The sequence below is a fragment of the Athene noctua genome, chromosome 2 (genome assembly GCF_965140245.1).
Source record: "Athene noctua chromosome 2, bAthNoc1.hap1.1, whole genome shotgun sequence".
NCBI lineage: Eukaryota > Metazoa > Chordata > Aves > Strigiformes > Strigidae > Athene > Athene noctua.
Genome location: NC_134038.1, coordinates 34,953,218 through 35,025,306, shown reverse-complemented (window position 1 = coordinate 35,025,306; position 72,089 = coordinate 34,953,218). Strand labels below are relative to the sequence as shown.

The following is a 72,089-nucleotide window of genomic DNA, read 5'->3' as shown; positions in this document are numbered from 1 at the left end:
GTGCTATCATCCTCAGCCCCACAGCAGTTGATCAACAGATAACTAATCATCAGAATTTCCTATATATATATATACACACAGACCTTCTGTTCTGACAGAATTTCACTGATGACAGGATTAGCTGGTAGCTTTCATACAATGCAATGAAGGTCAGTGATAGTTTTGCCCTTTGATTAGATAATGTCGATCTTATCTAAAAATGCTGAAAGAGACCTCCAGGCTGATATACTATAAAAACCTGGAATAATGCAAGGTCATATAAATCCTTTTATAAATTGCTGAAACTCTGACTTAAAATGTTTAGGCTTTGCCCCTAGATCTTTTACTAATAACTACTTGATATTCTCATGCTTGTGGTTAAAAACCTTCTTCCAACTTCCAAGCTCAATACTGTCATAGATAATTTATGACTTTGTCTTGTTTTACCACTGTCCTTTAGTTTAAACAGCTGTATTATCTTCCTGGTGTTGAACGAAAAAACACCTTCAAGACATTTTTATCGAGAATATCTCAACCTTTGACTCGTTAAAAAAAATCCCAGTTGCTGTCACTTGTTATATAAAAGGCTTTTATTCTTGTGATCTTCCTAGCAGATTTTCTGTGCCTCTATCCCATTCTGAATCCTTCCCTGGACATGGACAGCTACTGTTATACATGGAGCCCTACCAATGATTTGTATAAAGGCACTATTATTTCATTCCCTCTTAGTGGATATATCTTTCCTTGCCTTTTTCACAGACACATCACATCATCCAGGTTTCCTGTGACTGACCAGCATACACAAGGTTTCCTCCTCCTCTGTCATTCTCAAATGGATAAGCTCCCAAGTTTATAGTGGAGATTCTTGTTATTAGTCTCTAAGTGCATTAGTCTCTCCTTGCAGTTTGCACTCTTGAATTCCTTCCCATTTCTATTACTTGTGTCCTCAAGGTCATTCAACTTCTGTGCTAATCCCTTCCTTATCCAGCTCAAATACTAGTTTCCCATAAAGCACACTGTAACATAGCAGGCTGTCCTAAAGTTTGAGTATACTTTGGTTGAAGTCCTATTTGGTTTTGTGCTCTCATTCCCCATTAACCATTCCATGTTTGCCCTTATGTTCAGTATAATTACTCTCATCAAGAAGAAAAGCAAAATATTAATCTGGTCTGGGACTGTATTTTGATTATCTTTAAACTGTACCTAGTCATCACAGCATGACATAGTGATTTTTTTATTCCTTGACCTCTTTTTCCACACAGATACAGGTCTGGCAAATTTGCTATTGGTTTTAACTTTTTTTTTTTTTTTTTTTTTTTTTTAAGATACAGCCTAGTTCAGCTTTCAAAATTCCTCAATTTGTACCAGTATATCTTGATTTTCTAGCCAGAGATCTCTTTACCAACCTCTCTGCTGTACGATTAATCCTAATATGCCCCTCTCAGGCTTCAAGACCCTTCAATTATTTGCTTACCTACAAGCTCCAGACAGCTTTCACACAGGCAAACACAAGACTTCCAGTGCTTCTCACCAGTTTCCTTTGTTTCTCAGTTCAGCAGAGTCCCTCATTGACACAAGTCATGAGCAGCATTCATGACTGCTGTGTTTAAACAGAACTTCTGGACAGTCACGAGACTCCATGTGAAGCACAAAGGATGTTGAGATGCATTTGTAGGGTGGCTTCCCATAAGACCTTGCTGTAACAATAGTTTTGGGATTTGCAGGTGTGAGATTGCAAGAACAACAGAACAGAGCAAGGGAAAAATACTGCCAGAGAAGCTCTGGAAAACCCTGGTCAGGGCAACTTCAGTGAAGCTGCAGAACTGCAAGGGAAAAACAGGCTACTGAATTTGAAATGAAAGTCCTTTGCATTACATAGGGAAAGGCATTCAAGGCACTGTGCAACACAGACTTCTGTTATTTCTATTGTCTCCAGTTTTATCTGTTGTGTGAGTACTTTGAGAGTACTCATTTTATTACTAAAGCTTATTATTATATAACTATTTCAGTGTTTTTCCTCTGACTTCTGTTTCTAGATGGGGAAGATACAATACTTTCAAAAAATGTACTGCTCTTGTTGTCACTAACATTAGGACACATTTTCATCATGCTGTCTCTTTTCTTACTCTTCAGTACTTCTTTTTCTATTGCTGCATCTCCATTCATCTGATCTTTGTCCAGTTGTGCACTAAACCTATGTGTGAATTTACACAAGTTTCTTTCAAATGTATCCTACATCTCTGAAACATCTTTTTATCAGTAGTTCCATTCTTGATACTAGAAGGATCATTATGCAAGTACTTGGATAGACAAGATTTCCTGTTCAGTGAATACCTCCCACTTGTTCACCATTCCAACACCTTTCCTTACTCAGAATCACAGCATAGCTGAGGTTAAATGGGACCATTGGAGCCACCCATCCAACCCCCCTGCTCAAGCAGGGCCACCTAGAGCCATGTGCCCATGACCATGTCCACATGGCTTTTGAATATCTCCAAGAAGCAAAACTCTAAAACCTGTGCCAGTGCTCAGTCAACCTTACAGTGAAAAAGAGCTTCCTGATGTTGTTTCAGCATGTGCCCACTGCCTCCAGTCCTGTCACGGGCACCACCAAAAAGAGCCTGGGTTCACATTCTTTACACCCTCCCATCAGATATTTATAGGCACTGATAAGATCCTCCTGAGCCTTCTCTTCTCCAGGCTGAACAGTCCCACTCTCTCAGCCTTTCCTTATAGGAGAGATGCTCCAGTCCCTTAATGATCTCAGTGGCTCCCCATTGGACTCTCTGCAGTATGTCCATGTCTCTCTTGTATTGGGGAGCCCAGAACTGGGCACAGCACTCCAGGTGTGGCCTCACCAGTGCTGAGTAGAGGAGCAGGATCACCTCCCTCCACCTGCTGGCAACACTCCTCCTAGTGCAGCCCAGGATACCATTAGTATTTTTTGCTGCAAGGGCACATTGCTGGCTCGTGTATGCATCATATCATATACTTGTCCCTAAAATTATCAGTTATTCCTCCTGCATTCCTATAAATTATTTGACTACTTTCTGAATTCTCACAGTTGCATTCATTATTACTTTTATAACATTCCCACTCTTTTTTTTTTTTTTTTAATAATATTAAATTATCTCCTCCCACAGTTCCTAAAACCAGCATTTTAAATTTAATAGAATGACTAGGAGTCCAGCATCATCCACATTTATTTTCAATGGGTGACTCAGACAAGGCATTAGGTTTACAATACCTTATGAATTAATTTGACTATGCTAAAAGAAGCAACATTATCTTTACTTCCTAAATATTTTCTTTGCCAGCTATTGTTTCCCAGATGGTCTTAGTCATTTTAATCCCACATGATACATGCTTTGCTTTCTCCCAGTTTTTATTTTATGATGTTTTTCCAACACTATGTGTTCCCTCTTTTACCTTAATCACAAATGTTAAGCTTTTAGCATCCAAACCAGTAGCCTATCATATGACAAAGCACCAATTAAGTAATATTTGAATTGCCACATCAGATCAAACCAATGGTCTATTTCTTCAAATGTCTTTTTTTTTTTTTTTAATTGAGAGAATACCAAACTTTTCAGAAAAAAAAAAAAAAAAAAAAAGTTTAAAAATCCCCACAGTGGCTTGCAATAGCTTGTTACTGAAGAGTTTTTCCCAGTGCAGGAAGTTAAGGATGGATAATGTCTGGAGGCATGAGGGTATGCATCTTTTTGTAATACGTATATATTTCATTGAGTAGAATTGCAGACTTTCTTAACAGGTATAAAAATGCTGAATCCTTCTTAAAGCCCTGATCTTCTCTGTAACACATTGTGCCAGGAAGCTTAACAGCTCAGTGTGCAGATTGTGTGTCCCAAAGTATCATACACATACCACTGGGGTCTGTGAGGCAAGAGCCTACTGTCTGCAGCGCGTTTGCAGTCAGCCTGTACTCTCTGAAAAGTGAGGGGCTCTGGTGAGCCAGGAGAAATCCCTACATGCTTGGCTTTTGTCAGTGGTGCCAAAGTATGTCTGTAAACACATTTTTATTATTATTTTTAAATATAATTAAAAAAAAAATTCCTATGCCCTTTCAGTGTAAAATAATTGATAAGCATTTAAGCAATCTCCTCCTAAAATACTGATTACTGTAAATGCTTGTATTGTCAGATCTTGTTCCTTCATATAAAAATCATTCCAAGTCTCCGATCATTTGAGTTGCCTTCTAATGGATCTTTTCAATCCCAGTGACCAAAAGTAACACACTACTATAGGTAAATAGTAAAGTTATAATACTAAATTGCAGCGTTACCTGTTGATACACATTAGTAATGTATCTTGTTTATTATTTTGTACATTATGGCAAAACGAGATGCTATTTTCATTTTTTTTCAAAGAAAATTTGTTAAGACTTTCAGTGTCGGTACTCAGTGTAAAAGCCACCAGCAGCTCTGATTACTTGAAATCATCCCTTCCACCACGACTGACACTGAATTTTCTTTTCTGAAATTAGCCTGTCACTGAGTTTCCAAATTACCTATGTAGCTTAGTTTCTGTAACAACGCTCATATTAACCTAAATAATATATATCTTCCCCACTTTTGCTTAATAAAGTCAACTGAATTTTAGACATTCTGTAGTCGTCCAATTAGATAGGAGAGAAATATTAATTATGTGAGAAACTGTGAGATTTAATACAGACAAATAAAGAGTTCATAGATTATGTAGTTTGGATTCTCTGCTACAAGCTCATGAGTCACACCAAAAGCTCAGGGACAATCTTTCCCAATGCAAGAGAAGTCCTAAAATGCTGCTGCTGGATACACTGACTATCTCCGTTCAGGCATGTTTTATTTAAGAACTTTTTCAGATACCATATGGTCCTCTGTGGAAGACAAGTTGGAAACATTGCTTAGTAACTTTTCTCAGGGAAAACAGTGAAAATAACTCGGGTGCTAAATTTATACCAATGGGGTTTGCTACACATTAACAGGGTACTTCAGAGAAGGAAGGCTCTAATGAGGACCCTGAGAATGAAAGACATATATGTATACCTTTTGACATAAAAATAGAATGGCTATTTCACTTTATCTGTGTGATCTAATCAGCTATTGCCAGTAAGTATTTGGGCTGCTATGCAGTACCTGTGAAATTATCCATAAATTTCAAAAGTTCACAGTGGAAGTGCATTATTATTTGTTTGTATTCATGTTGAGCATCTGCTTAAAATGTTTGCTATCCATTTAATCAGGAAGCAAACCTCCCTCCTGATCTGTGAATTACTCACTGGTCAAATGCCAAATCACCATCAAGAGCCAACAGTAAATAATGTACATAATTAGCTTTTAGCATTTCAGGGAGTGGGTTTTGATCTCAAACAGAGAATACCATATGCCTCATTGCCTCGTTGTATGATTCTTGGAGTGCCTTCCAGAAATTAGCATTGAATTATATTTTTATGATACAATTACTTTCTCTACTTTTTCTCCTACATTTTGGGTATCTAAATACTGCATAACATTCAGAACATAAAGAATAGGGAGATATATCAACTTCATTACTGTATCTCTGTAAATAGCCAGCACGGGTAACTTTAGGAGGAACATAAGAGCAAGGCACCCATATATATTTCTAGATATAATTTCCCATTTTGGGGCATTCTGTGGCTTATGTATTTCCTCAGATATGAGAGGTATATTTGTGCTTGATTATATTGATTTTTTTTCCTCTGTGAATTTGTTAACTCACTTTTTGAGCCCACAACAACTTTTGTCATCTAAACTGTCACATGATGGTGAGTTTCATAATGTAAGTATGACCTGTGTTAATAAATATCTCCTTTTGGTTTGGTTTTGGGGTTTTTGAACTTTCAATGTTACAAGAGAGCTGCTGAGTGCTCACAGATATCACTGAGTTTATTTGCAGAAGTGGAAGGTATGCTTGTACTTCTTTGAAGGCCTAAGAAATCATGAAAAGCAGAAGGAAAAAGCCTGAACTGCTGTATGTTGAGTAAAAGTTGAGTCAAGTAGAAATTCCAGGATCATGTAGAAATTATGGTTGGACTTGCAAGACATTGTATATTTTCTGAGGTTCTGTGGAAGATTTCTTTTCAGGTTTGCAGGCTCCACATTTTCACCATATGACAGATGACTCAATCAGAGTTAAAAAATCAGTTAAAAAATCCTAGCTGCATCAGCAAATAAGGAAATTTGTTTAAGAAATACCAGTAAAGCTATTGTCTGATAGTTCTGTTAAAGGAACATTGAAAGTATTTTCAAAACTGATGTAATTTTGTATTTGTACTTGCAGTTTTAATAAGAAATTAATAAATAGAAATATTATTTTGGTGCAATGCATTTTCCCCTTGCAAAATCACAAAAGGTTGAACTGTGCTTTGTGTTTTATCAGTGACAAATGCTGATGTGAACAAGTAAAATGCAATAGCTGTACATGTATTTTTACTTCAGTGCCCTCTGTATTCCCATTATACCCACACAAAAACTCTTAAAATTCAGGTTAAATGCCTTGTAACTTAGCAGATTAAGTAACCAAAACACCAAAATAATATAAACTGTTCTTAACAAGAGATATTTTTTGTAACCACAAATTAAACCAACAAAATAATAGAAATAAGGATCAAAACTTTTACCAAGGTAGTAGGATCTTTATCAAACGCCCTTTGCTTTTTCCCTTGCTCAGAAGGTCTCTACATGGATATATATACACTAGAGAGGAAAAGAAGACAGAATATTCTTGTTTGTTTAATACTATTCATGATGACTATAGAACATGCTTTGGGCATGAGAAAAAGTTACACTGAAAAATCAGTGGCTGTGCTTAAAAATGTGGCTTATATCACCTTGAAAAACATACCATGCTGTGTTAATGGACAAAATCATGAACAACACTGACAACAACCGTTCATGCAGAGCACAGTAACCTACTGCAAGGTGCAAGGGAGAAAAAAGCGACAAAAGGGCAGCCATATGCAAACTGGTACTATTTACCAGTACCCACACATACTAACACAAACTTGAAAACATTATGAAACTTCAAGCAAAACTAGGAAATTCACAAATGCTGCAGTAGACAGAAAGAGAGGCTGAGGAAAGGCTCTTAAGCAACTGCAAGCTTTTATGTATGAGAAACACTTATCTTTCTCATGCTTGTCTTCTGCGATGCCTGTACTGCATCGGACTCTGTACCGTCAATTCCTCTGCCATGTTCCACAATGCCACATCCCAGCGTGGCTGCCTGGCTGGGTCTGTCATCTACCACTAATCCCACCCCAGAGACAGTGCCTCAGTACAAGAGACAATTTATTGCTACATCATGTGTGACATTATACACAGCCAAGGGACTTGGGGGGACCCTGTGTTCACCTGATTGTACTGATACACAACCCAGCATGTGCAGTCTTATACATAGGGCCTCTGGGAAAGTGAGAGCACTAGAGTATCAATACGTAAAGTGCAGCTGCTTCTCTGGGAAACTGTTTTTCTCAGATAAAGCAATTAAATGCAACATGTCTTCTCAATATTCATTTTTCTACATCAGTTTTTGAGCTGAAGCCAGTAAATTAAAAGGGTTGTCTTCTAATGCCATATTCCATAAAATGTCATATCATCACAGTATTTTAGCCTCTGACATATCACTGCCTACCTCCTGTGGAACCTTGGTGAAAATGTGCTCATGCTTATATTTAACACCCCTAGCATGCGAAAAGTCTATTTTTTTTCAGTGTAGGAAGCTTCTTGTATGTAGTTCCTTATTTTATGAATGCTAGTTTTGTGGTTGTGCCACTGTGGGGCTGTGGCTGCAGTGGTGATTACTGTTTGTCTTCACTGCCCAGTGTGTCTTTTTTACCACTTATACAAGCAGCCTGATGTTGTGGTGGGGATAGCAGCCAAAGGCTAGCATGTAAAATCCAGTATACAGAAGGCAATTCTGTGCAACTGCTTCTTAACATATTAAGCTATAATTAGTCAAGAGCCAGTCAGCTGTACAGAAGACGAGAAGCTTGAAATGAAGCATTGAGTTAGATGGAAAGGGTAGTTAATACCTCAACCTCACTGAAGAAGTTCACATTTCCTTTCACGCAAGCATTGAAATCTTTTCTTTTGCAAATCATTTCCTCTTGTATACTCATTCACTAGAATACCTTAACAACACTCAGCATATTTTACTGGTGTGAGGTACTTTTATACTTCAGACACCTAAACTAAGAGTCTGAGCTCCTGTATAGTTGATGTAGGCTTCTTTAGAGGGCTGACCAAGATGAGGAGGTTAACTTTGATGTTCAAAGACAAGTTTATAATGGACATCTTTGTCATAACTGATGAAATAGGGACATAATTCTTACTTAGTTACCTATCTCAAGTGTTCCCAGTTAGAAGTTTTGAATAATCTTTCAGATGCTGCCACATCAATAGCACATTGGCCCATGAAGCAGAAGCCACATGCCAAGTATGACCATCTGATATGATGTTAGCAATGTGTGTTCTGAAATTGACACTTCAATTTGCATAATTAACAAATGGATTATTTGTTTTATTGCTGATAACTAAGTCTAAATGAGGTTATTGAAATAAAATGACTCTTCTTTGTAAGGAGAGTGAAAACCATGCTTCCCCAATGAAAACATTAATAAGTAATGAAAAGACAGAATAATATTTAATTAAAAAGTCATATAAAAGAAGACAGAAAGGCAGAATAAAAAGGCAGAGAAGTAGCACTAGCTAATAAATGCAAATGAGGTGTCTTATTCAGCACTCCAGGAAGGAACAGTGACAGAAGCAAGAGTGTTTATCTTATTTTAAGCTACAAAGAATTATCAACTAGAGTATAGCCCTGACCTGGAGGAAAATATTCTTCTTGTAGGTATGAAAAAAAAGATGATGATGTAAAATCAGAGTTCTGTGTTAGAATGCTTAAAAAATGGCAAATTATGAATCCAGATTTTATTAATATTTTTCTGATAACAAAAATTAATTCTCAAAAAGCAAGTATCTCTCTGAAACTATATCTGCATAGTTTTAAGATAGTAGTAGATTAAGTAAGGAGGATTACCTTTTTAATGCAATATTATTACAGATTTTCTTCTAACAGGGGAAAGAAAGAAAGGTGCATTGAAATGAGAGTTTCCTTACTAGGAGATCTTGGCTTACAAATAATGTCCTTTAATGCATTATGGGTTGTTTACATCAAATTTTCTGATCAGCTCATCAATTTACCTGTGCCACATTAACATTTCTTTTAGTGGATTTAAAGGCTTTACAAAGAATTTCCTTTCTATCCATCTTTTTAGAGCTTAGTAACAAATCTATGGATTTTCTTCAAAGACAAATCATCTTTGAAATGGTTACAATTAAATGACACACCTGGAACTCAAAGCAGCAGAAATATTATTAACAAGCATACCAGCTTGTTACTATCCAAGATCACTGAAGATGCTTTCAGAGAATGAAGATAAAACATCTGAAAAAAAACAAGGCAGACCACATTTTTCAGTTCCTTACAGAAATCTGAAATGATGCTTGCTGTTGTTCTTCACTCACTGATATTCCGTGGTATGTCTAATAACAAAAGTCAAGACTATCAGAGCCAGAGTCTGTATTTATTCTGTAGCCAAGTGAAAGACCAAAGAGATGAGTCTCAGACAAGGAGGCAAAGAGAACTGACATGACATCAGAAAGTGATTGCACTTGAGAGACTCAGTATTTTCTGTCAGGAAGCTCTATACCCTCTCTACATGTTACACAGCTTGTACTTCTGTTTTATTAACTAATATGTGGCAGTGATATTAACTCGATATTGTACTGCTTTGCATCTTGAAGGGTAAAGATAAAGGTAGACATTTGAAAAAAGAAAATACAGGCACTTACCATTTAACAATCAAACTTCTTGTAAAAAACTCATCTGTGTAACTGGACACAGATGTCTTCTGTCTTTGCTATTATTTGGCATTTATAGCTGGAGAAGACATGTTTTCCTGAGTCGAGTCTCATTTATTGGTATTAGTCTGAACTATCACGTCAGGCTGTTGGAGTAAGAGGGAAAGACAGGTGAGAGAAGGTGATAAAATAAAGGCAAGGAAAATGAAAACAATTGCAGACTGAAACAAATGTCTGCCTTGTTCCAAGAATGAAAGGAAAAGGACACTGAGCATAAGAAAGAAGAATTCAGGTTAAAAAAAAAAAAGAAAAAAGATATGAAATGAAAAAGACTGAGAAAATTTATTCTGGCAGGCAACAAATGGCTGAAACAATGTTATGGTGAGCAAATATTTTTAAAGGGCTAACTGGAGAAAAATATGGAATTGGATAAAAGATGGTTGTAAATGCATAAAGTATAGGGTACAGTACTGAATACTGCACAAACAAATTCCAAATCATTCCAGTTAAACTTAGTGGATTCCTTGTATTCCTTGTAGATGGTATGTAACTCTTCATGAGTTATTTATACAAGCCCTCTGGAAATGCTTCAAAATGTATCAGTACCGGTTAGACATTTTTTTAGGCTCTATCAAGAATACATGTTTGTTCACAAGATCTGAACTGCCAGACGGCCTTCTTGAGGGTTCCCCAGGACAAATGGATGCTTTCCACTTTGACAGGAGATGTGTGCAGCTTGCCGTGGCTTGTGGTACCAAAAGTACCTTGAGATTAGGGAAAACATTGAATCACCAGAGGTCTGAAGTCCATTTTGAAGAGTATCTGCAGTCCAAGAAAGAATAAAGGCTTCCCAAACAGGTTTGGAGGTAGCATCTCATATGGAAGGCTGAGAGTAGGCATGGAGATAATCTTAAAAACTGACAAAGGCACTGGGCTGAAAGCATCAGCCTGGCAATGTATGGATAAAAAGTTGGATGTGGGCGCAATGTAACAAATATTTAAAATTCGATGTTTTAAATCACTCTTCTACACATGGTAATATATACATTATAATTATTCCTATGAAAAATCTTGATAATTAGAGGAACTTTTACCTTTAGTTTCCTTACAGCAAACTATAGACATTACCAATGTCAAACCATCTTTCTTGCACTTAACGCAGTTTCCTTTATGTGCCTTTGTCACACTGTCTTAAGTGTTGGAAGAAACTGCTTTCCTAGCATTTTTTAAGGAAACATGCTATTTATTATACATCTGGAAACAATGCATTATATAGCTCCCTCAGAGCATTTTTTTCTAATGTATGTTTTGGGAACCTTAGAAATCTCAGTTATTTTTATTATGATTAGTTAAGTATAGATGTGAGTTTTGCTGACAGGTCATTTTTCAAAACCTTATCATATGTCAGTGAATGGGTGGTCGGGATGTCAGGAAGTGATTGCGAAGGGGAAACCTGGCTGAGGGGAGAAGGCGCGTAGAGTTAAAATTTGCCCAGTGTCAAGTGGGTCACCACATTAATGCTGTGTGGTTTTTTATTATGATAATATTATTTTGAGTATGTGATATGCTATCATTCATACATAGTAATTCAGTTGTAATTTCATGTGTTATGAAATATTTAGGCGAAAAATGCCACAATACATAAAAAATGTCATCCCCAAGTTTTCACCAAAACCACAAGGATCAGGTTTTACATTCTTCCCAAAAAAATTTATACTCTGAAAATTTTCTGAGAAGTATTTATCCCAGGCATAAGCACCTTTTAATAAAACTACTATGCACCCTGACAACTTTGCACATAAGTGGCAGTGTTTTACCATTTTACCGTTTTTCAAAGTGCTGTGGTGAGATTTAAAAAGAAAAAATACTGTACACTTATCAGATCTATTACAGAATATATTACAACCCCCCAAATATTCAAATATTATAACTTTACTTTCCTAATGCTAGACCAGAGACTAGAAATTATGTGCTATTCCATTACAATACTGACAAGCAATAGCAGAGAACACAAACACAGCAGTATTATGATCTGCTAACTGTAAAGGACATACAGACTATCAGCCTATCCTCTTTCTAGCCATGCACTCACATGTGGGGAAGTTACAGGTCTAGTTCATTGGTGATAATGGCAGCAGACAGAGATACCTTTCCCATGTAGCATAAGTGTTGAGCTCACCGACTATACACATCTCAAATGCACAATCATAGCGTGCCAGCCACAGACTCCTTGGCATCTTCTTTGATGTGTGCCAAAAAACCTGAGGAAGCCTCCTAATTCCCTGTCCCCTGCAAGATCTAGACTGTGATTCCAGCAGCCCTACTGCATTTTGAACATTTCACAACTTCTCTGTAGTCAGTGTATTTCTTGCATGGTACAAACTAATTAAAATGAAGCCACATCAAATTTCTTTTCCAAAGGAAGCAAACTTTGAGTAAACGTTGTTGCTTCCACTTGGCTGCACCGAATTTTACAGCATTCTCAGGAGGACCAGTTGCAAAAGACCATATGGCTCACAAAGTTTATCCTCAGATTGGTCAGGTACTATTGCAAAGATGCCAAGATCCCAAAGCTCTCATCCACATGAGGAAAAACCTGTCCCTTTTCCCCTTTTTTTCAAGGCAAGAAGAGTTGTGGTGTAAAAATATTGCCGTCCATACCCTCTGTAACTGTCTTGTTTGCATATATAAATATTGCTTCTTTAAGAAAAACAGACACTGGCACCAGTGTAAGAATGTATGTTTTAATATTTGCACACATACAGATATCAGTCTGTTTAGAGCGAGAAGGCTGAAGGACAGGCACACACAACTGGCACAAAAGGGAAGCTGACCTTTCAGTATTTACCCTGGTGGTGTTTTCAATGGCACCTACCCGGCTGACGTTGGCGACGCCGTTTTGGAAAGTGCTAATAGATTTTGCAAATCTGAAAGCTTCTTTGCAAAGTGTTTACTATACTGCTTGCTTGAACTTCCTTTCCTGGGGCCCCACATTCTGTAAGCCATTAATTATGTTTTATAACATAAGCATTCAGAGAACAGGTCAGTGTTTTGATGTGTATAACCTGCGCTCCTTTAAAGGTGCTGTTCCTTCAAATCCTCACATACCCTTCTGTAGCTGTAGCTGTGTGGGTTTGCCATCCACTGCAGCAGCTGTGGATGCAACATATTCCTCAGTCCTTGGCAGTGCTGCTTTGTTGTAACTGTGGGTCAGAGGAAATAGAGAGTTGGGATTACTGGATGCAGAACAGCAGGGTATGGAAGACTGATGAAATGGGAGATTCCTAGGAAAAAGGAGTTCTTTAATAAACATCCCTTTATATTTTTCAGCCACCTGTATACCCATGGCCCTACTGCTGCCAAATGTAGGATTTTTTAATGCATAATCCATGCTACACAAGCAAAAAAGGTGGTAAATAAATTGTATATCTACTTAGAGATATGTGCCCAGTTATTTTGAGATGTGAGGTAGGAAGTTACAGAATTGTAAAGGGATTGCTCCTGAGGAAGAATCAGAAGTCCTGATATGAGGCAGGTAAGTAAATGCAATAACAAAGTTGAAAAGGCAGAAAATAAAGGGCTGTGTCTTGATGTGAGAGAGGGGCAGTATGCGGTCTGGTTGCTTGATGGTGGAAGGACATAGCAGAAGCGTGGTGGAAGGTGGAAAGCATGGGATTGGGACAGAAGGAAGTAGAGAGGACAATTTGGTGCTTGGCTGATCTCATTCAATCAACATTTGACACTGTGAAGTTTAAAGAAGAAATGAGGAAAGAATGGTTCTTCATGCACTGCCTGCAGTGCAGGCCCAGAGCCGGAAGCTGCTGCTTCTGGGGAGGGTGGGAACGCCTCCACATTACTGTATCCTTGCAACAGTCTTACTCTTGTACAATCACATCTGTCTCTCCTTGATACAACCAAATGTGCCACATGGATCAATTCCCAAACCCATCATTGCCTCAAAAAAGATACTGCGTCACAGACCTTTTCCTGATATTGGAAAATAATTTACCCAGTGTGAGGAATGAGTATTTAGAGGTGCTAACAGTCAAGGCTATGCACTGAATTGTAAATGACTGGCAAATAAGCTATTAATTAAAATAGAAATTGATTCCATCTTGTGGGATTTAAGAAGAAATAAGATTCTCACAAGGTCTCTTCTGAGTGCTCTTTTAGTACAGCTAAAGGCAGTATTTTAATTTTCAAATAATCCAACCCTATAATTAAAGTTACATTTTTGCCACAAATTTTAAAATATTAATGAAACTTGAATAAGTCTGGCTGAAGTGCTCCGGGGCAAAATATAGAAATATGCTAATGAGCACCTTCTTCAAAGATCTACTTATGAAAGAGCCATATTCCAACTGACAAAGTTCATTGCTTTCATTGTCCTTTGTAATTCTAATTAAATCTTCCCTATGAATCAATTTTTAAACCATTCCTTCCTTTCATGTGCTTGTGGAATCATATATTTTATTACATTTATCTGGAAATTTACAGGAAATATAGTAATAATAAAACTTATTAATCTTAACATCTTTGTTTTAAATATTGTGTTGATTTTTACCATCTAGAATGAGGTGCTATTGAAAACTGAGGTGATATGTAGGATGACATAAATTAATTCTTAATAAGTGGATCATAACTGTCCATACTGGTACAATTTATAAAGACCCTGTTTTGCACAGCAGGGTATGAGTAATTTATATAGAAGAAAAAAGAATTACTAACAACCTATAATAGAAGAATTAGCATGCTTAGTCATGCCAACATAAAATCAGAATTGTGTATTCTTACTGATCCTTGAACAGTACTGTTTCAGAGTGGTGCAGTTGTGCTATAGGGATGTGGGTAAAGATAATTTCACCTGACCTTTAGGTTGTGGTACCATGAGATAGTAAAGGATTCCTGGAACCAACTCTGAACTGTGATAGCTAAATGATACAATTTTCCTGTCTGACCTATACATCTCTACTAGTCCAGATTTGTCCAGGAGGAAAAAAAAAAAAAAAAAAAAAAAGAAAAAGGTGGGTTGTGTTATCTAAAACTATCAGTACCTCCCTTGGTTTCTGGTGTTCCTGGGGACTTCTGCTCCTTACATCCCTTAAAAGCATCAATCCTTTCTCTAGAGGAATGCTACCTGTGATCAGTGGAATTATGGTGCCTCTGTCTGATTTTGCTCACATTAAAAAGACATGTGATTCAGCCAAGGCAAAGCCTGAGACTTATAAATCGTTCTGTATTTCACTGCGGGATCTGATCTCAAACATCTGTTCCTAGGCAGAAGCGCTGAATATAGCAGATCTCTAGGAGAAAGGTTGCTGCCAAGGAGTCACTTACTAGGGGTGGCATGGATGGTGTGAGATGTTAACAGATACTGATGTAGATGGTTCTGTATTGGCACCTGAACATGTTTCTCAGATGAAGATGCTCTGCTGGTGTCACTGTCAGACTTGTTTGTTGTTCTCTTCCAGTTGTAAGAAGCTTGGCATAAGTAAGACCTGTTATTCTTATCTACCTCTCATCCTCAGCGTGGCACACAGCTTTTAAGACCCAGGATGATGTGGGAAGCAGAAGTTGAGTCCAAGACAGGGGCATGATCATGGCAGAAGCTGTCCCAGGATGAAAATGGGTTTCTTAGAGCTAGATTGGTGCAGACCAGTCAAAACATCTGAAGTCTTCTGACTATGCTGCAGGGAACTGTGAGTAAAGAAGAAGAGCATCCTGTGTAGAAGCAGTTCCATAGGTCCTTTTTCATAACTGCTTGATTTAAAAACAAAAAAAAATACTTACCTAACAGGGACGAACCAGAACAAAGCATTTGTGTCAGCAGGAAAGTCAAAACATTTGTGCCTTGCACCATTTCTAACTCTGGGGTCAGGACAGTGCTACTTCCTATATTTCTCATCCACATAACCAGCCTTGGGTCTCTCCCAGCTCACTTACAAGAGCTCTGAACCTGCAGGATTTGGAGCACTGCATCACTATTAGATCAAATTATCTCACAGCACTGGTCATACCAGTGCTATGTAACTCACAGCAGTTCTCAGCTGCTGCTTTTCTCAGAGACGGGACCTTCTAGTTTTGCAGGGTGATAGTGGTGCTCAAATCTGATGATTTTGCTTGAAGTTACAGTTTGTCACCATCTCCCTTATTGCAACTGTGAAGGATAAAGCAGGCAAACATTACTAGGACATCAAGTCTGACATCAACGCGTCTTTCCCTTCCTTCCAGTAAGCAAAATGCATATTTCACATACAGTTATACAATAAAGGCCAGTCTGGAATTTACTGGCAATATAATATCTGGGATACAAAGTTGATGGCTTCTAGATACCCACAGTATCTTCTTCACTGTCAGTGGGACTCCTAGTTTGTTCAGTGTCCAAAGTAGCTCAGCACAGAGGTCTGTATAATTTTTCCCACACGGTAAGGATTTCTTTATCTTTGTAGAGTGATGTATTGTCACAGGTTATTGTTCTTCTTATGTATCCAAACATTTTCAATAGGAAGTAGAGGTGAGATTCTGCAGACATCATCACTTGTAGAACACGTGAGGTTGATACTTGCAGACTGCATGTGCTACAACTGTGCACAGTTTTTGCTGCACAGGTCATGCTGGAAAACTTCAGAGTCTACAAAACCCTCACCATCAAAATAATGACTGATCCATCCCTGTGGGCCTGGTGATGTAGCAGGTGACCAGCATGACTTCAGTAACCTGCAGCGTGTAAGCATGTAGGTCTGGAGGAAAAAAGGTTGCCGATCTGCCAGAGGTTTCTTCAGGAGACAGAATTAGGCTCTGCTCCCCTCACTGTGGCTAAGTTTGGCTGTAGGTTAGTGGCATGGAAACCTTGGTACCTATTATGCTAAAACAGCACAGGGGCTGGAGGATTAGGGGTAGGGATGGTGGGGCTCCATACTGGTATCACACCCAGGTACTGTCATGACCTCCATGCTCCAGGGAAAGATGGGTCAGTGCAAAGATAGATGCCCACTGGAAAGAGTTGTCATCCCTCTGTGTCTTTTACCGAGCCCCAGCCTCCCCAAAGAGGCCAAGTCTCTCCCTGGCAGACAAGAGCAATGCCTGGTAGCCACTGGGTCAGTGCCTCAGTGGTTTCTGAGGTGCTGATGACACAGTGGTGAGGGGACCTCCCCAGCTAACAGCTCCACAACTGGAGGAATAGCAGAGGAGTTGCTCCCCGAAGCTCTCTGTGCCTCTGTAGCCAGGTCTACCTTCTGGGCCATCACTGGGCCACAGCCACAGGCCTACAGGGTACCTTCTCAGGTGTTTCGAGACTTTTCCCACCTTAGTGAGGAATGTGCTAGGCCCATGATTTAAACTTGCTGGTTTTGTCCCTCTTCCCAAGATAACTGTCTCAGGGATCTGGACTGAGGGCTACATGGCAATATATAAAAAAAAGGATCAGAAGGTAGGGGAAGGAAGGAAACTGTGTACCCCCTGGAAATTACCCTTTTTCCATGCCAGACACATGATTTCCTCTAGTTTGCTGTTCAATGACCCTGTATGGCTTTGTTATCTCCAGTCTGCTTTACTGGGTGTAATGAGAAGGGTGTAGGTAGTTGATTCTGCACCTGCATGGGTTCTTTGCATAGTGTTACAAAGGAAGGGTGACATTCAGCTAAAGTCAGTCAACAGCAACGACGTAGTCAGTGCTATCCACTGTCGGTGGCACCGGAGCTCCTCCTTGCTACACCAAAGGCCTGTCCCTCCTGAGGTACTCCTACAGCCAGCAGGAATAGCACCAAGTTGCTCTTGCAGAACAGTTCACCAGGTAGAGGGATCCTTCCTTGACAAAGAAGGGTGGCAAAGAATATTTCTGTTCCTCTCTTGTCACACTGTGTGCTGCTGCTGGCATTTGGATGCTGTTTTGCTGGCAAAGGGAGAGCATGTGGTAGAAGGCAAATTATTTGCACCCCGGTGGGAAAGGGCTGGGGTGGGGAACTAGTCTAGTGAGGCTAGAAAAGAGAAGGAGAAGGGCAGCACAGGGAAGGGAGAAGAGGAAAGGGAGAAGGGGGGTAAAGAATACTTATAACCATAAAGACTCAAAGGGCAAGGTGATACTATACACTGAGATTTCCTTCTCCACTGCTGTCAGGGTGTTATTCCACAATACCAAGAAGACCATCTTCTTATCCATCTTAAAGAATTACCACCACAGCTGACAGACCAATCCCCTCCTCAGTGTCTGTGTGGATCTCAGGTTGGGGCAAGACAACATGATCGATGAGGGTAACAAATTGCCTTAAACCGTCCCTTGCCCAAACAAACAGAAACCATCAGGAGGAGCAAAGGAGAAATGTGAGGCAAGGGGGGAACAGGACAGAAGCCAACAGGAAGGACTTTTCTCAGTCCCTTCCCTTTCGCTGGGGGGTAAACTGAGGAGTCTAGGTGTCGTGAGAGGTATCATTCCTGTCAGCAGTGACAGTGGTCAGACAGTAATTGTTTGATTCTTCTCCTCAGCGCCCAGTAGGGCAGTAGGGATTTCCAGGTCTGTGCTCCTGTGGTCAGCAGATCCTGCCATGAACATGAACACAGGCAGTGTGGTAGGGCTTGTCCTCCTGCCCTGGCAGGCCTCTCTTGTGCTGCAGCTCCGTCTGCAAAGAGAACAGACTGCAGAAAGTGGCCAGCTCATGTATGCTCCCTGCACAGCCTCCTCTATTGCTGGCATTGGGCATTGGGCTAGATGGACCATTGGTCTGACCCAGCAGGACACTCTTTATGTTCTTCATTTATTCTTACTATTCAGAGGTCTCCTATGCTTAGATTTAAATTTTCAGAGGAAAAAAAAAATGTTTCTAATTGCCTAAAATTCATAGCATCTCTGTGATACTCTTTCTGTGCCAGACAACTCAGACAAGCAATCAGGATGACTGTGGAGATGGGATTTATTCCTTGGGGGGGGGGAACCCACAAAATCAAACAAACCAAAAAAATCTTGAGCATTTTCATTGGAAAGGTCTTGGTCCAGGGACATACTTCTCCATAAATTCTGATTTTCAAACATTTTTCTCCCCTTTTTATTTTGACTCCTTGCTGTAATTCATATGTTGATAAAGATGCTACTTTTACAGTGATACTGAAAAAAATATTGATATTCCTACTTCACTTTAGAAAGGCTGATATGGCTAAGTCAAACCATTTCTTTTCCAGGGAGTAAACAAGGAATTAATGACTCTCACAGGGTCAAACTGGACAGGACTGCACCATTACAATTAAACTGTTAAACTGTTAAGCCACTGCAATGTTAAATGCTCTGTTCTAATTGGCAGGAAGGGATTCAAACTTCGGTTTGCTGCCTCGTACATGCAGCTCAAGTGATTCATACTTATAAATACATTTTCAGGGATATTTCATATAAAAAGCGTAAGAAAAATACATGCAGTTTACTACTAGGTTTTGTTCAAAACTTATGACAAAAGCCACCTATCTTGGAGTAAAAGTTGGTTTTGGGCAAAATGCTCTAACCCTCTCTCTGCAGCAACACTGAGCACAAGAGCAACATTTAATTCAGTTAATTTTATGGGACAAATAGCTGGAGACAATAAAAACCACCAACAAAGTTCTCAGTCCTATTCCAAATCAATCAGCAGCAAAGGGACTTAGAACAAAGTGTTTCTGCGCTTAAGGCTTGAATTTGTTGGAGCTGTCTGGGTATATGTGTTCAGGCAGAAAAAACCAGCATGCTCATAAGTCCCCTATCCCCTACAAACAAAAAAAAGACAGAAGCATATGGTTGTGTGCTTGAGAGTGGGTAGAAACGAAAGACTAAATCAACAAGAATATATGATATCATATACCTGCCCCAAGTAGTACTTTATTTCAAATACATTAAATGTAAATACCAGTTTTCAGTGTGATTTTATTTTACCAAGAATGCCCTCCTCACTGGTTTACAAAAGCCTTGCTGCACATCTTTCTGGCTCAAAGTATACTTGATTATTTTGTGAAATAGAAGTGACAGAGAGAATGCTATCCTGACTCACTGTAATGTACAGCTTGGGGGAATTAATCAAGGACAAGCAGGCTCAAATCCTTTTAGAGAGGGGTGGAAATGGAAACTTACTCTTTCAGATGCTGACTGATTATCTCTTGTGGTACTGTGTATAAGAAAAGGGAGTATGTATTTCTCTGTTGTTATATTTTATGAACAGCCACATTGAAACAACACTTACATGTGCTAATATCTAAATGTCAGAGACTATTTCTGTGAGAGTCCAACTGTTCCTCATTTCAGGAGTTTTTTTGTTTGGTAAACAAAATACTTTTTGATCTTTATACACTAAAGGGGGAAAGGGAGCAAATTAACCAGTTTTATAATAAACAACATTTCAGGAATCAGAACAATTTCCTGTATCTTTCCTTTAAAATGTATCTTCAAAGTAATATAAACCATGACATTTTTCTTTTTAATTGGTAATCTGCCTTCCATTCACCCTGGCTCCCCAGTGACCTGCAGCTGTGACATTTCTCCATTGGTTAAAATCTTTCTTGGATTTCATATTAGTTACAGAATGTTGATAACTTTTGTTCATTGTTGATCTTGGACAAAATCAAACTAAAAAAATGAACTGTTTTTAATCTCAATTAGAAGCAAAGTAGAAGTTCCCCTTAGTAGAAATAATTGCTTCCAATCACTGTAAATAGACAAGAATGACTTATTCAAAATAATATTATGATAATAAAATTATAATTCTGTCCTCATGCAACCATTGTATTCAAATTTTAAAAGGAAACTTTTAAAACTTGTACCATAAAAGTAAAATCTTCGTGCCATCTATTCATAACACATATAAAAAAGTTATGTTCAATTTTTCTAGAAATCATTGCATTACTTTATTTAATCTATTTCATGCATCCTTATAAACTAATTTATGTTTGACTATTTACTTTTACAGACCTTTGTGATTACTTTTTCAGTTACTTGTGTGAAATATCTGGTGAAGGTGCTGCAGAAAAAAATTTCTGCCAATTTTGTTCTTTATCATAGTGATGGATTATACATGGTAATAGGCATGGCTTCTTTTTCCAAAGGCCATAAACAGTTGCATACTGTGAGTATCTTTTTGAAGTCCTGTTTTTAAAGTATTTTCAAGCTTCATGGGAAACCATGATTTTTGTAAACTCTGCTGGTGAAATACCAAAAGCAATGGATATAAAATTTTCTCTGTGGTGCTACAATGTCTGAAGACCAACACTCAAATGAACAGCATGTCGCACAAACTGTACTACAAAATGCATAGTGCTGCCTGTTGATAAAAGAAAATGCTTGGAAATGCTACCCGGTACATGCAAAGTGTCCAGGGACTTGGATGATGATATGGAATCTTTATTCATCTTTTTACTCTGGCAAATCTAGCCATAGGAAAGCTATGTCCCATTGCTTTTTTGTTGAGTTCTGTCTCTGAATTGCCAATATAGCTGTGCTCCTCAAGAATATAGCAGTTCATGAGGTCCTCAACGATGGATGTGGCCAAGGCATTTTCAGCTGAAGGAATCCATCTATCAAAAGATCTTGCAACATTGAAACAATTTTATTTTGGATAAAGGCTTCCCACCACACCCAGAACAGCATAAATACCAATACCCATCATCTCTTTGCTTCATTGTTGTCCTTGTCAGAAACCTTTTATGAGAGGTCTGTAAATCTGAACAGGCAGAATATCAAAAAACTGCAGAGGCAGTTTGGGCAAAATCTTAAAGCAAGGCTTTGAACACAGTTCCTCCATTTTAGCCACCAACTTGCAGATGAATATATTTATCTTTTCTAACTCTATGTATATTTAATTGTAAAGTTGAACACATTAAAGAAGAGCCACCAAAAGCAAAATCAAATCATCCCACTCAGCAACATGGCGGGCATATTAAATCTCAGCGAAGGAGCATTTAAGAGTCTGCTCCCCATCAGGAAGAGATTCAATTTGAATCAGTGACATTGGTGATGAGGGGTGATGTCAGTGACTCATCAGTGATAAGTGGTGTCCCTCAGGGGTCTGTTTTGGGACCAATACTGTTTAATATCTTCATCAGTGACATAGACAGTGCACCCTCAGCAAGTTTGCAGGTGACACCAAGTTGAATGGTGCAGCTGACACTCCTGAGGGACGGGATGCCATCCAGCGGGACCTGGACAAGCTCCAGAAGTGGGCCCATGTGAAGATCATGAGGTTCAACAAGGCCAGGTGCAAAGTCCTGCACTTGGGTTGTGGCAGCTTCCCATATCAATAAAGGCTGGGGGTGAAGGGATTGAGATCAGCCCTAAGGAGAAGGACTTGGGGATACTGGTGGATGAAAAGCTGGACATGAGCTGCCAGTGTGCATTTGCAGTCCAGAAAGCTAACAGTATCCTGGGCTGCATCAAAAGATCCTTTCCCACAGTGACCAGCAGGTGAAGGGAGGTGATTCTCCTGCTATACTCCACTCGTAATGCCCCACCTGGAGTACTCGCCCAGCTCTGAGGCCCCCAACATAAGAAAGACATGCACCTGTTGGAGTGGGTCTAGAGGAGGGCCACAAAGATGATCAGAGGGATGGAACACCTCTCCTATGAGGAATGGCTGAGACAGCTGGGTTTCTTCAGCCTGGAGAAGACAAGGCTCTGGAGAGACCTTATAGTGGCCTTTCAGATCTTAAAGGGGGCTTACAAGAAAGATGGGGATAAACTTTCCTTTTAGTAGGGCCTGTTGCAATAGGACAAGAGGTAATGGTTTAAAACTAAAAGATGGTAGATTCAGATTAGATATTAGGAAGAAATGTTTTAAAAACATGGCAACAGGTTGCCCAGAGTGGTGGTAGATGCTCCGTCCTTGGCAACACTCAGGGTCAGGTTGGATGGGGCTCTGAACAACCTGATCTAGCTGAAGATGTCCCTGCTCACTGCAGGGGGGAATTTGACTAGATAACCTTTAAAGGTCCCTTCCAACCCAAACTGTTCTATGATTCAATGATTGAAATACCACCTTACAGATATGTCTCCTGAAATATAACCAGGCAACAACTAAACACTGGTTTTGTGGGTCTAATTTTTCAAAAAAAAAAAAAAAAGGCATTTAGGCACCAAACTCCTGTAATGGATCAGACTTCTTATTAGTACTTTTTGGTTAATGCAGTGCTGTGATCTTGTAATATTAAGTAGCAAACCAGAAGGTATATTAAGATGTTTAAAATCAACAGAAAGATGATTTTTCTTCTTTCTTCTGTTCTCAATTAAAAGCCCAACTCTTACAATTTAGCAGATTTTCTAAATACGTGTTTATATGTATTAGTGTCTTTCTCTCTGGTCTTTCTTTGTTGGTGGTGTCACTCTTTCTTAACCCAGTTATCCATGCTTGGGGGCCCTGTGTATTATTTCTATTAGGAAAACAAATTGATGATGAAGTAAAACATCCTTCATTCAGGCCCTTGTTTATTTACAATGACTGATGGAATTCTGTCTCCTCAAACTCAAGAAGACTCAACCAGCAGAAGATACTCTTTCCCTCAAACTTTAAAACATTATTTAGGCTAAAAATCTTCCTTTCCTGGATTTTCTCAGTGTTATCTTCTCAGTGCTTGTCCAGCCATGTACCTGGTGACCCCTTACTGATTTCTTTCAAGTGTATTTTTTTCTTGCAGTTGTTGTTGTTGCTGCTACAGCTATTCAGAAAAGTTACCCAGTCTGTCTGTCTGCATATGCCCTGTCTGCACATGCCTTTGGGAAGGCAGGATAATTTTAGTTTCAGTAGATGTAATGGTGCTCAACTGTTTATTATAACAATTTTAAATTATGTATGGCAGTTATATCCTCAGTGTCAGCGGTTTAAACCAATCCAGAATAACAAAAAAGGAGAAAAGGATCTCTCTCAAGCTGATTAAGACAACAGATCCAGGAAATTATGTTTAATTATATACTCAAAATTAGCGGATATGTCAAAATATAATTTGTCAAAATCACAACACATTTACATGGCTAAATCATACAGCCATAAACCAAATACAGAGGGCACAGTCACAGAGTGTAAAGGGTTTATTCACTTGATTATAAATGAATTGATAAATAATAAAAAAAATCAGTTTCAATGAGGCTTATCTCTTTTTGTATTAGTATTTATTTTATTGAATCTAAAACCTGCTTTACAGTATAATAAGGTCTTCAGTCTGACAAAGACCAAGTATGATCAAGTGTTTTCTAAAAAGTATGATCAATGGTCAAAATGAAAGATGGAAGGTGATGTTTGATCTATATTCTATTTGAAACCCAGCAGATGGCCAGTGCTGACAGAAAGGGGCAGCTACTGTGCTTTCCAATGATTGATGGGAACCCCACAAATATGTTCATTCCTTTAGAATTTTTCAGTTTCTTGTATGCAGCCATTAATGAAAACCTTTTCTGATGCTTTATAATGAAATAACACTTGTGCCTGTACAAAAGAATAATTGGCTTGGTATGACACATATTCTTTCTTAGGTGATGATGGTGAAGCTGTGCCCCCATGTTATAGAGTCTATACCTTGGCCTCCAGAAGTCAAAAGAGGACACAAGTCCATCTAGCAAGAAAAATGGGATGCAAGTATTACAAAAACCCAGATTTGATGTGCAGACTCTATCAAGTTCTTCTAATTTTTCAGCTCCTTCCCCTCTCTTCAAACTCTTTGGATGACCAGACTGTAAGTAAGGCTCATTCATCATACGCAAAATGACAGATGTTAAGGCATCCTGGTGTATAAACCCTGAAAAAACTTGCATCTAGATTGTGTATCCAGCTGTGCAGTAGCATTTTACCTCACACAGTTTTGCTAGGAAAAAAGTTTAGTGCCCGATACTTGGGTGCAGAAGTCCACTCGCCAGCATTGCAAAGAAAAAGTCAGAAAAATCAACGAATATACAGCATAACAATTGTTGCATATTGCAGTCCGTAAGTGACAGACTACCTATAGCATCCTGCAAGACAGGATAGTTTCAAAGTCTTTTAGGGAGATTATAACTAAAATTGAGCGAGTACAATAAGAACCAGTGTTTTACTTGCACATCATTGTTTCTCTTGGGCCCATGAAATTTGGAAGCATTTATGCAGCCGGTTGGAAGCCAGCTGGATTCCGATGAATTTTAACCTCAGCCTCTCAGTTTCTGAATATGAAAACACAGAAAAGCTTTGCAAGCTGGTACAGCAGTCCTGTGAAGACTGGAAGCTGGTCAATCCCGCTGTTAGGAAAATGTACCAAATTATACTAAATAAATGAAGCATTGTCCCGATCGCCCTGCATAAAATATTCGGACTAGAAGACTTTTATCAAAGTACAGCGAAAAAGTACCTATCCGATGCCTAGTCTTGCCGGAAACAGAAATAAGAGGTTACAAGCTTTTGAATTCTACTTCGTAACGAGAAGTCTCCCGCGGCCGGTCTGAATCCACAATCAAATTCCTGGCCTGAAACCTGCGGCCACATTCACACGCTCTGGACTTTCGGGGAGCCCACGTGTGAACACCCCGCTTTTCCTCTTCGCCGTGTCTCAGCGGGCGCAGGCTGGCTGAGCATCCTCCTGCCGGCCACCAGCGGGTGGAGGCGGCAGGGGACGGGGCCCCCCTCGGCTTTCTCCGGGCGATGGCTTTTGCCGGAGCGAGGCCAGCAGCTGGCCGCAGCCTGCGGGAGGTCCGGGCCAACCCTGGCTGCCCGCGGGACTCGAGGCACCGCCCGGGGAGCTGCTGCGGGCTCCGCCGCCCGCGGCCCTTCCCGCGCCCGCCCGGGCGAGGACGGGCGCTGCGGGCGCGGGGGCCGGGCCGGGGCCGGGGCCGGGGCCGGGGCCGGGGGCGGGCGCGGTGCCCGGAGCGCGGCGCGTCCCGCCCCGCGGGGTGCCGGGGAGGGGTGGCCGCCGCGCGTCACCGCCGCCCGCGATAAATGCCCGGCGGGGCGGGAGCCAGGAGGAGAAGCGCGGAGCTGCTCGGGGCGGCGGCGACCCGGAGGCCGGCGGGGGAGGCGGCGGCGGCAGCAGCAGCAGCGGCTGGCTCGGCGGCGGCCCCGGCTGGCTCGGCGGCGGCCCCTGGCCGCGGCTCCGCTGCTGGACACGTCCGCACCCACCGCGGCTGCCCGCCGCAGCGAGCGGGGCGAGGCCGTGCCTGCGCCCCCCCGGCCCCGGCCGCGGCCCCGACGCGGGCCTGGCGAGGAGGAGGGCGGCGGAGCGAAGCTGGCTGCGGGGAGAGGAGGCAGCCGCCGCCGGAGGGGTAAGGGCGTTGGTGGGGGGCGCCGGCGGCTCCCCACAGCATCCTCCGGGGGGCGGGGAGCGGCGGCTGCCAGGCCCCGGCGCCGCGGGACGCCCCGGCCGGGGAGCGGCTCCTCGGGCCGGCTGCCCCACCGGGAGCGGGGCCGGGGCCGGGCCGGCGGCGGTGGGCAGCGGCGGCGCGCCGGGGAGAGCCCGGCTCTGCCCCCGGCTCTGCCCCCTCCGCCTCTTTTTGTTTCCCTCCCAGCGGCGGGGTCCGGCGCGGTAGGTATGGCGGGATTCACGCTTTTTCACCCGGGGCGAGGCAGTGACCGTGGCTTTCCTACCTAAAGCAGTCACGCAACGGGCGGTGTGGAATACTGTGTTCTTGGAAGTGGTGCTACTTGCCCTGAGAGTTATCAGTGCTTTCCTTTGTTTGGTGAGGAGAATCACCCCGTCTCCCCCCATTTGCTTGTCCGAGTTGGCTACTTTTAGTTTTATTTGGTTTTTCGAAATCATAAACCAAAAACGTTAATCGAAGTCACATTTCGAAATGCACCAGGAGAGGCTATTTCCTACCTGCTTTAGTGGTTTTCAGTTCACATTTTGGCAGGGAATGCAAGTCTTTTAACTTTTCTTGTTCTTAAATTCCACTACTGGAAGACCTTATCTCCAGACTAATCTTCACTGATGTCTGGCTTCTTTTAAGTAGATATGAAAAGCATGCTTTCTTGCATGCAGGTAGTGAAATGCACATGCCAGTGCACTGTACAAAACCACTTGAACAAACTGAAGGTTGTAAGGCTGAAGATAAGCTCTCTTCCCAAATCAACAGTATATACCTATTAAAGAAAACCCCAACAGCATCCTGGTTTCTCCCCCTAAAACAACAGTGGCAAACTATACAGACAACAGTTTTTGCTACTTAGTGAGTTCATACAGGCCAGTACTTCAACCTCCAAATTACATTACTCTTTCTTATGCATTTACAGCCAACAGACCTGGAAGAAAGACTGTCTTGAAGCTAACTCCAGAGCATTTTGAGATCATTCATCATGAAGTATGTAGTACAGGAATGGCTCAGAGTAACTACCTTGCTATTCATAGCTCAAGCAGTTTCTGCAATGGTTCTTCCCAATGCCACGCTCTTAGAGGAACTTTTGGAAAAGTACATGGATGAAGATGGTGAGTGGTGGATCGCCAAGCAGAGAGGGAAAAGGGCTATCACAGACAGTGATATGCAAAGTATCTTGGATCTTCATAATAAATTACGGGGTCAGGTGTATCCACCAGCTTCCAATATGGAATATATGGTAAGGAAAAACTGATAGCAACATGCAGAAAGAAATTTTCTTAGAATAGTTAATGTCACTTTATAAAACAGCATACTTTCAGTCTTTGCTTGTTTTCTCATTTAAAGCACTTGTTAGTCGTTTGTCTTTTTTTTTTTTTTTTTTTTTTTTTGTACAGGGATGAACTGTCAGATAAAAATGCCTCTCTGTGGATCAAGTGTCATGTTCTACTGATGCTAATGGGTTTAATATCTCATAGCTCTCCTGAATTTAAGAGGCAGTTCCTCAGTGTTAGAGGCCAATTTCCAAAACTGTATTACTCAAAACAGTCGATTGTGGCCTAAGAAGTTACTGTCTAAGAGTACTGAACTATGAAGTTTCAAAATAACATGGATTCTCTCCCATGCTTCTAGGTTGGATGGAATTTCTGAGCAAAATGAGGCTCCTGTGACAAGAAAGTCTTCTATTTAAGTTGGCATGTGTTCCTAGACTGGAGTCCTATATGTTTCTGTGTTTAACAGATTAATAATGATTAATAATAATTTCAATCTCTGTTTTTCCTATAAGAAGCCTCTATATTTTGTTTGTTATTAGTAGACTTAATTCTCCCATGTTTTTGAACTTTGATTTTTTGCCATAGTTCAAGGCTAACTCTATCTCTCCTTGCTAATTAAATCAAATCAGGGCATTAGAGCTTTTTAGAAGTCCAGAGGTCTAAAAAGAAGGGGTCACATTTCTTCTGTATTCTTGTTTCTGCAGAAAAGCTCAAATCTTTTTCCTGTGTCCACACTGTGTATTACTTATTTATCAGGCACCACAGAAATAGCATTAACTATAGATTGGGTTGTTTCTACCAAACATTACACAGGTTTCCTGACACTTCCCATTACAAGGTTGTGACAGAGGATTGTATTAACACATTTCAGAATGTAGGTATCTTTCCCAGCTTGGAGTGATGTCTTTCAGCTTGGAGATACTGAACTGAACATATATGTGTTCTGGAGAAACCATGCTTGCTTAAACCACCAATAAAAGTAGTTTAAATTAAGTTTACATATGTGAGTTTTACTACATTAGTCTAAGAACCATCAGAGAATTAGTTGCCACATTTCATCTCTAGTCAAAGGGATGATAATAGCTGAAACCCTTTTAACCCTTTCAGTTACAACTGCCTGCACATACCCTTAAACTTTGTCTTCTGTTGAGGCTTTTTTTGACCTTGTTATAATATAGGTTACCTTTTTCTTCCAAATAACTCGGGTTCTGGAAAATTTAAGAAAAAGCTTTCCAGCATTTTTGGAAGATGAGAATAGGGAAGACACTACTGTTTTCCCATGTCAAAATACTGCAATACTTTTTCCTGAGATTCTACGGGAAGGGTAGCTTTGATTTTTAGTTACATGCCTTTTTCCACTCCTAATGCCATTCTACATTTGCCTGTGTTATATATCTTGAAAAGAATTTGAATGTACTCATTGAAGTTAGATTTTTGACAGCTGTATTCTTCAAAGATTCCTCCTGCACTGCACACACTTTGGCCTAGACATTGTGTTAGGTCTACATCTGGAAAGTTTTTCTGTTTTGTTGTTATTTTTTTCTGTGTTCCCTGGTGACCCCTCACCCAGAGAACAAGTAGCATGGAAAAGAGGTTACACAATTTTAATGTTGAGGAGATATTCTTACACCCCATTATTCAGAACACGAAAGCAGCTTTCAAGAGAGTGAGATTCAATTATGGCATAACATCCAATGGAACTGAGGATTTGTGAATGCAAAAGGTCAGTGTAAAGAGTCTGGTGAAAAGGATGGATACATGTTCAAGGGACAGGGATCCATGAGAAGGGCATGGAGAGAGGCTGTGAATCAGGTCAAGAAGGTGTTGAGAAGTCAGTGGTATGGAGGTAAAAAGAATCTGATAAATAGATGTGGCTAGGGGAAGAACTATGACTCTCTGGGCAGATAAAAAATGGGAGCGGAGGTTAAGAGCACAGCAATTTGCAAAGAGGCTATTTAAAAGAGTAAGCCTGGGAGTGAGTGGCAAGGGGAAATCGTACCTGGAGGAAGTAGGTGGGAGTACTGGGAACCAAGAGAGGATGGTTTAGGAGGCAGTGGGAGCCCTCCGCTGCTTGAGCAGAAGGAGGAAATGGCGAGGTTTCTGATTGTTTGCACATATTTTTATGATACAGTTTGTGATTGTGTGATTGTCCACCTTCTTTTGTATATGAAGTGTCATAAAGGAATCAGGGCTGTTTTGTTGTTTAATAAGAGCAAAATTTGAGTACAAAATTGTAAATGTGGTGTGGAGCCGCAGCAGCAAAGAAGGAGCAATAAATGGTGGATCGTTAAGGAAGCATGATTGTTTTGTTCAAAGAGATTCCTTTGTAAAAGCTAATATCTGGTCATTATCATAGTGCATATATGCAAGAAATAAATTACAGAGGCAAACTGTGTTCTATCATAGCTTCTGATGGATATAGCTGTTGCTGCTAGCTTTTTGTCCATAATTAAAACAAATGCCTGTTTTGACACTTTATAGTTACTTTATTTTTCTAAATGCATATTGATAGTAGTATGGACAAGTTCCACTTTTCCAGATAAAGACATAAGAACTCTCAGATCAGGTTTGCCAAGGGTGTGCATCCTCTGAATCAGTTTTGTGAATGACAGAAAGTTCAAACACCCAAGTCTTCATAGAATTAAAAGTGTACTTGGCTATTTTTTGTAAAATAAAGGATAGGGATATTTAATTTTTAAAAAGTTTCAGCAGATAGACCCATACCACTAAAACAAATCCTTGCAGTGTGATACATTGGGTCTTACCCAATGCTCCAGAATAGAGAAACAATCCCTCTAAATGTTTGCCTGATATTTAGTGAGCTAGATCAGTACAGCTGAAATACTTCTGTCTACTTTTGGGGTACTTTATTAGTATAGACATGCTGGCAAAAAAAATTCTGCTATGGGCACAGTCATGTCTCTGTAAGTTGCCCCTTTTACTAGTAAAACCTTTCCTTGTAAATAGAAGTAGCCCTGTTTGTGGAAGGGAAGTTTTATGTCTCACTGAATCCAACGGGAGGTGATCAAGGTCCAGGTGCCTCACTGGTACACCTGCGCTAGAAGTCTGTTGTATAGTTGAGAAGTTTAAGATCTCCAAAGCCCTTGGAGCTGGGAGGAGGTATATGAAGGCTGCGTACTCTCATTGCACTGTTCATGTGGAACAACAAAGCTGACCTAACAAGTGGCTCTGGCTGAAATGCCTCTGTCCTGCTCCTGCCACCGGCATTATCTGAGTTGATGATGAGACTCATCCAAGTACTGAAAGAACCAGATTTTATTTTTTTAATTTAAATTTTAATTTCTTTTCAGTCTGAGTCATGAAACTGGGTCCCTACATGGCTGAATCAGATAGGCATAAAAAGGGAATGCATAGCTAAGGAATGGGAGGGATGAACAACCACACTTTGAGGAGGAGCTATTGATTCTATGCCTCACTTGCAAAGCCTAGCCTTACCTTTGAGAGCACTGCAGTGCTAATGCCACATTTTGGCTTAAGTTGTGCAGAGGGGAAAAGCTTTTGAGGATGATCTCCAGCATACAAGATCTTGATTCTGTTTTAAAAAAAAGGAAAACAAAAAGGTTGAATTACTGATTTTCTGTACAGCTGTACATTCTCTCCCTTACACCTTGAAAAAGAAAATGGGTACCAGGCTATCACAGTTCAGAGTCCTAAAGTTATTAGCTGCAGTAGATATGTCCAATGAACAGAACATTCTCATGGTTGTCTGGCTGAACTTAGCAGATGGAAAGTTCATCTTCCCAAGTACCATGGCTCTGGTGGTGAGCAGTAATGGATTCCTAGGGTAAGAGGATAAGAATAGAGGATGTGAATAGAGAAAGTTCCACAATGAAATCCCCCAGCTTCCAGCCACAGCAGCTTAGAGACTTCCTAAATCTGCTGTTGCACTTCTTGTATCCAGTAGTCTTAGATGGAATTTTCTTTTATGAATCTGAATGAATGCTTTTGAGCCCGTTTATATTCTTTGAATCCATGGCATCTAGTTGCAAAGCTCTATAAATTTAATTATGCATTGTGTGAAAAAGTACTTCTTTTGCTCTAAACCTGTTCTTTTATTTGATGCCTTTTTTTCTTAGTGATGAGAAATAATAATTTCCTCAGTGATCACATCTTTTTCAGCTGGAGAGTCCTACTCTTCTTACTTGAAAACTTCTATCTGAAAGGCTATTCCATTTTGTTTTCATTCTCTATCTGCTATGATTCTACTGTTTTGCTTTGAATTCAAAGGGAACAAACCAAACTGTTGATGGTTATGGCATACTGCAAATTGATATAGTTGTATTTATTTTTTTTTTTCACTTCCTAATAATTTTTAACATTCTTTCACTTTTTGACTGTTGCTACACTAAAGCCAACATTTTCACAGAGCTATTTACAATGGCTCCAAGATCTTTCCAATGGGCTAAGATGTCATTTACTACACTGCAGTGTATTTATAGTTGGCTGTAATCTCCAGCAATGTCATCATTATTTTGCTTGTGTTCCCGCTGAATGGTATCTATGATTTTGTCTTCCAATCACTTAGTATTAGTGAGCCTCCCATCTCTATCTTTTATTTTCCTATCTTGTTTTTAAATATCTGAAGTAGTTAATACCATCTTGCATTCCCTTTTCTTGGGCTATTGTGAAGAAGGTATATAGCAGAGGATCATGGACATGTCTTGCAGGGAATTTGAAAAACAATTTCATATCTTTAAATCTGTTTTCTGTCTTTTATCACTTTTTTCTTTATCTTATGATAGCTTAATTTTATTAATTTATGATTTATGAAAAACTTAGGAACTTTGTAGAAAGTTTAACTGCACTTAACCCTTTTCCACATGTTGACACCTTCAAAGTCCAATATGTATGAGAGGAATTATTATTTTTAATATATTTAATAAGTTTTTTAACTTGTTGTATGAAATCATCCCAGTGGAAGTCAGTTTTTAACCTACTGGAAGCTTTTATATATAACACCCATGTGTTGTTTTGGTTTTTTTTTTTAGTTACTGTGGTAATGAGGCCATTTTAAGAGAGGTGTACCACAGTGATTCAGAAGTTTAATGATCAGGTTCTTCCAGATTCTTGAAGGATATTGTCTGGTCCTGGCAATTTGATACTGTTAATATTTTCAGTTTCATCTAATGTTTCTTTAGTCTGATACGGATCCTCCAACTCGCTTTCTGTCTCTTTCTCCATGTAGAAGGATTCTGGTGTGAGAATCTGCATAAGGTCCTCTGTAGGGAACAGCGGTTCAACAAGTTCGGTTAACTCCTCTGCAGTAGTCTTATATGACCTTATGACGGCATGTTAGATCATTCTTTCCTAGACCTTTTCCTTCAATGCTGAGCTGCCAACATTATGACTTCAAGAGGGGGGAAAAAAAAAAATCTTTCTTGAAGCTGTGGTGAACAGTTTGTTATGAAAATGTATGACAGATGCATGCTGTACATATGTTTATCCTGCCATATAGTGTACACAATTGTTTCCTAGTAAAGAAAAGAATAAAGAACCTTTTCATTTTGGTTCATACAAGAATTTAACAGCGCTGGACAGAGAACAGAGAGGGATGATTTTTCCCTGCTGCCCTTCCAAAGCACCTGAACAATGCTTATCAGAGCATTGTATACAAATACTGTGCTTTCAACATTTCCCACCCTGGGCCATTGACTCCAGCGTGGCTGTCACACTGTGTACATGCTGGGGGTACATCTGTATGGAACAGATACCTGAGCTAGTACTGAAAACTGAAGCCAGCTGCTGCTAGGAGTAGTCAGTGTGACCAGGGCAGTGTGCTGTTGTGGCTCTGCTGCTCTGCAGCAGCTCTGGTGTCCCTGCCTATTCTACTGTGCCGGAGCTGTCTGTGCCTGCCCAGCCTCCCTTGGCAAAGACCTAACCTTTAAGAAAAAAATGGGAACCATTGTGTTTTGTCATATACTTGTCAATATATGTAATAATCTTGGAATATATAAGGCAATATGTCCTTTCTGTGGTTAAAATTGCTGTTTGGCGGTTTGACTTGAGACAACCTTATGCACTCTTCTGCCATCAATCCCACCCTTAAATAAGTATCATGCAAAAGTCTGTGATCAAATCAATAAATTGGTTTGTTGTGGATTGATGTAGAAGGCCTTATTCTATGTTACTCAGTTAGAAAATGTTTTAGTACATTATTAATAAATTCCTACTAGACTGTAAAGTATTAATAAAACTTGAAAAACTTGTTTTAGGCACCATAACCCTACAACTTCCTAACCTCTTGATCTTTTTTTGTAAGCATTATTTGTGTATCATGGACTGAATTTGCAAAAACTATTTTCCCCCAATAATTTTATTTGCAATGTTGACTATTTTCCCCCAATAATTTTATTTGCAATGTTGCACCTTAATAAATCTGAACATATTAATGAAAGCTGAGATTTTTTTTCATTGTTATCATGTTCAACACTTTAAGAATAGTCATTATTATTTGGATAGTGGAAGTTGTTAGTTCTTTTATATTCCAAATAAACAAACAGTGGTACTCTGCAAAATAAGAGGACCTACCAAGGATAAAATTTACAAAAGAATTTTGATTAATGAATTCATAATGCATTCTATTTTAAAACCATTCTTTAGTATTCATTCCTTGATTTCATACATATTTTCCCAAATGAGATGTGAGATCCTCGTTCCATGCAGGTGCCTTTGCCATACTAAAGAGTGTTTAGGTTTCCAGCTTGATAGATAGCAATGCATTTGAACCTGGTATTTCTTGGCACCTAGCCACACATTGTACTTTGTAATTACTGTAGTTGGAGAACATCAGTGTCCTCTGCAGCAAGGAAGTCTTTACTTACTTAATTATTTTTAGTCTTCTTTTGGCCAGATCCTGCTGATGAATTCTAGGGATGTTATTGAAAAGCCTGCACCTTGCTTCTGTAAAGTTTTATTTTGCAAACCTTGTGAAGGAAATAAAATTAGAATAATATATTTATAGCTGCATGGTTCTTAGGGACAGTTATGGATATGTGTCTGGCAGCAGTATTGGATCCATATTTTTGTTCACAGGGGAAAAAAAGTATATTTAATCTTACTTTGTCTTGGTATAATACCTCTGAAGGTCTTAGTTTGAAAACCTTGATAGTGATGTGTTGAAAGTGCTGATGATACCATATAATTCCTTTCAAAACCATGACTGCCTTGTAATACCTGTGGGGCCTTATATTTTGGGAGGCCTGAAGGTTTGCCTCTCCATTTCAGTAACTTCATGAAGACTTCAAAAGAAGAAAATTAAGAATGACTGTAAATATTTCTCATTTAATTTTTTCTTAAATTTTCTCCAAGCAAATTCCTGCTGTATTTAAGTCACTGGACTTTGGGTCATATGAACCCACTAGCAGATAGAACTCTTGCATGCGTAATAGTAAAACATTGTGTCATCATAGTGAGTGAATAGGGATTGAAACAAATTTTTGGCTATTTTGTGATGGTTTTAGATCCTATGATCTCAATAAGTCTGAATGTGCAGTTTCTCTTTCTTTTGTGTATCTGTCAGCTCCCAGCTGAGATTTTTGTCTGTAGTATAATTCAAGAGAATTGAAACAGCATTAGGAAACATAAAGGAAGGCCTCGTAGTGGACTTGCACATTTTGGTGATTTTTTCTGTGCTGAATAGAAGTGTCCCGTTAAATTTCCTAGACCTTTCTGAGAAAACTTTTTCATGTCTCTAGTTTATCTATCATGCCAAAACTCATCAGGGATGCTTAGTTAAAAACAATTCCCATTCCTTTTGAGCAGAGGACTTTGGTTTGTGGCTGGAGAGCACTTTGGGTGCCAAGAACAGAGCAGCTTTTTTCAGATTGAACCTGCCTGCTTTCTCTCTACTTTTCCACTTTTCTGCTCTACTTCAAAGATTGGTGGAAGTGCCACAGCTCATTTGCCTGTGCTCAAAGGCTACTGACACTGCATCAGAGAACACAGTGACGTTGACTTACCCTCTCATTCTCTCTGGCACTTTTACCAAAGGATTATGCAATGTGAAGTGGCCAAGAAAGCAAGTGGATAAGTCCACGGTATGACTTTTATTGATGTAATGCCAACAACAACTAAGCAACTCCAAGTAAAGAAACTGAAAGTGGAAAGTAGCAGGAAGGCTTACTGTCTCAAAGTTTAAGGGAACCTTCCCAAAATAAAATAATTAATAAGACACTGTTCTTCTTTTATTTTTCTGTCAGAAAACTTCTTCATCCCCCATATTAAAAAAAAAAAAAAAAAAAGATAAAAATTAATTAGTAGTAGCAGAATCGGAGCTTAAATACAAAATACAAACTGAACACAGAAAGAATCAATGAGATTTATAAAAGTAACTCCATGTAGCCTGGCCTGAGAATCTTCTTTAATTTAAGATTTTTTTTAATTAAAAAAAAATATTTCTTAACATAATTTCGTTGAAATGCTAGATACGAATTTATCCTATTATCTATAAATACACTCCTCAACCTTAGATTTAGCATCATTAGAAAAGCATGAGTCATTAGGGAGACTGATCTTCTGTCCCTATAGAGAGGGATAATTTTTACTTTTTTGTGAAGATAACAGTTCCTTGAAATGAGACTGCTCATTAAATCCAGAATTTTGCCTGCCTGATACATATCACAGTATATTTGCCCTGAATTCCCTGTTGGATCTCCAAGGGGTCAAGAACTTTTTCAATACATTTTCCAACTCTTTTTTTTAGATTCTATTTAAACATATTTGTAACATTAGTGCCAAGTCATAGATGATCAATGGGTGCTCTCTGGCAGCAAGTTCAATTCACTCATGTCAGATCACAGTGGTCATCTTTTAAAAGCATTCACTGTGGCACATACATGAGATACTGTGGCTAATTCCTGTTCTAAGTCCAGGAAATTTTGTAGCATCTTTAAAACTCCTGTATGAAAGCAATCAGTTAAAGCTAATTTATGGTGGTAATCACTACTAGGGTTTGAGGTATGGACCTGTGCTCTAGTTAATTTGTGATTAGCTATAAATATTTATGAATATTATTTTAATAAATGTGTGTAATTCATGCTTGGATAATGGACAAAATGCAGAAATCAAGATCAGCCTTTACTCTGTTGCTTCTCTTCCATTCATGTCAACATATAGAGGTGAATAGATGATTTTTAGTTATGTTTGAACAGAAAGTCTTTATGTACTGCTTTTAAAAAGTAGCAAAATAAATGTACTGTTTCAGAACACCTTGGAAAGCTGAATATTCCAGCAAGTTTTTTTTAATGTGCTTAGAGTACACACAGAATTAAATGTGATTAGTCATGTCTGCTGGTTCCTATTCCTGGTTTTACTTTTTGAACATAAAAAGCTCAAACACATGAAACTGTAATAGGGAGATACTTCTAAATATTGGTGCAATTTATTCAGTGTTCAGGAACAATATTTTTGGCCTCATACTGCTTTCCTGTTTCCAGGCAAAAGCCACAGTTTTCCTGCCTTTTACCGTTTTCCAAAGAGTAGCTGAAACCTCAAGGTCTATTCGGGGATCTTTGCCCAGTTTAAGCTCTATAAACTCCAGCCTACCACATGGTAGCATGTGAGGTCCTTACCATTTTGTTTCTAAACAGGTTTTCCAACAGAAAATGGGTTCCTTAACTTTCTTGGTAGTGGAAAGTTTAACAATTTCAGCTATCCTCTTTGTTTGTGCTTAAAGGATATATCAGTAGTAGTTAATATGGTTGGTTTTGTATTTTCAGGGAGGGTTGTCTTGGTGCTTCAGTACTCCTGAGTTTTTGTGGTCACTGCTGTATACTGTAAGGGACCTTGGGCTAGTACAGAGACCACGTTTTTTTCAAACTCAAATGACTGAAGATAATCATCTCAGTTGCGTGCAAGTTACTGACTTTTCAGATGTGCTAATTATTGTTAGTTTCAATGGACTTCCTTCAGCAGCCTTGGTGTGGATGAAGATGCCTCACCTAAGTGTAACTGAAAGCCAAGCCATTGAAAACTGCCAATGTCTGCTCATCAAGAAGAGATCATGTCAAACCAGTCTATTTTACTTTTTTTGTGGCCCAGTAATTAACCAGCATAGTGTATCAGAGGGAAATAGTAGGTGTCATATTTCTGACTCTGGAAAGTTCTTGACACTCTCCACGCAATATTTTTGTGAGAGAAAATTGACAGAAGCTCCCTTTTAAACTGGCAAAGGATTGAAGGTGTTGATACTGTTGGAGCCTGCCCCTTTATGGTTAAGCACTTAGCTTATGACTTGTGTGAGCAACGAATATACTTAAGAACTGCAGAATACATTAACATGGGCAGAACTTGGGGTTGTTCTAGAGAACACAATCAAAATTGGAAGAATTTGACAAGTGGAAGTACTGGCCTGGAATCAACATGATGATATTTAGCTGCAAGGTATGGAATAAGGAAGAAATCAAACAGGTAAAATACAAGGAATAAAATGTAGAGGTAACATTGCAATAAAAAGATGAAGGAGTTGCAGTGGATTAAAAAATAATATGAGGCAGCAGTCTTTCAAATGAGACTTCTCTGTGTGAAACTGGGGAGACCTTGTCTAAAATGCAATGTCCAGTTTTGATCATTTTTAAAGAATGGTCTAGCTGATCTACAGAGAATAAGAGAGATTAATGGCATTTACTATAAACACAGAATGTATGCTTTATGAGGAAGACTGAAGGAATGAAGCAACTGAATTTGTTTAATGTGGGAAATAAAGGTTGTTACAGGAAAGAGAGAGTTCTTTTTTCTTGGCAATAATAATATCAGCTGGCATTGCAGGGCAGGAGGTTTAGGTTGCATACCAAGGAAATCCTCTTTATGCTTACAGTCGTAAAACTCCCGAAGAAAATGACCCTAAATATTATTCTGAAACTACTGTTATTAGTTTTAAGTTAAAAAATGTGGATAATATGGCATATATTTGATTCTGGCTCAGTGGAAGAGGCTAGATAGACTACATGTGAGATCAGTTCTCTTGATGTTATTTTCAGCTGTATCTTTCTGTCATTCTGTGCTGGTGTCATGCAGCTGATTTCTAGTTCTTAACTGTATTTCTAGCTTATTTGCTCATGGCATTTCTCATTCTACATTTCATCTTTCCTTTTTTTCCTTCTCAGTGTCATTAGTTTTAAAGAATACAGTGGATTCTATTAAAAAGTAAATAAATACCCATACTGTACTGTGGTATTTACTTTACCACTCTCTCCCTATATTTAGAATGTATACAGCAATGAGGTATTTATACTATGCCATGGTAAATGTTTACTTTCAGTGGTGCCCACTGTACTTACTTTTCCATCTTTACTGAGCTTAAATTTTAGCTCTTTTTTCCTTTCCATATAGTCCCTTTCCATATGATTTTTTCCTGCCTTCCTATGTATATGAAAGTCTCTCCAATTAAAATTTTATCGCTCTATTTTTTTTATTATTTCACTGGAAAACATTTTTTGAGCTACTGGGCTTGCCAGTTCTGTTGCAATATCGGTTGGTATAATTGGTGAACTCACTGGTGCTGGTCTGCCTTAGGTGAGAAGGTACTCTTGATTTAACGCTCACACAACACAAATGGTGGGATTCATCGCACGGAGCTTTTGGTGTCTGTCGTGTGGATGTCTGCAATTGAGCCAGTCTCCTTTATAATTAGTATTAGAGAAAAATGAGAATTTGCGGCACAGTTTATCTCAATTAAAGGTGGGTAGCTAAAATTATCTCCCTCTACAGATGCTTATTTGTCTATGTAACTGCAGAGGTAATTCAGATAATTAGCTCAGATGTAGGTTAGTCCCACCCCATGTGATTAGTTTGGCTGTTGATGAGTTGTAATTTAAGATGTGGTATCATCACTGAAACATCAGCTCTTCCATAAGCAGAACACTGGTTTCCATCTACACACTACTTGAATCCTATGTTGACAGAGGTTAAATACCACAATTTGTAGTCCAGTCTGTAAAGTTAAACTGGTGTTAGTTGTGGTTTATTTTAATGTGATATACCGTAAACCAGAAGTAGTCAGATCCATATTTCAGGCAACATCCTCGCTGCAAAACTTGTAACCTTCTGGGACAGAAGAAGAGTTGGCAACTGGAGCCAGTATCTCCTACTACCATTCCATTTAATCTGCCACTGGAGTTTTAGCTTCAACTAGTCTAGTTTATGTGCAACGTTTGGAAAAAGCTGATAGTGCCGTATCTGTGTGAATGTCTTTGATGGTGCACTAGGTTTTAACAGGGTACTGATGAAGGCAATGCCTTTGCTGGCAAGTGTCATGGTGCAATAGGAGCAGGTTTGCAGAGCAAAAGAATTGGTGCTGAGGACCTGACATTCCTGCTGTCTGCATTTCAGGGGTTTTTACTTCAAACTAGGTCTAATCTATGTGGACTGAATACCCATAAACAAATGCAAAGTGTTAGATGTACTCCTGGAGCACAAATCCTGGCATTTTTCTGGCAAGGATCCAATTTTTACTCCAAGAGTACTCTGTCATATGCAGTAAGTGGAGTGATCAGGATTTTAATTTGAAAAGCACATTCCTGATCTAAATTTAAAAAAAAAAAACACAAAACAAACAAACAACAAAAAACCAACTAACCTACTTTGAGTTCAGTTGTGGTATTGCAACCCAGTGTAAAAGACTAGCATTGTTTCCTGACTGCTGGCTTCATAAAAGGGAATGTTTTAGGTAGTAGATCTGTGTGAACTCTAAGAAATGCAGGAGAAATAGCATAAATAATCATGATATTCAGATAATATGCAAGTTGTTTTCCAGAGTTGAAACAGGAAAACACTTAGATCAAGTATACAACCCTACTGAGACTCTAAGGCTGAAGTAGAGCTAAATGTTTTCTTATCTTACTGTAAAGTAGATTCTTGCAGGAGCTGGAAGCTTAACCAATGCTTCTGCTGTATATAGTGCTCAAATAAAAGTTTGAAATAGCGGTTTTACTGTGGATATATTGTTTTGGACAGCAGAAGCATCTGAGCTAGACCATGCCAACTTGCCAGTGATACACTATCCAGAGTAGATGATTAAATCAAGTCTAGAGCAGTACTGAGCTTTGAACTAAGGGGTTTTGTGTGTGGATAAATTATAGCATGGGAGGAACATGCTTCACGGCAATGATACATGAGAAGTTCATGTAGACCGTTTCTGTCACACAGGAGGATGCAAGAGTAAAAGGGAAGTGGTAACTTTCTACAGAGAAAGACAAGTCGTCTTGGGTGGCTACAGAGAAAGATATGTGGATGTTTCATGAAAAGAAAAGATTGTCACAGAGAGGAGTATTACATGAGAACTCAGTCATGTTTGCATGACCTAGGGATTTTAGGAAGAGTACTTTTGGCAACATTAAAAGCTTAATCAATATAGTATCTTGATTAAGTATTGAATAAGCACTTGGTTGAGGAAGTCTGCCTTGTAGGATGTTGATCTTGAATATCAGTAAGCTCAATATTACCTATGCCTGTTTTTTTGCTTTTTGATCCTCTCCTTCTGAATTTGGAAATTTTTGCATCAAAAACTGAAGCACAGTGAGCATCTCTGAAGTTAGGAACAACATCACGACCCTACCTTTCAGTAATCTGTTACTGAAGTAAAAGCCCAGTGTTTCAGTTTTTCATTTTATTCAACAAAACACAGACAAGCTCTTGTGAACGCTACCAAAAAAAAAAAAAACAACCAACAAACCCCAACATCAGAATAATGAAAACATGGTCTGTTTCTATAGAGGAAGGGTTGGGTTAATGAATCTGTTCATCACTTGGAACTAGGCCAGTAGGCAATAATAGGGAGGAAGGGACATCATTTTTGCCTTCATTAGAACCTAGATGTCCAAAGTCACTGGTCTTCAGGAATATGTGTGTACTCAACAATCCAGCCAATGGCTCTCAACATTACAGTACCCAAGCCCCTTTCACTGTTAGCACCATTTAATGTACCAGATGTCTAAATTAGCTGAATCAGAACATGTATACCTGTATGCTCACAAAACAAATGTAGACTTGTGGTGATAGCATCATCTGTAGCTTAATTAAAATAGTTTGGTTTGTTTTTTTTTTTTTAATTATATAGTCCATCGTGAAAGCAGATTTGGAAAAAAATCTAATTAAAAAAGGTGAAACATCAGATACAGATTGGAATATAAGATAATACTGTCTCTAGTTAAGGCTGGGTCCATAAACTTGTAAAACGGGTGCATGACTTGTAAAAGCCTTGTACATGACCTTTAAGATAAAGCCTGCAGACTGTAGCTGTAAAGAATTTAATTTGTTACATACAGTTATATGTCAAAGATTAAATTAGGAGGGATTCAGTGCCTAAGTATAAATAGAAAAGAGGTAAGATAATGGGATCAAGTTTTCACAAACTTAAATTCCAAATTTCAAAGGGGGTCACTCATTGTTTCCTGTAGCTTTGGTGCACAATTATTTATGTATGCAGAAAGTTAGAAAATACTGAACCAAAGGCCATCTTGAAAATTTTTCTTCTCTTATGTCCAAAGCAGAAAAGTACAGCATGCATTTCTGAAGCCAGGTGCAGATGTGGACTTGCTCTACATGAGAGGGAGGGAAAGAGCGGTACATAACTTGGTAGATACAAGCACTTTAATATCATGAGTACTGATGGACGAGAGGGCAGAAAACCTCTTTAGTTTCTCCCATCTTTGCAGTAGCACTGTGTATTCCCATTTCTAGGTAACATCTTTTGCTCTTTCTAAATAGTATCACTGGATGATGTCTTGGAAGTAAAAAATTGCAAGATTTGGAAAGTAGAAGGACATTTTTCAATTTAAGACATGCTAGCAACTCCTTTTACACTTGTTGCTACTCTAACAGTTGTGTGAAACAAAAGGGATGGCTTCAAGTAGATTTGTGTTGCTGACTAGGTGATGATACATTCGGTGTCTACTTCTCTCTCTATCTCAATGTAGAAAGCCAACCCTGATGATGATCCCTTATCCAAAAGGTAGACCGCATGTAGTTTTCCAAATGTGAGCAATACTTTTTCTTGATAAACAGGTTGAGTTACCTTGCATATAGTAACAAATGCTTGTCAGACCTGGGAATCAGCTGCCTAGTTGCAATTCCATCTTCCTGTGCTCCCATCAGTACCCCATATTTACCAAAGAAATTTGATAGTGCTAAGTCATTGAAACCTGGTTGCGTCAGAGAATGAATGAGGGAACTTGTGGATGAGGAATCAGGTACCACACACACCTACATTTCCAAAGTCAACCTTTTTATGAAAAGAAACAACTTCCTGTATTTTTAAGTGTAATGGTGTTTGAAAGGCTTATTCAGCCTTCATCAAGCAAAAGGATCCTTGTCTATACGTAGGCAGAGATTTCTTTTAAACTTTTTCGGTTATCAATTGTTTCAAAGAGTTCAGTTGTTTTAGAAGTGTCCTTAGTTTAAATATGTGAAATACCAGCTGATGATGATGAATGTTGTGGAAGAAATTTTTGAATTAAGTTTAAAGCATCAGAACTATGTCAGCTCAGTATATATTTCAGTAGCCATATTTTAATATCACTGATGACGTTGTGGGTAATGTATGAGAAATGCCTGCTTCTGGTAGGATGTAAAATACCTATGTTCCTGTGACTCTTCATATTCTTCCATTTTTATTCTGGCTTTTTTTTTTTTTTTTTTTTTTTTTTTTTTTAATGCCAAGCACCTTGGCTTTTTGAAGATTCACTAATGAGTTCTATATTTCTTTGAAGTTCTTCATTGTGTAAATTGCTCTGAATGGACATTTTTATGTGTTTTTGGAAACCTTTCCTTATACATCTGCTTTCCTGCCTTCATCTTTTTTCTTCATTGCTTTAAGGAGGAAGGGAACACTGGGAGAATAAAAGTCTTTTGAATTTTATGAAACAAAGCGTGAAAACATATGTATATATCTTTCTTTGATAGAATGCTATTGAAGATGCTCTCATAGTTTAAAGCTAAAAGCTTGCTATCCTGTAATTGAAACAAGGGAATGGTATTAAGAACAAGAATAAAACTCCTATTCCAGTAAGGAGGTAGGTTTTATATACTTACACAGATTGTTTTACATGTTTGTTTCATTTAGCCTGCTAACTGAGCAAACACAGAACAAATACAATGAAATGCTTTATATTTAGAGCTAATCTGACTGGGTTGGTATGAAAATACTTCAACAGTCTTTTAACCCTTATAATTAACATACACTATTTTCTTCATATAACTTCAATCAGAATAATTGATTTAGGAGGGAAAGTTGGATCTCCTATTTTAACTACCGGAAGAGAGGACAAAAATCAAGGTGGCATCACTAACATAAAGCATCTTCTTCCTGTTCTTGATTCAGTCTCTGAAGCAATGATTAGGCCTGTTCACAAAGCAGTAGAAAACCTTTTGAATTGTTTATGTTCCAACTACATTTAACTGTAGAAATGACCTTTAAAAATACCTTTAAGCTAATTTACACTACATGTGCTGTGATATGAGATTTCAGCCTGTCAGATTTCTTTTACAAGTTTTTGTTTTCAGAAATTCTGTACCTGTGCATTTCTACATTGATTTGGAGTTGCTTTGTATTGCTTTTGTCTTGGTGGGGGTTGGAGACCCAAGTAACTGTGACTTCTAATCCCTTCTGCCTTTTTTTCACTGGCTTTAGGATGTTACTGGTGTTTTATTCCCTTTCTTCCTTTGAAAGTCTCTGGCAATCAAGAAAGTGACTTGGTTATCTAGGAAATGCTTTGGAAATGGGACCTTGGGTCATTTCTTCCAGAATATTTCAGAAATTTGACGAGAGCTTTTATTTTAATTTTAACTGCTATTACAGACACTTCAGGAAGCAGTGACTTTGATGAGAAAATGAGATAGTTGGATGATAAATACTGCAATTAAAGAGATTGTTTCCTATTTGCCATTTACGCTTGACAGATTTTTTACATATGAATATGTAATGCTTTTGATACTTCATCACACTCCAAAACAATACTTAAATAATTGAAGTGGCGAAGAAATTAAGCTATATCCTAATGATCTTCTCAGTGTACCTCCATGCTGTGGACTGCAATTTGGCACTGAGATACCCGAAGTAGCTTTGAAATAACTGTCTCCATTAACAACAGTAGTCATCGTATATTTGAGCACATTTGAACTCAAACATAGTCTTGATGAAGAAGCAGAAATGTGAAGTTCTACTGTAGTTTGATATTTTTTCATGATCTCTTCTCATCCAAAAAACCCCTGGATCAAGCTAAACATTGCCTGGCAGGATAATAGGCAGCATTTTTTGACAACAAACTATGTTACGTATATGTGCATGATATCCATGCCAGGTGATTTTTATATATGGCTGTAAAAATAAGAGGTTTAGATGTTAAAGGTTGAGGAACAAATGAATGAGTCCTTTCTTCTATGGCACACAGAGAGAATTTCCTGAACAGCTGGCTCTTCTGAAGTGACTTCATTGTGTGGTACGTGCACTGGGCAGAAAAACAAGACATGTCACATCATTTGCTGCAAACCCAAAATACATATGTATGCAGGTTTTTTGATATCTGATTCTTGTCTCACAACATGTTGAAGTTGATTGATCAACCTATTGTGTGTCTGGGTTATGCAGTATGATTGGGTGAATTCAACCCTTACATAGCAGCAACTATTTAAGATTTCTGATTGCTTTTGTCATAAAACTGTCACCATTCATCACTTTTCAACAAAATTTTAGTGATTAAACTTAAAATTAATGATTTTATGAAATATATGCTGTGAAATTTTGTAGTGTATTTTTTATAAAAAGATACCTGTCTTTTAATGCTTGTATTTAAATTCTGATATATGATAAATTCCCATGAGATAGTATCACATTTTACAAAGGTACTGAAGTACAAATTACTCAAGTTTGAAAAAATCATTTTCTTTCTCCAGTGTTATGAAGATTAGATTGCTAAAACTGGTTTTAGAGAACAGTTGATAACTGAATAAAGATACAAAAATATTTATATATAAAAATTTACTGTGCTAATTAAAACATGTATCTCATTAGGCTAAATATAACTTTCTTAGTACATTTTAAAGATTTCTTATTTTTTGACATACTAATAAATTACAATTTTCTAACCTGTTAGTGTTAGCTAGAATACTTTTAAATTCTGACTAGAGGAAGGAAAATTAAAAATTTTCAGTTAAAACCAATTTTGTTTTAATCCTCTAGTGGAGAATTATTTTTATTGGCTTTCAATTAAACCTGCCAAAAATAGTTATTAGTTGAGCTCTACTGCCCCCATTACTTCATTCCTTCCTGTTCCTCTTTCATATATGTCATAAACTGATGACTCTATGGAGTTTCTGCCATTAGACCTATCATTATGATTGACATGGAAGGGCAGTGACCAAGGAAGGCTGATGGTACCACAGTCTTAGAGGACTCTAGAGCAGAATCATAAATGAAGCTGCTCCAAGGAAAGTGCACTACGATGAGGCTCACTTCACCATAAACAGTAGCAAGTACTGTAAGTAAACAGTAGTAACCCTGAAAAGCACCAATGGGACAGATGTAATCTCTATAACATAAAAAGAAATAGAGTGAGGTAATCCTCATAATGAGCCTTAAAATAGGACCTTTTTCCCTTAATTAATTGTACCGATTCCTACCTGAGATAATCTCACACACATAAACCCTTTCTTAAAGGGAGTGGATTTGGCTCCCTGGCTCATACACCAACCTTTTCTGGAGTCAGGAATGACTGTGCAATGAGCAAAAATACAGTGACACCCCAAGCTTCTCATTTCTGATACTGTCTTCTGTGCTATGCTTCCTGCAAAGAGCTTCACTGCATCCCTTCTGCACTGCCATGAAGATTATTTCTTTGCTGCAGCTAAGGTTGTGGCCTAGAAATTGAGAAGTGTGCTTATCTCTGGCTAGGCAAGCAGGGGGGAGTAAAACCAATATTTTATACTGTGGATGAAGGCAGAGAAACATTTAAAGAAGAAGGAAATTTTTTTTAAGACCATATCCAATCTCAACAGTACTTTGGAGTGTGGGTGTTCGTCTGTCAGGATGATTAACGATGAATTTAAGTTTTTCATCAAAAAGCTATTCTTGCAGAGTTCTGGATGGCTCTGTCATGCATAGCTATCATCTCTTTAAATGGAAATCTTGTTAAGGATAACTACTTCACAAGCTTGAGGAATTGATTCAAGCAGCTACTATTGACTGAATAGCTCTGCTCTTAAAAAAATAAATATTTCAGTTAAAATAGTTGCATAAAATATTTTGAAACTTATGTGGAGAAAAATCCACTACAACAGTACTATTCCTTTAATTGTGCTGTTTTAAGAGTCAGAAATGTGGGGGGATGCTTTACAAGAGAATATATTGGGGCCTTCTGAGGTTCATAAGAGCTATGAGATTTATCTGGCTTTGGAGGTGGAAAGTTCTAAAAGTGAGCAGGTGCCCACATTTTGGTCTAGCCTAAGTCTAATTTACTCTAAATCTGTATTTCAGAATCCAGTTGGTAAAGCCATTCTTAACAGCAATTATTTGAGAAATATGTTAACTTTATGACTTGTTCACATTCGGAGTTACTATTAAAAGATATTGAGCTGACTTAATGTTGTCCAATGTATGCAACAAAGACAACTGTAGTGGCTTTTATTTTAAAAGGTTACAGTCTCATGATTGAATTGTAGCATGATGAAGCAATTGTACTACAATTTGTAAGAACAAAATATATATGTGGAAGAATTGTGTTAATCTTTATGTTTTCTACAATGAGTACAATAGAACTATTTATGATGTGACAAGGAAAGGTAAGAGGAAGGGATTTATGCAAACTGTCATGTAAAACCTAGTTTAAGATTTGAATATTTTTTTACGGAGATTAAAGAATGCTATGGCTTATGACATTGAAATACTGGCTCAGTAGGGTGAAAGTTCCTACTGTTTCTTAAATTCAGTAGGTTTTGTATCCATATGTAAGTTAAAAGCTTTGTTCTGTCATTATTATACCGTTAGACTAACTCTGTCAAAATAAATGTTGCATTTTGGGAGTCAGAATGTACCCTTCAAATTTTTTACTTGCTGATGGTATTAATAATAACAACAGACAAAATGGAATTTAATGCATTTGAGACTTCTGAAGAGGACAATCAAGAATAGAGATCCTAGGATTAAACTCAGTTGATATTAGTCTTTACATAATCATGGTCTTGCATAACCAAGGACATATTTGTTTATAATGAGTAATCTGATTAATAAGGTGAAAACTGCATGTCAAAAACAATAGAAAAAGAAATTCTAGCACATGGAATTTGCTGTTATATTTGTGTGTTCTTTGGTGGTATTAAATAAATTTTTACCTTTAATCTGTGCCAAAAATTTGTAGACATGATCTCCAGTGTCTGCATGGAAATTTAGGGTTGGAAATACTGTTACTTAGATAATACAATCTCACTCTAAGAAACTTAGTCTGAATTTATGATGAAACAATTGAGGTTTTATTAAGAAATGTGTTTCCTTCCTGGAAATATTTCCATTTCCCAACCTGAGCAATGACATCAGAGAGTAAGGTATTTGGAAACTATTTCTGGAACTATCAGGAGATTTAAAAAGTCAAGCAGCAGTATGGATACTTTGCAAAAGCTGGACCACTTTGAGCAAACCCCAGTTTAGCACACTAAAAGCTATGCATACACAGTATGGTATAATTTCTTTCAAGAAGAGTAGGTTTTAGTATGCTTTTGAAAGAAAAAAACTTGCATTTGCCTTTCAGCTTCAAACCTATTTTTCCACGTCCCTTAAAGAATAAAAAATAGGGATGAACAATTGTGATGAACAGTAATTCATAATCTTTTTCTTTACCTTACCCTAAGTATGCCTCTTACTAACCTGAATGCCTCCTTTTTTGCCAACCTAGCCATAAAATCAATGAATGACACCTTACTCTAGTTTTTGTATTTTGTGTTTGCACTGTGTATTATTTCAACAAAAGCTGATTATAGAAAAGGGAGAGAAAATCACTTTCATTTCAGATAAACTATTGGTTTAGAGGAAATAAAGCCTTATGTTGAAAGTATGTTGGATAATACCCTTTTGGCTAAGAAAAGTGCCTATTACTAAAAAATCTCACAAGACAGAAAATGCACTTAATTTAGCTTGGACAGTTGAACTAAGCCTTTCAGTTTCATATTTGTGCTTTATTCACTGCAGCATGGCTGCACATGCTTTCTAAAGGGAATGCTGTGAAGGGATTAATTTTTTTTTTCTCTGGGTGAAAACATTTTTCTTTCTTACGTAACACAAATGGGGTGTACAGTTGTCAAGTCTCACTTTTTTCTGCAGCCTTCTGTCCCCTGGTAACAGAAATTTAAAAATGGACTCGTTTTTTTAAAGTATGAGATACATACAAAGTATTTCTAAGAAGATGTCCCTTTCTTTTCTCTGAAATTTCAGACGTGGGACACAGAACTGGAGAGATCTGCAGAGTCATGGGCTGAAACCTGTCTATGGGAGCATGGGCCTGCGAGCCTTCTTCCATCAATTGGACAGAATTTGGGGGCACACTGGGGAAGGTACTGTTTTATACTATATGTGGTCAGGTTTTTTTAAAATCTAACAAAATTTGCTTAAAGAAGAATGATAGAAGCTAAACTTGTGAATGATCTAATAGACTACTGCTGTCTTTCATAGGTACAGACCTCCAACATTTCATGTCCAAGCATGGTATGATGAAGTGAGAGATTTCACATATCCCCATCCTCATGAATGCAACCCATATTGTCCTTACAGATGCTCTGGTCCTGTTTGTACACATTACACACAGGTATGTAGGTGGGTTTGGTTTTTGTCAGCTATGGGAAAGTGATCAAGACCTCCAGTTAGGTTGCTGTATGACATACAGAACATACTAATCTTGCAGTATGCATCATAGCACTAAAACACAGAAGGGACTTGTTGTTATTAGACTCCATTGTTACAAGCATTGGGTATTGGTGACATAGAGTAGGGTTGTCACGCAGGTCTTCAGATTTTATCCTCATAAATAGCCCTTCCTTAACAGGATTAAGGAAGAATCTCACAAACCGCAGTGTTAAACTGTTACTGCTTAGTGCACTTTGCGTAACCTATTCTCTGTGCTGGTATGCTGTTAGTCCTTTCTATCAGATGCTGAAGAAAAGCATTTTTTTTCTAAAAAAATGTTTTCTCAGGTGGATTCCTCAGATCAAAAAAACAGTTTTTAACATGTTGCTTTAACTTCAGCAAGATTTTGAAATTGTGTAAGAACTAATTTACTTGGTATTTCTGAAATCTGTGTATCTAGCCTGGATTTTTGCAGAGGGGAACCAATCGTGGTTTTGGTGAATCAGATTATACTAAAATCCTCATGTAATTTTCAATATAACATTAGAAAACTAAAAAATGCTTAATTTTTAAACATGTATTTTCTGTTTACAATTTACAATCTTATCTAATTTTAAGACAGAATTTCCTCCATATTCTTACTGTTTCTGTAAAAGCACACATCCATTACATGTGAGATCTACAGTGCATATATATTGTTCTTTATGGTGATAATTCTTCACTGTACTTATCTCTTTCAACTAAATCCTGCTGGAACTGCATAGTTGGCTTATCTTGAATTAATACAAGTTTAGCACCTGTCATATTTGTCTTGTTTGACGTTCCAGCCTTTGTTTCTCAGATTATTTTGAGATCTGCAATGAAAATTGTTTCAACAGTTGAGTAAAGGAGCACACCCACCTTAGACTGCAGTGACAATAAAGCATATTCATTTAAAATCCATGACCTGAGGCTTTCTGGTGTATGAGTTTTTTGTGTGAATAGTTTTATCATTTATGTTTCTTCCTTTCACTGCTGATAAGTATCTGTTCTCTCAGTCTAACCAATCTAAACCCCTCTGCATCCTTAGGGTGTGCTCAGAACTCCAAGGCACAAGAACCTAACTTCTAACTCACGAATATCTATTAATTGTAACTCCAAGAATCAGTTCTTCATATCATATTTTGTAAATATTTTGCTACACTTTCAAAAACATGCTAAGACCATTTATATAAAATGAGAGCTGTATCTTTTGCATCAAGTATTCTAGTAAGGATATTTATATTTCTTACTTCTAGTAAGGATATAACCAAATGACCCGTAATTAGGTCACTTCAACCCATTTATAACAGAGTGGAATATAACATCACTTTTGTGATTTGAGTTATATATGTTGAAGTTCGGAGACAATTTTGATTTTACATTGATCAGCTTTGGTTTTCACATGTCTTTCTCTTTCCTTTTCCATAGGTTGTTTGGGCTACAAGTAGCAGAATCGGTTGTGCAATTAATTTATGTCATAATATGAATATCTGGGGGCAGATTTGGCCAAAAGCAGTCTATCTTGTATGCAATTATTCTCCGAAGTAAGTAGGCTGACATCCAAAAATATCTTGAGGGGAAAATATACTTGATAATAACCCAAGAAATAATCTGAAAGGAAGTCAGTCTGAGTTTACTATTTTTTGTACTGTTACAAAGTAGAGCATTGTTCCAAAGGCAGCCTTTGGCTGCACAAATACTCTTGTGATTTTCTAGAGCTTCAGATTCCTGGCTTGTGTTTTAGCACACAACATCAGAGATCTTTGTGGTAGTGTGATATTTATCTGAAAAATAAATGTATCTCCCCATTGTGACTGTAAGGAATGTGTAACATGAAGCTCATGGTTAAAATCAAATTCTATAGGATATTCCATTTAGGAGAGCAGAGCCTGTTCTCATGTAATTGAGGAATTTGGTCTTACGGTGCTACGCCAATCTTTACAAGATTTTACAGCAGTTTCTGTCAGTACTTCACTTTTTTCTTAATGGACTTTTCAATTACTTCCCGTGCATTTGGTATAGAATCATAGAATCACTTAGGTTGGAAAAGACCTTTATGATCATAGAATCCAACTGTATACCTGACAGTGCCAAGTCCACCACTAAACCATGTCCCCAAGCACCACATCTACATGTCTTTTAAATCCCTCATGGTATGGTGGCTCAACTGCTTCCCTGGACAGCCTGTTCTAATGCTTGATAACCCTTTTCAGTGAAGAAGTTTTTCCTAATATCCAGTCTAAGCCTCCCCTGGCACAACTTGAGGCCATTTTTCTCATCCTATCACTTGTTTCTTGGGAATACCAAAACAATGTTATGGTCTAAGTGTCTACTAGTTTTCATAATTTATTTGTCCACATATTAAATGCTGTTTAATGTTAATATGTTCATTTAATAAGGCATATTTTGCTCTTTTTTTTTTTTCCTAAATGTAAAGGGGTAACTGGTGGGGTCATGCTCCTTATAAACCTGGCCGCCCTTGTTCCGCATGTCCTCCTAGTTTTGGAGGAGGCTGCAGAGAAAATCTTTGTTACAGAGGTATGTACTATTTCAACAGTACAATTGTAAATTGGAAGAGAAATATAACCTTTCTTTTGCTTTCTTTCCTCACTGTGCTTTAACATAGTGGAACAGAATATATTATGCATGTACCCAGAGACCTGATAGTGTCCTACTTTACTATGGTGATTGAGATCATGTACTTATGATACGTGAGGCCAAGCCCCATGTGAGGGGGTGAAGTATACTGAACTCATGCTGATTTAAGTGCTGATTAAGGGCATTAGTACACAAAGATGTAGACTGTTGCTGTGTGCTATTTGTATGCCTTTCTGTAATTATAGTGGAAGTCTATGCAGTCTTTTGTTTACAGGGAAACATTATCTCTGACATAGCTATGTGCATTACTGTAAGAAAAATCAAGAACAAGATTAGAAGACATTAGTAATTAAACAAAATGTTAGCTAGGATGATTAATAATGTCTTACAATTCTCGTAATGGTATTCATATTTTGTTGCATTGAAACACAGCATATTATGAAGCTGCTATTTCTTTTTGTTTTACTCTGTGTACAAGTAATTTAGTAATTTTTGTTCATAACTTTTGAAAGTTCACATGGACCATAAAAGCTGCATCAGTCTACCCAAATACTATTCTTATGGTTCTTGCTTAAGTAAAAAAAGTAGATTCAGTGATGGGTATTTCAAAAATACTTTCATTATGTATGAATAGAAGGGCCTCCTTTTCAGGTGTATGTTTTTATGAAATTAACTTCTTCAATTACAAGTTATCTGTGAGCTTGGTAAAACCCTTCCAATGTATAATAGAAATACCATATTTGTTCTATTTGTTTTATGATAGCATAAAGATACTTAAACAGGAGTATTAAGAGCATTTGCATACCTCAGTTGTGCTGCCCGTGCTAGAAAAAGTCTACCTTTTGTCAGCATCAGAAACATACTTGAGATGTATTATTAATCTTGAGGTCTTTGTCTTACAAAGCAATGGAATATTTGCCTTACTTTCTTGCTTGTATTCATCCACCATTTTATGAGAACAAAGGCATGTTACGGAAACATGGTAAGGGATTTATATTCCGCAAACGCTGATTTTTTTCCTGAGAGATGGTTTTTTTTTTTTCCCATTTTCTGAAACAGAGGATTCAGAAAGGCCTTATTCTCCCCACGAACCAGAAGAGGAAACCAATGAGATTGAACGGCAGAGATCCAAAGCCCAGGATGCAACAGCACAAAGCCGGCCAAGAACTCACTCACCCTCAGGCTCCACAGGCACTGATGACAGTGAGAAAAATGAAGTAATAAGCACACAGCAAATGTGTAAGGAATTTACCTGATTTGCAAGTGGTCAACAAATTTGAATTGTATAGTATCAAATTCATTGAAGTGAAATTGCTTTTTGTTTGTTTTAGCTCAGATTGTTTCATGTGAAGTAAGGCTAAGAGATCAGTGCAAAGGAACAACTTGCAATAGGTATGGTAAATTTTACAGTTTTCATTTTGAGATTATTCTAAAAGGCTATATTTGTATGTGAGGTGGAATATTTTCCCTTTTTGTAATCCCAGGATTTAAGACCAAATTATATTTTATTTTCTTAGGTATGAGTGTCCTGCTGGCTGTTTGGATAGCAAAGCCAAAGTTATTGGAAGTGTACATTATGAAATGGTAAATATTTTAAATTAGCTTTTGTACCACTAGAATGGTTAATGAAATATCTTTTCTGTTGGAATACTAGTTAAAATCATATTAGGAATGGATTTTGAAGAAATCAATATTCACCAAAAATAAAAGCCTACACCAAGTGTTTAAGATATCATCAGGTGATCTGAGTTTTGCATCTGCTATTCTGCACATACAGTCCAAATGTACTTCATACTTCTTATACATGCACAGAAATAGAATTTTCATGTCCATATATTTGTGTGTAAATATGCAAAGGTGCAATTTAAGGAAAAATACACTTACCCAAATAGTTTCAGTAAGGTAGGCCTACTTGTGTAAACATAATGCTAGCTGAAATTATATCTAATTTTCTCTGTAAAACTGAAAAACAGTGTAGGAAATAACAGCTACTGTGAACAGGTATACTGCAATGAGTATAGTTTATCTCTGAGTGAGGTGTTTTCTTCGTTTGAAATAATACCTACATAGACTACATCAAACTTAATAGACTACCAAGTTTTTAATGACACATTGTAATTAAAACCTGTTTCTTTCACATTACAAAAATTACAATGTGAAATAGTGGCTTTGTCTGACATGGAACTGCTTTTCCTGCTCTGTTTTTCAGCAATCCAGTATTTGTAAAGCTGCCATACATTATGGCATCCTAGACAATGAAGGTGGTTGGGTTGATGTCACTAGGCAAGGAAGGAAAAATTACTTTATCAAGTCTTATAGAAATGGCATACAGTCAATTGGGTAAGTTTTCTTAAAATTAAAATGTATGGAAAGTTTTTCACCCGTTTCATTTTATTTCATACAACATATATCACAGTAATAACGTTTTGTTCATACTTCTTAACATAAGGAATATGAAAATGCTATAAAAAGGCATGTGGATATACAGGTATTGAATCCATTCTGAAACTTTAGCCAGTCTTTAATGGAGGACAGAAAAGTGGTGCTATAATGAGGTGAAAGAAGGTGAAGTAATTTACAAAATCACTTGGGCAGTAAGTTAGTATTTATGGTTAAATAATCTCAATATTTGGATTATTCAATTAATTCATTTGCAAGGGTATGTATTTATTGTAGAAAACTAGTACAAAGTAGAAAAGTAGAAAAACCAGAAAAACATTGCATAAAAGCGGAGAATACTTGGCAGTTTCCATATGTAATTATCCAATGATAGGACATCATCAGTATGTTTGAATCTAAAATGTAATTAGTATTTGCAAATTACACTTCACTATATCTTAATGTATGCTGCAGAGTTGTCCATATTTCTGTCTATAGTTAGTATGTGTGTAACAGTTAATGTAGGAGTAATACCAAACTGAAAGAAAAGAAAATTTTTCTGAGTGATACATTTGGCTCAGGTATGAACCCAAGGGTGAGGAGACAGGTAATCATTAGAGGCTGTACTCTCACTCTGTGCTGTGCCAACGAACGCCACATGCTATGACACCTGTCATCATTTCTCTTTTCAACAGATTTACCTAATGCAAGATAGAGAGAAAGAGTGACCACGTAGACTAAGTTCAATGACCTGTAATTTGGGCTACCTGGGTAGCACTTAAGGCATTGATATCAAGCTTTTCTTTGGATCGTATGATTGTGGTTTAAGTTACCCCCCCTAAAAATGGAGATACAGAGAAATATCTCTTTTTTAAAATGCTTTGAGACAGAGAATTTAATCTTGATTATATCAATAATATTAGGAGTCAGCTTTCTTACAAATGCAGGAGTAGTTAAAACTGTAGAAAATCTTCAGAATAGAAGGAATAGCTTTCCCATCACTTGAAATCTCTGTTTCTGTGCCATATGAGACAAAACTCTGAGTGTCCAGTCTACAGAGTGTGTTTAGCACCTATCCTCTGGGCAAGGTATTAACACTTTGTTTTGTTTGCTGTGGGCATGGATAATGGTATCATTGCTGAACAGTAATGGCCATTTTGGTTTTGATTTTGTGATTTGGATATTGTGTAAAAAATGTAGATGCCTTATAGGTAAAAGAATGTTAAACGACCAGATCTGTACCTTCCTATCTGCAAGTATATTTCAGGAAACTCCTGCTGCTGTGTGTGTGCACAGATGACATAATTCTTCATTAATGTCCTATAGTATTTAGGAGATCACTTTTAAAAATGAATTTACAACATACTGTGATCAGGCAGCATCTTTATAAGTCAGTCTATAAATCAAAGTCTTTGGGATAAATAAAGATGATGTACCAAAGTTTCAGCCTTCAAAATTCCCATCAAAAAGGCCGGGGATACCTTGCAGCTACCTTCCTCTCACCTGTAATCTCTAGATGGAGCCTTGCATAAATTACATATTTCTTCAATGAACAGATGAAATGAAGTGCATCTCACCTCTAGTGCATACTGCAAAACAGAAAGACACGAAAGGGAATATCAGTGCAACACAGAGCAAACTTCCTCATCTTCAGCTCTTTGGATTTATAATCAGGATTGCTAATACAGATGTTTTTCAACTGTTGCATTTTTGTAGTATAGGATATAATTTTTTAACAATATCTCAACAAGCTAATCAACAGTAGAATACAGTTAACTATTCCTACATCAGTATTTGACAATGCTAGGTCAATAGAAATATGAGCTAACTCAGTGAAAGCAAATTGAAATCCAATAAATGAGCAAATATGAAATTGGTGGGCCATACAGCTAAATAAACCAATGCAAGTGAGCAGTTTCTGAATACAAACTGCAGTGCTGTGGAGCACACAGAAGTAATTTACTCCAAAGGTGAATAGGGAATAATTTCCTTGGGGTTTTTTTAAAGGCATAAATAACTTTATGGGTGCCAAAAGCATCATCAGCTTCTTTCTTACAGATGAAAAATACTAGAATCAGAGGTGCATTCAGTGAGTTAAAAGAGGAAAATAGGAGATAAAAAGGAGTAAAGTAGAAATGTTCATCAATTGTCATGTAAACAATAGGATGTTTATACCTGACTTTTTATAACAGGAAATGGATACATCTGGGTACTACATAGTTACTAAGAAAAACAGATTGTTACATGTTATACAGGGGTTTTAGTGATATTGGTGGTAATTTAACACAGGCACAAGATCCAAAAGTAAAATTTAATGAAATTTTTCAAAAAGGCTGCCAGGAGAAACTCTTTCCAGTGTTAGAGCTGTTTGTAGGAAGGAACCTTTAGGGGGAATTGAATGATATCTTCTGGTAGATGGATGCTTCTGAGCAACCACAGATTTTAGTTGCTACATTTTGAGGGAAAAATAGATTGTGTAATTTGTTCCTAACACACTTACTCTTTTAACAAATTAGATTACTGAAAGAGTTTAACATGCATTCCTGGTTTTCAAACAGATTCAAACAAAGTAATTGTGTCATTGCAATAAATAGATTCACAGCTGGGGAAAGGGGGTGTAGTGAGTAAAAATTGATTGGGGACAATGTCTCAAGCTTATTTCTAGATTCTCTAATAAAAATTCTTCTAGTTAAAAAAAATCACTGAGATATATTATTTACTGACTATTTCTATTATTTCTTCTTCAGAAAATACCAGTCTGCTAACTCCTTCACTGTCTCTAAAGTAGCAGGTTAGCATTTATTTCTTACAAACTCAGTACTACTTTGAATCATGTTTTTTTCTAAATAGCACACATTTATTTGTTTCTCTTTTCCTTTTTTCAGTTCAAGCTATTACCTGTGAAACAACAGTGGAACAACTGTGCCCATTTCAAAAGCCAGCCTCACACTGTCCAAGGTAAAAATTCTTCTGAGTTTTATTAATTTAAAGTGCTGTCATATCTTCTGTCAGTGACTAATTACATGTACTTGTCATTGATAGAGGTGACAACAGTAGCTGTAAATGTGAAGCCAGAAATGTTTTAGTGGTATTTTAGTCTTTGGTCTAAGTGAGAAGGCCAGGTAAGTAAAGATGATCTACAGGCTTTTTCATTAGGAGACTCTCACTTTCTTTTGCCCATAAAGGTCTTTTTTTGGCCCCTTGGCAAATCGTAGTGAAATTGTCATAGGTTAGACTGCGGAGAAAATTACATTTTTATTTTTTATTGTCTACTATTATGTCTCTGCACCTTGGGCAAAATACACTTAATTTCAATTTATTTGCCTGTTAAACGGATACAATAAAAGGATATGATGCAGATGCTTATCATAGAATTTATCAACTTGTTTGAGAATTCTGGAGGATAGAGTGAGCAAATAAGTTTGCAAAAAAATTGAAATATATACAGTTAAGGTAAATTGTGGTCTGCAGGACAGTTAACAGCTTTATATATATGTGCCATTTCTTTGAAGTCTATGTTTTAACTCTTCGAAAGGAGCCTGTGCCACAGTATTTTAAGGAAGGAAATTGGTAACAGTTCTTAAAACCATAGATGAGTCAAAGGTAAATACACTGTAGCATGATTTACCGCAAGCTAAGCTGGAGATATCCACAGGATTACTTTCATAGCAATCCTACAGCCAATACAGGAAGCAAGTACAAAGCCAGAACTGCTAGGAAAACATCCCTTCATGTAGCACTTGGGTCTGTGGACTTGTTTGGTGTTTGGCTATGACTCCTGGCTTTCTAGCTGGAAGATGTGGAGAAGTAAGTGAAGGAGTGGAGTGCAGGAATGGATGGGTACAATCACATACTTCTATCTTTTTCTTTCTTTCTTCATTATTAAAAACTAAAACTAGCTTCATTAAGAGAAAAAGAGGGTCTGTCTTTAAGAAAATTTAAAAATAAAAATAAGGTTAAAAATTACTGATTAATTCTGGTGCGTCAATACAAGGAACTTCACAACAGCAGTAATTCATTCAAGGTTCTGTGCATGCTCTTAACTTAATTCTGAAAAAGTGGTCTCAGGAGTTACCAGCAGTAATCAGCTATGGCATTGATTGCACAATCATGCCCTAATCATAAATCACCAGGTCTTCAAAAGACGTGTTTGGCATCTTGCTTCCTTCACACAAAAACCTCTTTCCGAGCTCCATCAGCCTGTTTGGATTACCCATCTGGTAAGATTGTAGCATGCCCCAGTGGTGTGACATGCCAAATATTGATTGGAGCGTGGGTAGGATACCGGAGAAGAATGCTTGCCCAGGGCTGCCCCATGTAGGGTGGCTCTTAAACCATTAGGGCATGACCCATTTTTTAAACGAAACAGCTCAGAGTAGACCTAGAACTAACACTTATTCCTTGTAGCATCTTGCAATTACCAAATAAGATGCTTGACACCTTCTGTGCTGCTGTTAGCTTCCCACATAGTTCTCCTGTGCGTTTTGGAGTTATAGCAGGCATGAATCACAGGGAGAGTTTTTCTCAAATATTAGCAAAATGTAGTTGAATAAAGACGGTCTTTGTTTCAGTAGCTTTCTGATCTCGAATTAGCTAGGAATCTCATTACTTTTCAAAGTTTTTCACTTTAGCCACAGATGCCAAGCGCTTACCCTCATTATAAGTTGCTGAATTGGCTTACATCACTAGGTCATCAGCATCATAGCAGGTCCTCAGATCTGCCTCTCCTGAGAAGATACTCAACTGTACAGTTTGTATAGGATGCAGTAGAAACAGATAATAATATAAGAGTGAACAGCCTCTCTTCTCACTGGCTTTGCTACTGGCCTCACATACGTTGAACAAGAATACTCTCTGTTTATCCAAAGGGAAGAAGACCAGACCTCTTGAAATTTGTTATTATGAACCACAACTTACATCAACAATGCTTTCATCCATATTGTCAGAACTTCAAAACCTGACACTTCTAGTATCAGTATAGACACATACATATGCATCATCAAATTGATTAATACTCAGTAATGCTGATGTTGAATATGATACAGTAATACTCATACCATTCTTAACTGTATGTGGCTTATGTTTGATATTTCAGGGTGTATTGTCCACGCAACTGTATGCAGGCAAATCCACACTATGCTCGTGTAATTGGAACACGAATTTATTCTGATGTAAGTATACTGATTTATGTTGCATTATATAATGAAAAGTAAAATCCTATGAAAAGCTATAATGTAAAGATAATAAGATATAATATAAATATCCAGTTTTCCTTCATATGCCGATTTTTTACAGTCTTTTCAGAAGTTCTTTTTCAGAGGCTTCCATTTAAGATAGAAGTACTCAGCTGCTGAAGATACAGAATGTTATTTGAAAACTCAGTGTAGGCTTCAGTAGTGTCTGGACCTGTATTTTCAACTCTTAATCAAAATTCTCACTGATTTATTCACTATTGACAGTGTATACCCATTTAAAATCTTCCTCTTTAGACCCTGATGCAACCATAACTTCTGCTTTTTAGAACAAAAGTACCTCTTATTCTGAGTTTATGTTACAATTAGTTTCTTTTCTGAATAGAGCTATTATGGTATGAATATATGTGTCATTCTCAGCAGACAGAAACACAAATTACTCATTCTTCATATGGCCCAAACATATCGCCACCTTAGTGCTTTGTGTCCCTGCTGGACTCGTAGCTAAGAATTCCCACATGACAATGCTTTGTTTTGTTGTGAAACCAGGAAAAAAGAGAGTTTCCTCCTGTCTTGCGCTGAAGAGGTGGCTCCACCTTTCAACTTTTGTTAATTCATTTTGTCTAAAGCTTTTTGAGTCTTGTTTCTGGAATTTCAGAATTGTGTCATGTTGACAAGCATTTTATCAATATCTGTGCTTTTAAAGCACTTTTCGATATGACCTAATTTGTGAAATAAAATAAAAACCTTCTCAAGAACTGAATCATGTCAGGCCTAATGTGACTGCCTGAGCTCTGTTGGAGATAATTTTGCAGCACCTGCCTGTATAGAGATTATCCTATGTTGTTGCTGTTAGTCCCTGGATTGTCAAGGTACCAAAATACCAAACGTTTTCATAGAGAGAAGGAGAGCCTACAATAGTTCAGTTGCAAATTCTTTCACTTGCAGATTTTTTGGTAAAATTACATTTTAATGGACATGCCTTAGATGTGTATATGGTAGAAGTTCTTAACCACATTCCAGTTGCCTTGTAAGAATTTCTAAAGAGATTAAGGTTTATATTTACCCTGCTGTTTTCACAGTCCACAACATTTTCTCAAAGATGGTCTCTTACCAGTAGTGACTCTACATTATGGGTGTTGATTGAGCAATTCTACAAAAAACAGTTAACTTCCTTTTGGGTCCTAGAGAACAAAGGTCTTTTATCTAAAGAATTTGATGGACCTGTATAATTTCATACCATCTGAGGACTTTGGCCATATTAATTTTTGTCTCACTAACCATACATGGAAATATCTTCCTTAATACTTGTGCAAAAATATTCATAAGTCTCTGCTATGGTAGAGAAAATAGTTCTATAGTCCAGTGATGGTGAGGGAGAGATGCTTGTGGTGGTTAAAATGCCTCTGCAGAGTACTGCTATGCTGTGGTAGATATTTGGTATTTTGCTGAGTAGCTGGAGAAGGAAACTAATTAAGCAGCTTAGTATTCAGATTCTATGACCTGTTAAATACTAACAAATTTCAGTGGGTTCACAGCACAGCAATAAAGCAGGGTCATATAATGCTGTATGAAATGTTTATGTTAACTTAAAATTACCACCTTATATATCCTTTGGAGTGAGTTCATCAAAGTTATAGACCCAGATCGATAATAAAGACTTCCAGAAAGTGGCATCATGCTGTTAATTTAAAATACCAATAATATGCTGAAATTTTTGACATACCTAAGTGTGGAATCCTGTTCTGCTTAAATTAATAGGAGGTTCATTTAACAGTTCAATGAAGTGTGATCAGTATGACATAATATTATTAAGGAATTGTATTAGTATAATTGTAATAGTATTAAGGAATTATATTTTTGTAAGAAATATTATGGCATCAGTACTGGAATCTGATTCCATTTAGATGAAGATTCCCAAGTCAATGAGAAGTTCTTGAAGGCTCAAAGCAGATAATACTTTCTCAAAAACATCATATTCTGTAGATATTCTTAAAACTATTTGCATTTATTAATTTCTGTTCTTACAAGCCAGTTCATAATTCGGAATTTGTACTCATGTGATTGTTCATATATTCAAATACTATGCACATTTGTTCTCCAGTCTCATCTGGAAAGCAGCATCAGAATATCAATTTTGTTTTTTATCTGAAAATTGCCCATTGATTGACTTTATCAATTCCATTCTTCTGACCACTCCTTTTGCATATATCCCATATAAGCATCTTGCCTTTAGCTTTAAAATGTTGTGCATTAGCCTAGTCATACTTCACTGTTAGGGTTGTGGTACCAACCCTAACAATGACCCCGTCCTTTACTGGACATAGTTTCCAAAAGTCATCATCCTCTTCTGTAAAAATCTCCATTCCTTGACTTTCATTTTTTTTCTTGACCAGAAACTTCCAAATAACAGTGGAACAGCCAGTATCTTAGCTACCTTCAAATGTAATTACAAGAGTATCAACCTATTTAATGATGTACACAAAGTGTAGCCTTTTAGTTACTATTACAGAGGTAGCAAACTTATTTTCTCTGATTGTACCTCTAGCTTTTTTCATATCTCCAATGTGAACAGAAAACCAAGTTGCTACTATATTATATTACTAGTAATTAATAGTGTTCTTCTAGTTCTTCACTGTAGTTAATTGCTTGTAAACCTCATCTTTTGTTTCTTTAGTCTGTAATCCTGTACTGAAGAGGCCATTTTCCCCCCATATATCTGAAATTGCACATAATCAGTCTGATCGTTAGTTGCTCTCATAGTATGAAAACATAAAAGATGCTATAATTCCCAAAATAAGGCAACTACTGGTGTCCAGAATATAACAACAGTCTTGCAGCTTGAGAGGAGGAGAAAAAGTACAGAAGAGGATAAATGGCATCTCTTCTGGCATGTTCAAAAACTGCAGCCAGCACTGTGAAGAGAAAAACTCAAGTGTCTTTGCAAAAGATTCTTTGCATAAACAATTTCAAATCTTTACTCCTAGAAAAATTGTAACATTAAAAGACAGACTATGTAACAGTGAAATTGGCAAGTTCTGTGCTTGGAATGAGAGTAGGAAAATAATTGCTATTTTAAATTCCTGATTTTATATAGCATTGAAATTACAAAATAGCTATGGTAACAGATATAAATTATTTCAATTATAACTGGAAGAAATGCATTTCTTGTTTAAATAGTGGCCTGTGTGACCAGCTATTGATATTGGCTAAGTTTTTAAGGCTGGTTGCGAAGATACCTATTGCAGTAAAGACTTCTCTACAAAATAACTTGGCTTTAAGTGGAGATTCACTGTAGCTGGAACTACACTTTGCTGTGCATTGAAGATTGGGACCTACATTCTGGAGTATCTGAGGAGTTCCATTCTTCTGGTGATTAATATTAAAACGCTAAAAGAGTAGTAGAGGACTGCAAATTTAAATCAATTATTTAAATGAACATAATCAAGATTGTCACTGAGCAATCCTTCTGTGGATATTATTTATACTACATAGGTTCATGAAAGGAATTAGTGGCCGGAGAATGTAGGTTTTACTCAGTTGAAACTGCTGTTAACTTCACAGAAAACTTTAGTAGCATTATAAAATCATAGAATACTAGGTTGGAAGGGATCTCAGGGATCATCATGTCCAACCTTTCTTAGCAAAAGCACAGTCCAGACAAGATAGCCCAGCACCTTGTCCAGCTGAGTCTTAAATAAATCCATTGTTTGGGAATCTGCCACTTCCCTGGGGAGATTATTCCAATGGCTGATTGTTCTCATTGTGAAAAATTTTCCTCATGTCCAGTCAGGATCTCCTGAGTAAGTTACTATACTTACTCCTGAGTAAGTATACCTATTACCACTCATCTTTTCCATATGACTTATAAAAAGGGAGTCTCTGTCTTCATTGTGGCCACCTTTTAAATACTGGAACATGGTGATAAGGTCTTCCCTAAGCCTTCTTTTCTCAAGGCTGAACAAACCCAGCTCTCTCATCCTTTCCTCATATGTCAGTCAGGCTTCTCAGTCCTTTGATCATCTCTGTGGCCCTTCTCTGGACCCTCCCCAGCCTGGCCACATAATTTTTAGGTAGTGGGGACCAAAACTGAACACAGTATTCCAGGTGTGGCCTGACAAGTGATGAGCAGAGTGGGATAATGACTTCTTTATCTCTTCTGGTGATGCCCTTGTTGGTGCAGCCCAGCATTCTCTTGGCTTTCTTTTCTGCTGCTGCACACTGTTCACTTCATGTTGAACTTGTCCACCAAGACCCACAGGTTCATTTTCATAGAGCTGCTCCCCAGCTGGGTAGATCCCAACCTGTGCAGCACTCCTGGATTATGTTTTCCCAGGTACAAGATGTTGTACTTGTCCTTGTTGAACTTCATAATGTTCTTATTAGCCCACTCTTTCAGCCTATCCGGGTGGCTGCAGGGTGTCTCTCCCTTCCAAAGTGTCCACTTCCCCACTCAGTTGGTATCATTGGCAAACTTCATCAGGATACACTTGATCCCATCGTCCAGATCATGAAGATATTAAACAGCATTGGGCCCACTGTCAATCCCTGGGGCACCCCACTTGTGACAGGTTGCCAGTTTGAACAGGAGCTATTTCCCGCTACCCTCTGGGTGCCTGTCAGCCAGTTCCCCACCCACCACACAGACCTCTTGTCTAGACAGTAATGCATCAGTTTCTCTAGGAGGAGGCTGTGGGGAACCCTATCGAAAGCCTTTGAGAAACCCAGGTAGACAACGCCCACCGCTTGCTCCACATCAACTGAGCAGGTTACTTTGTTGTAGGAGGTGATCAGGTTTGTTAAGCACAATTTGCCCTTGATGAATCCGTGCTGGCTTTTCCCAATCAGGTGCTTCATTTGACTTGTGATAGCCCCCAGGAGGATTCATTCCATAACTTTCCCAGGGACTGAAGCAAGAGTGATGGGCCTATAATTTCTGGGATCCTCCTTTAAGCCCTTCTTGTAGATGGGGTTGACACTGGCCTTCTTCCAGTTTTCTGGGATGTTCCCCAGTCTTCATGACTTCTCAAAGATTAGGGATAGTCGTCTTGCAACAATGTCAGTCAGCTCTCTTAAAACCCTCAGGTGTATAATAGCAGGGCCCATCAATTTGAGGGGTCAAACTCCTATAAGAGTTCACATACCAACTCTGCCTTCACTGGTGGTGGGTTTCTGTTTGCATCGAACTGGATTGTTGTTCCCAAGGCCTGGGGCCCACAGTGCTGCATAATTTTGCCTGAATAGTCTGTGGAATTAGACACTGATTTAAAAATTATTCTTTAGTAGCAATTGGAGTCTTCACCTCCTGACTCTATTTCCTCAGTCAGACTTGAGGAACTAAAGCCATTAGTCTGCCATTAATTGACTGCCATAGCTAAGGAATGATTTTAGATCTCTATATGTTTGATGCTCACATTAGACCTCTAATCTAATTAGCTTTTAGTATTTGTCCATGCCTGGATAGGAGATTGTAAGGTTCCCTTTGAATATGTATCATTTCACTGCTGTTTGAGGTTTTGCATTTAGAGGTAGAATTATTGCAGTCTATCCCTCACCTTTCAGGTAGGACATCCTCCTAGAAACATATGACTGCAGCATGTCTTTGCTGTTGTACAGTTCCCCTGTTTGGCTCTAGCTGGGGTTTAAACCGAATTTCCTGGTCTATAATAATTGACTAAGGTTTGGGTTTTACTACCTCTGTGCTCTTGAAGTGAAGGCTGATTGGAAGCCTTTCAAAATGAAAGGCTCAAGAATTCTAACATGTTCCTGATCTTTGATCTGAAATAGCCTGAAATAAATGATTTTGGGGGTCATGATGCAGGAGGTCTTTGAAGAAGCAGTTTCTATATTCCTATAAACTGCCTAATTCCTGTAAAATTGATTAAATACTTTAAGATTAATAAAACTAATTATGCAATAAATATAATTATTTTATGTTTCCTATAACTTGTTCTAAATGTCTGTATTATTTTTCTTCTAAACAATTTTGAAATAAAAGGATGAATGAAAACTAATCTTTTCCTCATTTTTTTCTTAGATGTCCAGTATCTGCCGGGCAGCAGTACATGCTGGTGTAGTCCGCAACCAGGGTGGTTATGTTGATGTCATGCCAGTAGACAAAAGAAAGGTGTATGTTGCTTCCTTTCAAAATGGAATATATTCAGAAAGGTACAGAGCCCAGTTTCAAAGATTACACTTTACCCTTCACCTCGATAAGATTTACAAAGTCTTGCATTGTGTCTGTTTGTACCTAGGGCAGTGCTAGAAACCAAATAGGCCAACATGGGTGATTTACAGAGCTTGTGTAACAGCTGTGGTGACTTTGGAGAAGCTGTGGTACCAGTGCTGCCTGCCTCCTCTAAGCTTATAAATCATTACTCTAAAAAGCTGCTTATGAAATAAAATAACCCTCTTGTTTACTTTGCTGGTTCTGTTGCACACAATATTTGATAAGAAAATTGCCATTTCTTTCTTTGGGATTTTTTTAAAACTAACATTATTGGTTTATTCAGTCCAGGTTAGAAGATCTGCAATAGATGTGTACGAGTAGCTGATAACAGGATTACTGATTTACATTGTGTTGAACCAGTGAGCCTGGATTATAAATAATATTCACAAACATTAAAATTCACAATCATCAAAACATATTTTTAAATTTCTTTTTTTTTAATGGTTTGACTGTTTTTAACAGTGTTTTTCTGAAAGACATGGGGATGCTGTGAAAGTTCCTTTATTTGTATTCAGTGTATTCATGCGTTTTATGATGCTAACGCATGGCTGCATGTTGAAGATTAAATTTAATCCCTGAAAGAGTTCTCGAGGTTCTAAAGGAAGAAAGAGAAATTACCTAAAAATAATCTTGTACCAGTCTTTTAGTCCTGTAAAGCTAAGAATGATTTCTACCTTTAAAAGTATAGGTTTTCCATGAAATTTATGGGGGCAAAAACTTCCAAAAGTTTCTGTAGAGAACTTGGAAGTAGGAAAAGATAGAGTATTTATTTCTCATTTTTAATTGGAAGGAGCTCTTGTCTCTTCCTCAAACCTTGCAACAAACCTGGAAACTTGTAAAATACAGATTTCCTTTGCTCAGTGGATGACTTAATTTACATATTCTTTGTCCTCTCCCCATGACCATCCAGTTCCTTCAGAAAGAGTGCTTCCTTACTGACACTTTTGTTCTCCATATAAATCTCCTCAATGAGTACAGATATAGCCAGGAGAAGTGTTGCAGATTTAATCATTGTTTGTACTTTACTGTCTTGGTAAAGTTTGGAAGGTCAGTGGTTTGGAAAATGGTCCCATGCAAGTTTTCTGTGAAGCAGAAGATGATGGATTGTAATGCCATTGCAGGCAACCTGTTTTATTGTGCTGTTCCTTACTTTCACTTCCATTTACCTTTCCTTCCCAGATATGCCTCAGACAGGGTTTGAAAGAGAGAAAACAATGTCACCATTAAATACGACATGCTAGTTCAGTTTATTAGACAGAAATATTGATTCTAACAACATTTAATTTCAGTTGGATATTTTTGTTTCATTTCTTTTCAAGCCAGATATTTCTCCATTCAGAAGGCATTTCCTTTGTTTTTGTAAAATATTACTTATCTTTAAAAATCTATTCTTCAGCGTATAAGCAACTAACAAACAAGTGATCTCCCAGGTCTGCAAGTTCTTTCTGAATACAGTTAGAATAGTGAGCGTAAGATGCATGCTTACTCTTTTTCCTAAAAACATTTTATAGTATTTTGCTTCCATAGAGCTTTATTCTTTAAACCAGAATTCCTCATCACAAAGGATTAATTTATTTTTTTTATGTTATGATTTGTTCCTAATAAGCTGTTTTGAAGAAAAATGAATCTGAAATTTATGTGATTTTATTTGTGACATTTTTTAAAAAATTATTTAATAGCTGAAGTTATGAGTAGTCACAAGAGAAGTCGCAGGGTCCTAGATCTATATTTAACAATTAAAAAAATTCGTTGGAGTGTTGCCATCTTTAAAATAACATCAGGAATGTTTTTATGTTTCAGTTTACAGAATCCTCCAGGAAGCAAGGCATTCAGAGTATTTGCTGTTGTTTGAGTCTAGCAAGGAAAATCTAAAACAGGCAAGTGAAACCAGAGCACTTGGAAGAGTGTGATAAAGTCCGTTTCTTATGATTCCTAGAATTTGTATAAAGCTGTAACATTATTGTACAGAAGATGTATACTGCTTTCCACCAAAAAAGTTTAAATTACATATATATCTTAATGAAAAAATCTGTAAAAGTAAACATGGGAGAGAAATTAATTTGAAAATCTACAATGATATATAACAATACGTTGAATCCTGTGTTAAATATTGCTATATTTTCTTAGCAGTTACTCCTATACAGTTAATTCAAAGCTCATAAATGTTCTTTGTTTTCTTCATCTGAATATATTATTGTATGGTGCTTTATGTATGCCACTAACATTAACCTTAAAATTATGCCATAGGGAGGCCTGAGTTTTTATTTCCAATGTACATAAAAGAAGCCATTCCAATAATGCAATATAATAAATCATGCCTTAAAGTAAAATAAATATATATATATAACTTTTTGATGATTTACAATAGCATTAGCAGTGCAAGCATAAATTAAGAGCTAGACTGTTTTCAATTTCACACTAATCACAACAAATACAAATACCTATTTTGAAATAAAATGGAAAATATAAAATACAGAGAAGTCCTGGGTCATATTAGTATGTTTTCCTCTAAAGAAATGTTTTTAAGACACTGGGCCATTCATGTTTATTATTTCTTAAATATTTTAATAAAATGTTTATTGGATGCTGCTAAGCTCTTTAGTTCAAATAACCAATTCTTAATGGCCCAGTCCTTCACAGATATTCAGGTATCTTGGGATGGGTGAGAGATAGACTTATATAACCCTGAAGGATATGAGAAAATTTTAATACTGAGAAGTGGCATAACCTGAAATTAAGGAATAAGCCATCAGTTCTGCAATGCAGTTCTGCACATATACATGCTTTATTTTAGTCATGTGACTCCTTCAATTTACCTAAATCGGGTTTCAGCAAAAACGTAGAATTATACACATACATAAAAATTTGCAAGCTTGAGGCCTTAAACTGTACATGGTATCCATATACTATACATTAATATGAGGGTAAATGTTAAAAAAAACCTTAAAGAAAATGGTAACAAAGGCTAACCTTGCTCCTCATGACCTGGCAAATACTCCTGCAGGCCAGGAAGTATAGTGGTACGGAGCCCAGTGACAATTATATCATTTGTTGTGTCACGATTTTTAAAAATTCATTTATGTTGAACAGCCTTGTGCATTAATTTTACCATATTATGGTATATGAAGAACATGTAGTGGTGATACTATGTTTCTTTCTATGAAAAGTGTATTGGTGCTTTAAGACTGAAAAGCTGTTAAACTTTATTTTTGGTATGTTTTGTTTCTGTTGTTGAATTTATTTCCTTCCAACTTGTGAACTTACTCATATTCTTCATATTTCAGAATACTATATTCTGCCTCCTGTTTTGCTACATGTACTACCTCATGTAGTTTGGCAAGCTTTGTTAGTTTTTTAAATCTGTTTTGAATAAAATTAATTTACATAGTAAGAGTACCTCTGACAGCCTTTATTTTTTGAATTGTTTGTCCTGCCTCAACAAGAAAAAAATAAGTCACTCAAAATTTACTTGTTTTTTCTGACCTAAACATTGCAAAAGTAGGACCAAGCAGAAGACATAGCCTGAGGTTCTGAAAGCTGTATAGGCAATTTAGGCACACAACTTCCATTAATTGTATTTATAATAATAAATGGATAAATCTGGTCATTTTTTCAAGTTTTGACCAGGGTCTTTGGGAACAGATTGCTATCTCATTCTAATGGGGTACTCTGTGTCAGGAAGTGATTATAAAAAAGCCACCAGCTTTTATTCAGTCTAACTCCTTGCTGTTGTGGTATATGTTACTAGTGTGAATGTTCCTCACTACATTTGTTGGGAACAAGCACGTTTTTACGTTACACATTCTTTTTTTGCCTCATAAGACTAATGGTACACTTGGAAGTTCCATTTGGGAAATCTGTTTAACTGATGAGGGAGACAAAGAGTCTTTGCCATATAATCCATTTTTTGCAGGTGGTGGCAGGGGGGCGTTTAAACAAGCTTTATATAGATTTTGCAATAATGACATTATCCATTTCTCAGAATTGGAACTAAAGTGCAAGACTTTGACTGTGATAGGACTCCAAGTCACTCAAGGGCTTGAGATAGACTTGCACAACCGTTCCTTAAAATCACTAAAGCAGTAACAGAGAAAGGCCTTGCAATACCTACAGTTGGGGTTATCAGAACATAAAATGAAGTAAGGCCACTTCTGAAATCAAGGACATGTAGAACGTCTGAGGGAGACATTTGAAAAAAAAACGTGAATGCAACAGTAGCTTCGCTTTCCACACAGGCCAGATGCTTTCTTGCAGCCTGGCCTTACCATCATCCAGCAGCTCTCCGTGTCCCCTGTCTGGTCCATGGTCCCCAGCCAATGCCTCAGGAGCCCATGGGAAGCCCGTTGGGTGCTGCAGAGTCTGAGCAGTTAGCTAGCTCCCCTCTGTGCTGATCAGGCAGTAGGGTGAGCCCCTTTCTTTGGGCAGTGCAGAGCCTGGGGTGAGGGAAAGAACAAGACAGTCACATCTTCAGTCATAACCACAACTTCTTCAGTTTGGGTAGACAGGTGATTGGAGTCCCATGTGGAAACACAGTTGCCACATCAAATTTCTGACTTTTTCCTCCATTTGTTCCTGATGTCTTTTTTGTTCTTCTGCACATCTTTGCTTCCCCTCTATTCTTCTGCATATCGTTGCTTCCTCTCCTCTCTCATCTGTAAAGTCCATCTTACATTTGCTGGGAGTTCCTGTGCAAGGGGGCAGGGGTGGACCCTTGCTGCCATACAACAAAGATAGTGCTTGGTGGGAGAAGTGGCGGCTACCTCCAGCGTGTGTGAATGGTTGCTGTGAGCATCTCTACTAACCACCACAGTGACAAGAAGAAAGGGACATGAGAAAGGGACATTTCTCCACCACATCTTCTGTTGCACAAATGTTAGAGTCCTGTCACTTTTCCACATGTGATGATTCTATCCTGCTATAATATAAATGTTCCAGTAAACATGGGCTTTTTGAGAAATTCTGCTCTGTATTTACTGTAATACGTCAATGAGTCGACATTTCAGAGCAGTTGTAGAATGGGAGCTACACATTGGTATTTTTGTCTGCACCAGAAGCAACTGTTTGCCAGATGGTCACAACTAATTCATAGAAAGCCCAAATGAATAACTGGCAGTATCAGACAACTTGTTGTAGCTTAATGAAAAAATATAGAAGGAAGTCAACTTTTAAATGCTGATGAATTTAACCAAGCAGTTAGAAAATTATTTGCTCAACTTGAAATCAAAAAGGATAATCAATAAGAAAATCAAGCTGAATTCATGCTATTCATATTATTTAGCTTGCCTCCCAGGAAAGACCTATAAGTAGCCAACAAGAATTATTATAGCTGATACATAACAATCCTCTGCCAAAAAAAAAAAAAGTTTCAGTACATTGGTATTTGCTATTTATAATTTTGAAAGAGCTAAAATATCAAGAAATGTAAACCCTCTAAATACAGTAGGCCCTAAAAGCATATGTGAAGCAGAGAAGAGTACATATGAACCTTTTCCCATGATCCTGTAGTATTTCCCATTACAACTTGCTCCATGAGGAATATTTTCAAAAGAAGCATAGGAATCATTTGGAGAGGAGTCAAGTAATTGTCAAGCATAGTTCATTTGCCTGGTAAGCTTTTCAGTAAGGATCAATTGAGGCGTTTCTTTGCTGTGCTGCCTCCTTTACAGCTGGATTAGCTAATTTCATAACTAAACAAGAGTTAGTATGAAAGAAAGTGGTCAGACTTAAACAGATAATTCTTCAACAGTCTCTCACCATTTTGATAGCTATATGGGGATACTTTAGTTTTAGAGAACTTGGGACCCATACTCATGTCACTCATGACACCCATATCACTGGACATAAACTAAGGAAAGTAAGAATAATTTCCTAAACTTTGTGAATGCTGAGAAATTTTAGAATTTACAGACTTCCATGTGTCTGGTTTCTTTTGATCTAGAAATTACATAGAGAGTATTTTTGGAACCAAGCCTGAAACACAGGTTGGGATAATGTGTAAATTTGCAGGTTTTTAATTGATGAAATACTCAGTTTCAAGTTTTATGGAAATGTCAGACTGTCAGCTGTCGATGGATTCTCAGCAGGTTTAAAAGAAGAAACATCAGCTTCTTCCTGTGTATTGATACATATGGCCAGGAATATGCACGGTGCTTTACTTCATGTGGCAGAGATGTAACGAAGTTACTCATATAAACAGTGTCTTCTGTGTGGCAATTGCTTTTGGAGTGTTTTGAATTTGGTTTCAAACTCAGATAACCCAGCTTCCTGTGAATACACAAGGGAAAGTTTATTTCCTGAAATTTCTATAGTCATACAAAGGGTCAAATTTAGAAATGTAAATATTTGGAAGTTATAAAAATTATTAATATAGTGCAATATTCTGTTTGGAAATTTATATAAATATTGTATGAAATACTATACTGTCACGC

At 37.8% G+C, this 72,089-nt stretch overlaps 1 protein-coding gene across 4 annotated transcripts; it reads left to right on the top strand.

Moving 5' to 3' along the window:
- The first annotated feature begins 25,814 nt into the window (after positions 1-25,814).
- Positions 25,815-69,041, top strand: CRISPLD1 (cysteine rich secretory protein LCCL domain containing 1). 4 transcript variants are annotated; one of them, XM_074898813.1, is made up of 15 exons: positions 25,815-26,079; positions 27,047-27,367; positions 48,835-48,953; positions 49,072-49,204; positions 50,692-50,807; positions 51,701-51,801; positions 52,921-53,100; positions 53,193-53,253; positions 53,379-53,445; positions 54,071-54,201; positions 56,988-57,031; positions 57,126-57,198; positions 59,336-59,411; positions 65,470-65,600; positions 67,462-69,041. In XM_074898813.1, exons 2-15 carry the CDS (start codon positions 27,110-27,112, stop codon positions 67,511-67,513), a joined length of 1,542 nt encoding a protein of 513 aa, XP_074754914.1. In that variant the 5' UTR covers positions 25,815-26,079; positions 27,047-27,109; the 3' UTR covers positions 67,514-69,041. The 4 variants fall into 4 exon arrangements, with proteins under 4 accessions (XP_074754914.1, XP_074754912.1, XP_074754913.1 ...); XM_074898811.1 differs by lacking the exon at positions 67,462-69,041 and having other exon boundaries at positions 65,470-65,697; XM_074898812.1 differs by lacking the exons at positions 25,815-26,079; positions 67,462-69,041 and adding an exon at positions 26,177-26,493 and having other exon boundaries at positions 65,470-65,697.
- Positions 69,042-72,089: the final 3,048 nt, after the last annotated feature.

Bases quoted from the DNA above. Each gene is read 5' to 3' on its own strand.
- CRISPLD1 (XM_074898811.1), top strand. From the start codon at position 27,110: ATGAAGTATGTAGTACAGGAATGGCTCAGAGTAACTACCTTGCTATTC. The intron at 53,446-54,070 runs GTAAATATTTTA...TCTGTTTTTCAG, and splicing joins GAAGTGTACATTATGAAATG to CAATCCAGTATTTGTAAAGC. The intron at 54,202-56,987 runs GTAAGTTTTCTT...TTTCTTCTTCAG, and splicing joins AATGGCATACAGTCAATTGG to AAAATACCAGTCTGCTAACT.